Below are 70,762 nucleotides of genomic sequence, written 5' to 3' on the forward strand. Positions count from 1 at the left end.
ACCATTATGGACTATTCTATCTACCATTTTGAATTATTTAATTCCGTACAAATAACTAAACAAATGTAACTCTAAAAACCATCAGCAGAAACCCAAAGGGGTGCCGAATAATTCAGGGGTGCCCAATATTTCACTACAAACTCCACAACAAAATAGATACACCATCGTAATATGTCGCTATGTTCATAATGCACGAAATAATTATGATATCACTGTATGTAAAAATTCACCAATCAGGTCAAGCCCACGTGATTAATTTGACCAATCATGTTGCGTTAATCGTTAGCTTTACCCGCGAAAATAACCTTTCAGTAGATTTCCTTTTTAGCTCAGACCTTCCAAAACATTGCACATTGTATTAGATCGTTGAATTGAATCCTGCAGGACCACTAGCCATACGTACAAGCAAAATATAATGGAACAAACAACTGTAAGTCAGTATTTCACAGCTCGCAAAAATAGCACTTCCTTACATCCTTCTAAAAGAAGAAAGTTGGATGCGGCAACGGACAGCATTAGTATTGATTGTAAATACAAGAGATCTAGCAAAGCAAAATTGTCGCAACGAAAAACAACTACCAATCTACGAAAACAAGTGACAAAAGAGAAACAAACTGCTATGAGTGTTAACGATTTATTGACAGCATCCCCGTTGATTATTAGAAATGAAGTAACAAAAGTCAATGATGACCATGTGTCGTCTTCTTCTCCAAAAAGAAAATTAACAAAGCAGACCAATACTGCTTCTGAAAAAAGTGGAGATGTCCCATCAGTCATGTCAAACTTACACGCATGCAATAAAGCAATACTGTCAAGCAAGAGAAGTATGATCCAGATAAACAATGATATTAATGAGCAAGCAAAAAATATTTTACATAGCAGAGGAGCTGCCTTGGTAAAAGCAAGTCTAAGAAATTGTAAAAATGCAGTTAATACAAATGCTTTAAAGAATTCCGAACTGCAGAAAAAATCTTCAAGGGAATGTAAAACACCTATTTCAGAAAGAAGGGGTCGTCTAAGAGGCAAATATGCTAATTTGCTGAAAGATGATAATGTACCAATCAATAATGTTGAATCTGCAACTCCTCTTCAAAAGAACATCTCAGAGTAAGTTTATTACTTTCTGTGTGACGTAATTTTAATTTGATTTTATTGGAGAACAATGGGCATGCGTGCACTTTTGCGTAGGTAAAAAAAACAAGACTCGCACCTGGCAAAATGTCAATTAATGAAGATGTTTTAAAAAAGCATAACAGCCAAGAAGAACTGGTGTTATATTTTAACAAAATTCTTTGGATTTTCCTAAAAAGTTCCCTAATTGGATTCAAACATTTCTTTTTTGGATGGATTTATTTTATTCCTGTGGTCTGTTGTTTACCTACAAAAAATCTTGCGCATGTAAATATTGGCAACTCATCTCTAAAGTCCTCTTTTTTGAAGATGTAAAAATCTCTATTTTCAGGTACACTGATAATAGTTTGTTTATTATGTCACAGAGATTTTACATTTGTTATAGTGATATAAACCATTAGTTCTATCCTTCATGTTAGCAATGCATCTGACATCAAAAGCTTTATTTAAATTGCTTTTTAACCATTTATCCCTGAAGTAACACTTTCCTAAACATATTTGTTCCTGTTATCAGGAATTAATTTGCTTAAGGGAACCCGAGGTATAAAATAATGTTGGACTTGTTTTTCGCTCTTAAGATATTAAAAAATTCCAGATTTAATTATGCTGCATAAATTATAATCTCAAATTAAGCAATAGCAAATTTTGACATTTTCTGTTATAAGTAATTTTAGACCTATTAAGGGATGTGCATTTAAACTTGCATAGATATTATAAAGGTGAACTTAGTAGCTTAAAATTTTGCTAAAATGACACTTGTTTGGGCGTCTTATAAGAGATGCTCATAAAAACCACCTTAACTTGTTTTTGTCAATTCCATCATTCGCAAAATCAAATTCTTGCGGAAATTCAAGTTTTCAAAACTTTTACAGGCCTATCAATAAGGAGAGAGCAATTGCTCTTGCTCATGCAAAAACTTTCTAATTCTGAGAAATGAGGGGGTGTTGGAAGAAGTGTTGCAGGATAGGTTCTGCTTGGAAAAAGTTCAGAGAGTTACTTCCTTTGTTGACTAGCAGAGTGTTGTCAATCGAGGTAAAAGGTAGGTTGTATGAGGCCTGTGTAAGTGTTATGTTGTACGGTAGTGAGACATGGGCAGTGAAGCAGGAAGATCTTGACCGTTTAGAAAGGAATGATATGAGAATGGTTAGGTGGGTGTGTAACGCCAGTCTGAGAGACAGAAAGAGTTCAGATGGGCTAAGAAGCAGGCTCTGTAGTCTCCGTAGAATTAAATATGTTATCCAGATAAGAAGATTGAATTGGCTGGGGCACTTGGAAAGAATGGAGGAGGATAATTTGGTAAGAAAGGGTAGAGACTTGATAGTTCCTGGGGCAAAGCCCAGTGGCAGACCGAGAAAGACTTGGCAGGAGGTTATAAGGACAGACTTGATACAGAGGAAGTTGAGTTTAGATCTAACACAGTCTAGATCAGATTGGAAGAGGGTCATTAATATACCCCGTCCAACCCATGCTAGCATGGAAAACAGACCTTTTAGCCGAGAATGATGAATGAATGATGAAGGATGATGAGAAACTAGCTGAGCCATTAATTGCTCCCAAATTTCACAAAAAGTTCTGCCTGAGCAATATTGATTCATCTCACATGGAAATCAATAATCTCCTTCTTTTTATTTACAGTAAAAAAGAACTAAATGTATAAAAGATAAAATAAAATAGATAAAGAAAAGACTTTATAGTAACATGTGTTTATAAATTTTTTTAATGTTACCAATTAATTTATTCAAGGTCAAACTAAGGCGTTGACTCTATTATTTTACCCAAAAATATTATGCTTGATTTCAAGAGAAAAAACTTCCATTGCACACTTTTATTTAGGTCTAGTTCCCAAAGATCATCAGATAAATTCCGCCATCTTACACAAAAGGCAACTCCTGTGACATTTGCTTTGCCCTTGAAGTATAAAAATCTTTTGGAGATGTTCAGATGTACAGACTCAGTGCTGTTTCTACTAAATCAGAGGTCTGAAACCTGTACATATGACAGACTAAAGAAGTCTGTTCAAGCCATGTGTGGAAGGTAGGTGTTGCTGAAGTGTTTCTGGCTCCTGTATTTTTTTATTTTTTGGGGGTGGAGTAAGAACTACATTTTTCTTTTATAAAGCAACCCCAAATTAATTGTCAACAATTTGGCTGGGATGTATAAGTAGTTAATAATAGTATAAATGAAATAAACAATATGCCTATATAAACTTATCTAGGTAAACGATTAAACTATTTTAGGGGGGAATTTACCATTAGTAGTCATTAATAAATGTTTTGCAGAAAATTAAAATATCAACTGTTTTTATAAAACACATTGTGAATCATAAAATTTTATAAAACACATTGTGAATCATAACGAAACATAACTTAGAAAAAAAGAAACTTGGGTTTTATTTTTTTGTTCAAAATGTATTAATCTATAAAGATATATCTATAAAAATAAAGTTTCTTAGTCTGCCACTGTTAGGCTGCAAAATTTGTATAACCAAGTTCATATTCTTAAATGTATGCATGCAGATCAACAGACCTATGCAGTTTAGAGACTGTTGTGTTGCAACTATTAGAATTCTGTACGTAATTGAAAACCTGGGATTCTGAGTTCTAGGTCTGTTGCTACAAAAATGTTGACAAGATTAGATTGTGTTCAATAATGTAATGTTGTTGTTTTTTAACTTTTAGAGAATTCAATCATCAGCACTTGGCTTCAATGAAAAGTATTTACCCCACTGCATTCACTTTCCGACAGGAGAAAAATTTACACACTGCTGGAAGTAAAACTTCAGAATATCAGTTAACTATTGAAGCAAACTTCAAAGAAGTCTGTGGCAATTCTTCCAAGATTTCGTCATCAGTTCTGATAACAAGAAAATTGAAATTCGAAAACAACCTTTTAGCTTTGACCAGAAAACACCATCAGAAATTTTTGCGCAAGCTAAACTTGAAAATTGAAGATTCTGAAATTCACCGATGGCATCCAAATTTTAAACTGGACGAAGTGCCTGATATTGAAGTGTCTGCATTACCTCGTGCACCGTTAATTAAGAGCATTACATCAGCTGCTGATCTGTTGATAAAAGCAAGAGGTGATCTAGCTCCAAAGGTACTGGTATTTTAGAACTACCTCAAAGCTAGAAATTTCAGTAATTAGGAATGTCCGAGATTTTCAGCCCTTAATGTCAAGTATATTAGAACCAGGAAAAATAAACCTTTTAGCTTTGACTAGAAAAAATCTTTTACTGCTTGCGACACGTATCTGATATCTAAATTTGCAAAGGTCTGGCATCGTTTTCAATAATTAAATTGCTAATTGTTTTTTCTGACCATTAGGTTGAGAAGGCTCTGCACAATGCTGCATCAACGTCCAGCAAAACAAACAGAGATAACAATAACGCCGTTGTAACCATGGATACCAACAAGGTGGATAAAGTAACTTCTAATTCCAAACTAAAGGGTGTGTCTAATTCTCTTCTTCAACGTATTCGGGACAAAGAAAGAAAGAAAATGGAACTTGCAATGACTCGAGATCCAAAACAAGAGGATAAGTTGTCTAAAATGGAAAGGTTACCAGAGATGTGTCGTATTCTCAAGTCTTACTTCACAGCTGAGAAAAAGGCTGCAATCACGCTGGAAGATTGCACGCAGAAGTTGCTTGAGAGCTATGGAACCTCGTTGCAAGGAAGTAAGTTTGCCGACTAAACTCTCTTCCCTTTTGTGCCTTTTTTATAAAAATATAAAGGAAACAGCCTCAGGCTGAAATCAATTTTTTAAAAACCAAGGACAGATCTGTACTTTGCCATTAAACAAACAAAAAAACAAACAATCCAAGATCAGAATTCTCATACACATCTGATAATAAACGATAATTGTTTTTGCCGATTATTCATTTTCTCACCTGCCAGGCTAAAAATCGTTCGAAAAATAAGAACAGCCAGTCTCAGTTCTGATTTTACTGTTTATAAGCTATACAATGTGTGTTTACAGATATTTAACAGTTTCTTTTTTTTTTTTTTTTAGATCTTATCGAAGAACACGTGAAGTTGTTAAACGAGTTAGTACCTCAGTGGTTAACAATCGCAACGGTTCGAAAATGCCCTTACGTGAAACTGTCGAAAAATTACGACATAAATAACGTCATTAATGAGTTGTCGAAAATTTTCAAGGAAGAACAGTCAAAATGACGCTTTTTATATCCTTTTTTTTAAAATAAATTTTAATAGTTTTTATTAACCCGCTCAGTGTTACTGAGTTTTTATCTTGTAAGTAACCATTGTAATATTTATTAATGTTAATAGAAGACTGTAATTGTATAAGCCTTCATTGTTCACACTCACTACCTCGCACTATCCTATTCGAGCAAAAAAGTTTACGAACATTCGTTGATGCGCCAGGCTTCTTTTTTACCTGAAGGCAAATGCAGAAATAAGGCCGCGCGCGCAAAATGCACGCGAGGCGCGAACCCTTTAAAAAAAGAGACAAATATCAAGCAACACAAAGGGTCTCAGCCAAAATTCTGTGTTGCTTCTGAAAACAGCATGAGAAACTGGAATAGGGGTTTCGAATTTAAGAAAAGTCACAATTTTGATGATTTCGAGATCGCATGGTGAATTGAAACTCATGTAAAATATTAGATTACCTTATTTAATTTTTTTTGTACAGCTTTAGTACGAATCAAGTGGGCTAACAGTTTTAATAAGAAAATGGAATTATAGCCATCTGCCACTTAATCGAATTGTTCGGGTAAAGACTAAATAACTTTCATTTTCTCACTAACATTTTATATAAACAAAAGATTTTTTTACAAACACTTTGCAACGAAGACCTTGTACATTGTAAAAAGAAAACAGAATATATAAAATAAAGAACGGGAGATAAGAATGGTAATACGCATTGTTGGTTATTGGTATATCAAGTATTGATATGTTACTTGTTTACAAGTTTTTTTTGCATCTAGTGAAACATGGGGTCTTCTCGCTTTCTGAGCCCCTACCTAGGATAAAAGTTAATTAAAACTAGCGGAGAATTTTATTTTATTGCATGGTTTGCTAATGGTTTTCGCTTTTAAACTCCGTAAATTAATACCCTTTTCATTATTTTACAAGTTTTTCTCGTTATGTTTTTATGAACTTTTTTACTGTCACTCAGCTGTATGAACAATGAAAGTGGTCATTATTTTGTAGAGCCCTAGTTCCATGGTATAATTTTTTTACCGGCATTGTCTATGGTCAAGCATGGTTGACAGGTTTTTTATTTAATTTTTCTCCATGCAACAACTAACAAACACAAAAAGAAGACGTTTTTAAATTAGTTTGTAAAACTTGAGTATATCTTGTGAAACCCTTAAAAATAAAGCAAAAAAGCAACCTCGTCCCCAGCGTTTCTCCTTCTTTTAGATAACCACGCCGTCCGAGATTGTCGGAAAGAGAAAAAAAAGTCCTGTGCACGAAATGCAAAAAATGAATTTTTTTATGGCCGACCCTCTGATTAGAGTCTCTATCGGGACACAAATTTAAGACTGTCGCCTATTTTAGCGATATTCTAATAACTTTCAGTTAGTTAATTACTTTCTCTTCTATAAATTAAGTTTCTTATTTTTAAATATTTAACGATAGAACACTGATGATCCAACTTTTATAGTTTAATAGTTTTGCAGCGGTAAAAAGCCATATGAAGATCTTCCCTTTGACGCTATATTTTTTACTTACACCCTCCAAAAACGCCAACGACTATAGAACGATATCTTTGATATCTTTGTTTTCTAATCTAAAATTTGAAGATTACACCTCCTTTTCGCCTAAAATTTCTCATAGAAAAATATTAGTTTTGAAACATCTGATCATTTGAAAAAGCCGCCTGCTTTTAGGGCGTTTATGTGACTAAATTAGAAATTACAATAAACCAGACAAAAATGTTAACATAAATTCTTCTTTTAGTCTTTACCGCTCCTACAGACACTTTCATGGTTTATCTCAAAGAGCTGGCGAACAACCTTATTCCCAGGGCATATAGCACAACTTTTTAACCTTTCTTTCAAACGTTTTTGAAAGACAGTTATGCAAATAATAGGTGGAGAACGAACCTCGTCCTCGGACCTTTTTAGGTTCAAAAACCTAAAAAGTCCTAGGGGCAAGGTTGGTGTAGTCTACAAATCTGATGCAAGTTTTCAAACTGAAAAATCACACAACAAAATAAACTGATAAAAATGATGTTTAACAGTTAACTATATGCTGTAGCTATTTGAAAGTAACGTATTTCTAATAATGACAAGCTCTCTTTCCTCTTATTGGTTGATATATTTTCGCCAAGAAATATATTTTCTTTTGTTTCTCGTCTGTATCGCCTACGATGTTTATCTCAAACAGCTTTGAGGATAAGAATAACTTTGAAAACGAAAAAAAGACAATTTCTGTCACCAAAGTTTTTTTGTTATCGGAGCCTGATAAAGAAAGATTTTCTAAAACCTTCAGGTTGGTCAGGTTAAGTATGTCCGATCTGTTTGTGACCTCATTTCGTAGTTTTAATAAATATTTTCTGACAATTAATATTTTTTGGAAAAAAATATGGCAATGTGATTGCATTTCACAATTTGCATGTAAGGTTTTTGTCGAGGCCAGGTCAGTTAGCAATGAATGCGAATATCTTATAGTTCCCAGGACCCTTTTTATTTTTCTTCCCATCATGGGGAGCAAGGACCTATAAACAGCTTTCTGTTCTTTATAAAACATCCAGAACTTTGTGGTTGTAGATCCGTTTACTATGATCCACAAAACTACATTTAAATAAACTGGTACGAACAACTGGCGCCTACTGAATTTAAACAATGAGAATTTTATTTGGCGAAAGATTTGAACACAGAAATTAATGATGATAAAAAAATGCAGAATGTGCATTTACCTGGATAATATTTATTGACATAGTTAGCTACATTAATATATGCTCTCATTTCATATATTCATTGCACTGGAGTTGAAATTGGTTTAAAGAGGAGCATGTTCTTAAGATAAAATACTAATGAAGGCTATCGAACGAAATGTTTCACACATAGGGTAACGAATGTCTCTTTTCTGATATCGTAAATCTTGAAATTCAAAGCATGTAAAATAAATCTTGTCTTTTATATTTCATACCACACAACTATTAAATACTTTTATTCAAATTTTTGTTAATACTTCCTATAGATTTTAAATAGTTTGCATTCAACAGCACGCGTCTGATTTTATTATCATTAGTGCTATGTCCTGTTCTATTTAAATGAATTGATGTTTAAAAGTTCATCTAGAAAGGTTGATGTAGTAAATTGACAATGAAGAGAAACAGTATCCGTCGATCGTCAAGAAGAATTTCAAGAGAATTTGGCGATGTTTTGAGAGATGTTCATATTTTTTACAGTGAAGCTGTAAAAGACGAGGACTTGGAAGAAGATAAAGGCAAGATTCTGAATTATAGCAGAAATCAAAATCATTGGAATCAAAGAAAACCAACAAAGCGAAAGAGAAGGAGCGACGTAAGTTAGATTTAGATGCGTTTTAACCTCTTTAGTGATGAAGTGTCAAGTATATTGTGAGGCGTGACAGTACTGAATTCAATGTTTTTGATAATAAAGTGGAAATGTAATTCTTATCACGCTTCAGTCGCTTTCTTCTGGCAAACTGAAAACAAACAAACAAGCAAACGATTTGCTCGATTACTTTGTTTAATTTAGAGAAAAAGAGAGTCTTTTTCAAAAAGAGTTTTGAATGTGATACATATATTATTTAAACTTTTCTTGCGGTTCAGATAAGATATTATATTTATTACGGTTATTTCTTTTGCACCCACGGAGCCGACTTATAATTAAAGTAACGATTTTAAACCAACTGTTACTAGGTATCTTTTACTCGTTGCCATGAAACTTTTGGTACGGCAAAATACAGGGAACAAGGCATGGGAGAGCAGCTAAGTGCTTTTTAACGTTCTTCACCCACGCGCACTGTGTTTTGACCCGTAATTACATGCCCGCCCCTGCTGACTTTCGCGCTGGAAACTCTGTGCAGCAGTTCTTTTATCTTGCCGCATTCAAAACAAATCAGAGACAAAATGGCTGAGAATCTCGAGGTGGTCACAGTTTAATGTCAGCACATTATGGAGCTTAACGTTGAATTGTTTGCATTTTACTGCGCGAAGAGGCACTAAAATGGAGGTAATAACTTTTTGGAATATAACTTTAGTTTATTTTTAATAAGAACATGAGATATTACACTGATTGTAAAAAGTTTAACTTTTAGAAATTTTCCAATTTCCTAGTTGGCCAACAGGCAATGACCTATTATACACGTTATCTTGTGTGTTTTAGATAGATGTGAGGTGATAGAAGGTTACAACTCTTCTGCAGACCTGTCAAGTCTCGCACAATTTGTGTGAGGCAGTCTTAGTGTTACCTCCCGTGTGTGAGAATTTTATTAAAGTATACTGTCAATCAAGTTATAGCTAGACGCCAAATAAGTAAAACCTGCTAAGTAATACATCCAATGCAGTGACTTCTTTACAGTGAATTTTTCTTAAAGGAAAAGACATTGCATTGATGGTGAGACAAACCTTAAACTTCTGTAAACATTCTGTGTTTTTTTTTCAACCAGGCCAAAAAATTAAACTGACATTGACATCGTAAAATCTGTCTTGTCTTGATATGATACCGGGATATCATTGGCTCTTGTTTATAAACTGCGTTTAATGAGTTCTCAAGGCTAAGTTTTACAAAAAAAGTTAAAAATGTCTCTATAATATAACTTTGACAAAATTAAATCATTTTATGAAAATCTTACTTACAAGAAGATTCAGTTAAGTAGGATGCCCACAGTAGGACAATTTTTCTCGGTTCCTTGAGCATCTCACTCGAAAAAATTATACTGTATTATTACTATTTTTACCCAGGATACTCTTTTCAGTTTGTATTGGTAATGTTATCAATGAGGATCCTGCAAATTAGGTTCTAGTGCATTAAAGCTTCCATTTGAGCTACAGAAGGAATGCAGGCACAACAGTCGCTCAACTAGACAACTGCCTATGTTTGTATTCTCATGCTTAATGCTAGGCAGAAAGAGACGATTTACGTTTTTGGCATAACTCAGCCGAGGATTGAACGCACAACCTTCAGCACGACCTTCAGTAAAATCAAGTAAACCAGGAAGTGTATTTTTGGTTAAGCGGAAAAAGATACTGTCTTAAACTCATGTGCAGTTCCCAATATAAATTCACTCTTCTCCACTACATCCAAAGCTGCTCTCCTGTGGTATTCCTCATATTAACTGATCCTTTCATTCACATCTGCAGCTCCTCTCATGTGATTTTTGTTTATTATCTCTACCAACATTTACATGAACCCACTTTTTATGAGCTCTAGTTTTTTTTGTGTTTCACACCTGTTGGTAACCTCATAGTACCTGTGGTGACTCTCCTAGATACCTAGCTGCAAGTACCTGCCACCTCAAAGGGACAATTCCAAGCAGTTTGAAAGCCAAATTAAATCTATTAACAAATCTTCTTATTTTTAGACGACTAAAAATTTAGCTATATTTATGCTTTCTGAGATGACTGCAAATAGACCATATGATATATGTTGGTCACTCATCCATTGCATAAAAGAATATAAAAGTAGAAATGGTGGTTGAGATTTGACTATATGGTCTTGACCAACTAAACCACTATCCTAATCTGGCATTATAGTCAATTTGCAGTTGACTGTTATGCAGAATTATGACACCATCCAGCAGATCTAAAACATGTGATTGTTGTCAACATTTATTATAACAAATAGATATATTTCAAATTATATAATTACTTACTTTATACATTAAGGACATGTTCAAAAACATAGGCAGGATTTTGGCCAGTTGTGAACATTTTAATCTCTGTAACTGATTTGGTATTTCCAAAAAAAATCTTGAATACATATTTGAAAAGTAAAATAACAAAATTTTGTAACAGTGAAGTTTCCATCCGTGTAGTTTGTGTACACTATGAGATATAGCTGTACAATATAAATCTGTAACAGAAAACATATTTAAGAGGTTTTTATCTGAAGATTGCGATGTTTATTTTTTCATTTAGAACATAAATCAAAATCAATAAAAAACAAAAATTCCAACATTATGCTACAACATGAAATAAAAATTATTCAGATTTGAACACAAAAAATGATGAATATGGAACTAAAATAAAGTTATTATTCTATACCTTGCGTTAAATATATGTTACTTTATTGACCAATAATTTATTGAAGAAATGGTTCTAGAAAATTATCCTTTTAAAAAATTAACTGGGTAAGCTTTAAAAAGGTTTTTAAGAATAAATATTGGTGATAATCCTGTAACATCATGTGTAATTGATAAAAATGTAACCTTGATTGCATTCTCAGTTACTTAGTTTGGATATTGGTACAGATGAAGATTTACAAAAAATCTTCTTTCTTACTAAGTTGCTGAACCTAAAAGACAATCCTGGGTGTTAATGGTCTTTATCATTTGCAAACTTGTGTAATAAGAAAGTAACATGACTTAAGTATACTTGCCTGTCGATTTCTATGAAAAAAGTTGTTAAACAAAAAGTAATTCAAAGTATGTAATAAATTTCATGAGTGATCGGGTGGGACTTATTATACTTATTGACATCACAGCACTTCGAAACAAGTTCTGATTGTTTGTTTAATAATTTCTTTTTGAGACGATAATGTGGAACTTTTCTATTAAACAGAGATTAGTGTTTTTGCTTCCATTTCTGTAGGGAGGAGCGCGATTAATAATACTCCATTGCTTTTAAAAATAGCATCCATAACTATGGTAAACTCCAAACATATATAAAGATTTTGGTTAAAGAAGCCTTGTTTTCGTACTTGAACGTGTTCCCTGTTAATTCAACAAAATTAGTTCCCTGGTCTTCCACAGTAGTTTTAACATATTGCACAGTGACACTTTTTTCAAGGCATTTTCCATTAAATGGACAATCACTTGTATTTCTGCAGTTACACATCTGTTTTTCAACTGGTGGAGTTTCAGATAGCACTCCCTTATTATGCAAATAAATAATGCTTTTGACATATGCAGTCAACTGTAACTAACCTTTAAATTATTCTCTTGAATATTTTGTGAAATCTATGTGATCTTGGGAGGTTTTTGCTTACAAGATTGAGAAAGACTCAAGCAACATTCTTTTAAACAGCGGGTTGAACCAAATAATTTTCCATGATCTAGATTGGCTATCCCTGTTGCTTTTTCTCATGAATGTAATCTTCTCCTTGAAACCACTTTTTGATAGTGCATCTTTATAATACAGTGCAACTCTGTTAAACACTCTTGTCTGATTATATATTTTAAATATACAATCAGATACATTTTTTATTATAATGTACTTAATTTCCGTCGTTGAGTGGTTGGATTGAACATTAATATACGATTGATCACTGGTCAAAGGTTTACATTAAGGATGTTCACCGTTCTTAGGTTAGTAAGAATTATAATTTTTATAATAAATTTTTTTTCTACAACTTAAATATATCTGTACAGATTCACTCGGATTTTGGAACTGGTAATGTTGTAGGTAAAAATTATGAAATGTCTTGGCTAGCATAGAGGATAAGCTTGTACTATTAAATTACATTTGTAAACAACACGTGATCCATGGGTTGGATCATAGAAATAAGGGTGTTTTTTTCATGTGAAATGCCTGTAAACAGTAAAAGTTGTTTTGATTTATAACCTATAGAGATTTTTTCAATCACAAACTTTAAGCCACTTGTAAATAGCCTTGTTGCAACTCAAGTTAGGAATTATGTCTGTTTCCAAAAAATTTGTTTCATATTCGTGAATTTAAAATTGATTTTTAAGATAACATTTCTTTTATATAATGGAGTTTTTTTAAGTCGTTTGAAACTTTTTAATTTCAGCATGTTTGTTCTAGTTTATTCAAAATCGTTTCAGGGTGCTAATGAAGAAAAAAGATAATATTATCAATCAAGTAATTGAATTTACATTTACATTCACAAAAGAACATGCTCATGAAAAAAGTATATTTAACAACAACTGCTTTTAAAACTATTTTACCACAAAAAAACTGCAATTTTTAGGCATGGAGAAAGATCCTCTTAATTTTATGATAAAAATACAGGGATATTTGAGCTGCCAAAGATGTGCGCATTTGCATTTTGACAATGGTATTAAAGCGTTTCTAAATAGTTTTGAAATTATTTTCTTTTTTCCCACTATATAAAGTTGTTTCATAAAATATTTATGAAGCATTTATACTTGTATACTTTGAATACTTTGAAGTAGATTCTGTGAAAAATTCCACACATCCAAAGTGGCGTGTACAATGCTATAATCATGTTAATGATGCTGTTTGTGTTGGCCTTTTGAAACCAAACTTAGTTTGGGATTAGTAACTCATCAGGAAAAGTGTAAAGAAAGCACACAGAAATCACTCCTTTAACAGCCAAGCTTGCACAACGAATCTTATAAAATACCCTCTGTTCTCAAATGTTCTCAGTATCCATACAGTTATGCTATTGGATACAAGGTTCAGCTTATCAACTAAAATGGAGTGATCTATTTTGTCAAATGCCTTGCTAAAATCCAAGTTTACTGTGTCTACATTTAAACCATTTTTAACAAAGGATAGGATTGTATCATAGTGGCTCAGTAGATAGAGAGATAAGAGAGATCAGAGATACACATGAAAAAGCTTTTTAAATCCATGCTCTGAGTTAAGTGATAATAAAACAATTTCTATAAACTGAAAATCATTTCAAGTGGTATAAAAAAAAACAATTTTGGGGACAAAATCTCCTCTGAATTTATATGTTATAAAAATATCTGCAGTGAAAAAAGTTTATTATGACATGGATGAGATCTTCCATGCAATCTTTGATTAACCAGATATAACAATAAGAGGAAAAAAGGATATTGATTCTCATTCAGATAATGAAAGCGATGATAAACCCTGATTTTTTTTAATTATTGCCACTACTAGGCAGAAAGTTATATGGAGAAAAACAGAGAGACAGAGAATTCAAAGGGAAAACAGCTACATGTTAGAGAGCGTCGCAGATAAGCAGTGGGATGGAAAAATCATGATAAGTAAAAATTTTATGACAATTATAAACCTGAACTGTTAGAGGATAAGAATTGAACACCTAAAGACCTAAATGAAGGTGTCAGTTGATGCCAGTCATTCAAGCAGTATCCATGGAAGTAATTATAGAAGAGCGACAATGAAGCCACATTTCTGTGATGAGAGATAGATTATGAAGACTAGTACCAAGATCAGGACCACCTAAGTTGATTAAATGTTTATGAGTTTGGTCAAGTGCAAAAGGAAGGGACAAACTTGATAGAGAGGTAGGGTGGGTGTTCATAGTTGCAGATTTAGTGAATTCACTAGCGTTTCTCTGGATTGAGATAATACAAAAGCACAGAATCGCATATTGGATATACATTTTCCCTTAGATCAGTATGCATATGCACATACAAAAAACACATGCATACTAGGACAAGGGAAGAGCCACAGTGTGAAGACTCTGAGGAAACCACCAAAACAATAGGGCGAAAGTGCAAACAAAACAATAACCGTTTAAAAAAGCAAAAAATATCATTAATATAGCATTTATACCGTGCAGGTTCAAATTCATTTGGACAACCTTCAATCCACTAACACTAATGACTCTAATAAAAGACTCATTTTACTTTTCAAGGAGTAGGCTAACGTTTTGCGTATATATTGGGACAACAAATTAAAAATTTATATGTTGCTTTATGGGCTATATGGATAGGATATTCCTGTTTGTAACTTCAAAAAAAATCCACAAAGAAAAGGTATAATTACAAAAGACAGAGTTTAGATAGTGTAATGTGGTGTTAATTTTGCTTTAAAAAGACTTAGTGAAATTAAAATATCTATAACATAAGAAAAAAACAAGCAGCAGAAGAATTCACCAAGGGGACCAATTTGCTTGGCGTATGCTTAAGAAATTTCCCCTTTCTGAGCCCTAATTATGCTTACATGCTTATAAAAAAACATGTAGATATAAATTTTCAATTTTTACAAATAACTTTAAATTATTAATTAGGGATTCACCAACCCTATACACCAATCAAGAAAATTTAAAATATACTTTAAAATATATTTTGGGATAAATCCTAATTAAAATACATGATAAGTGTTATATAATATATATTGTTATTAATTATTAGATATATATTATAAACATAATCCTTTGTTTTTTTACAATCTTCCGTTTGGCTTAATCTCATAAGAAATTTTCTTGTAATAATAGTATTGTTATTTTCTGTTATTATAAAACATGTTTATCAACAATACAGTAAACAACTATCCCTGTGAGTTATACTGCATGAAGTCTGTCATTATGTGTTTTTTAACTAATTAAAGTCAATAATTTTTTTACAAGCTGATCAGAATTAAAAGTAGTTACAAAATAATATTTATATACAAAATAGAGTATAAAGTTTTGATTAACAATAATGAGAACAAAATATAAATTTACATATAATATAAACACAGAGAGAGAATTAATGGGAAAGATGGCTATTAGTATTAGTACTGAGTCTTAAAAAGTAGTTGTTGGGTCTGTGACGTCCTATTTTATATGATAATTTTAAGTTATAGCAATTTATCAAAAGTTACTCAGGAGAAAAATGAGTTTTTGGCTAAAATGGATTTTCAAAATGTTTGTTCTACATATTTCTTGAGTTACGAGATTAAGTCAAATGAGGTGAGTTTTCTTGAGCACAGGGATTGGATCTTTTTTTGGTTGTTTAGTAATTATCTAAATGTGCATCTTCCTCTTCTTTCCTTGAATAGGTGAACCCCATAATTAACATATGTTAACAAAAGATAAATCACCATCCACCATTTTATAGGCTTAAATTATTTTGCTTGCGCTTTGATCTAAAGGAAACAAAAGAAAAACTTAAATTTAGAGTTAACTTAGAGTACATTAGAGTTCCAACAGTAACTGTTGTAACTCTGCATAATCTCCTCATGACATTAAACGGGGATTCAAAGTGATTTTGGACATACCATAGACCTAATTTGGACCTAATGTGCCTAGAATAAATCTGGATAAATTGTAATCCCTTTTCTGGAATACGTCGCCAGTCTGAAATTTTTATTTGGACTTTATCTATAGTCAAATCTATTTTAAAGCATCTGGATTTAATAATTCCCTTGCCACCAACTCAAATGTTGTAGTAGTGCTCCTTCTGGTTTCGTACATGCTTAAATGTTTTGGGGAAAACCAGTTTTTCGTATAATAGTTTGAATTTTACTCAATTAACTCTATGCAACTACTTCTATATCACATCTGTTTTCTGGTGGATTGGCAGTTTATGTAATTTAATTGTTCATTTATATGTAGTTTTAATCGTAATCTGTTAAGAATGCAAGGCTTTCTACAATTCCTTAAGAAGCACAAGTTTTAAAAAACTAGTAATATTTATGTTAATTATTGAAACATATTCGTTCTGAAATAAATAGAAGAAACATGCATATTTTTTGTGTGCAATTTTTAAACTTGTACCTGTTACGCCTTGCTATGAATGTTGTGCTTATTTTGTATGTTATGTCATTTTCGATTCATAGTTTAATAAATAATCGTTTGTAATTTTTAAAAGTTTGAAATCTAACGTATGGAAGCTTTAGTGTTTATAAGAATTCCTAACCTGTTTTAATAAAGCCTTGTTTGAATGTGTTGTGCTTATTCCAGACATTTCCCATTATGTCCTTTGCAATTTATGATAAAATATTTGTTTGGAATGTTTAAATATTTTGAGTGTCTCAATGATTAAGATTGCTAATTCATTTGAAATTTTGATTTAAGCCGGGTTGCCATACCAGCTCTATTAATTAACCATTGCTTCCATTATATCGGTGTAATTAAACATTAAAATTTTAACAAAAAAGTTATAAGAAAGACAAACTATTCATCACAAAGTATGGCTGTCAGGGTGAGACTTAATTTTCTACACAAACAAGTTATTTGCTACCTGTGAACATTAGTAGAAAAGGTTGTAGAATTTAGTATGATATCCAAGTAGTATTTATTTGTTTATTTATTTATTTGTTTTTATGAAATTATTGCACCAAGGATACACATGTGTCTTTGAGTTTGTTTTTATAGCTTACCTGTAAATAGTTCTTTTGATAATATAATCATGTCACAGCAGTTGAAAAGTCAATAAATTATCTTTGATGCAGAAACTATTGTATTATGTAGTCAGGAACAATTTATTTATTTCCCTGTGTACTTTGCTGCAAGGGGCAAGTATTTAATTTTAATTTTCTTGAAACTAACTTACTTTACATTTAATTGTCTCTTTTAAAACATTTTAAAGCTATTTCTATATATAGAATCTTCAGAGTGTCAGAAGATTTAATGTTACAAAGAGTTAAGATGATGTATAATATATAAAAATCTTAAATAAGTTTGAAAACTCAAACATGAATAGTACACACATTATAAAGCACAAAAATTTGGTATGTAATATGGTACCCAATTTCTGCATAATTTCTGCATAATTTCAACCTTTATTTTTTGACATTTAGCACTTAGAGAATTTCTGTGTTTACTATACACATTTGTTGTTGCTCACATAGAAACCAAGAATTCAGAGAATGTGGGAATAAAATTTCGAAATAATGCTAATAACATTAATGTAATTAAAATGGTCATCAATGATTTTTTTTTTCAAATTTAATCAGGTCTGTTAAAGAAGAATGTTTATATTTCTATTTGGAAAACATTTGTATGTGACTGTGGCTTTCATAATTTTTGAAATTTTAAATAAATTTCAAGAACTTTTTTACTATTTTTAATTTAAAAGGATTTATTGTTCCTCCTAAATTTAATGCTAATATTGACTATCTGTTTAATAATGAGTTTTATTTGGTTTGTTGCACACAGCCAACAATATAATTTTTTAAAAGTACACAAATATAAATATCTCACTGTAAAGCACGACTTCTAATATCTTTAATTTCCCTATTTACTTTTACTACTTTTCTATTTTACTAAAACTATTACTCCAAATTTAATAGAGCAGTGTGTAATGCAATAAAGACTGCTAAATCTAAAATGGTTTTCTTGAAGGTATTATTGAAATCTTAACTGTAGTGAATATAATTAGCTTCTCTAATAAATTGGGAAATTTAGGATAAATTTCAATTGGGAAGTAGCCTTTAATGGCAACTAAAATAAAAACTAAAAACCCTGTAAAGAAGATGAATAACAAAATTTTTCACTAACGATGCATGATATATTGTTGACTGTTGACTTCACGCTCTTCATACCTTATTGCATAACTTTTAGCATCAATAAAAACCATGACTTTTCAAGTTATACCACGTTTACGATGCTGGTCAAAAATAATGTGACCTTTTTTTATTTTGCTTTTTTAGCCTTTTTTGCGTGCATTAGTGTGAGTTGCATTGCTGTGCAGTGTTGAAAATTTAGGAGAATATAGACCTCAATAATACTAACAACTTCAGTATTTTGAACTTTGAATATTTAGGTGTTATTTTGTGGGTTACAGCTGTTTTTTGATCCTGAACTTTGATGTAACCCACAGAAGGGACAAAACGTTCAATTAACATAAAAGACAGTGTGTTGTGATGTTTAATGCTTATTATTTTAACTCACATAATTAGGTGTGCACTTTTCTGAGGTTCTAAGTTTGTTTTTAGTGGGTTACATTTTGGGTATAAGAATTATTACAATGTATAGGCTAATCTATAAAATAATAATACGTCAGTTTGGTCTGTCTATGACTTTTGCAAAGTGGATTATTATCTTCACTATGTTCTTTGATGAAGTCTGTAAAACATCGGCTATAAAATTGTTCTGTAATTTAAACTTTTAACGGTAAAATACTATTAACGTCAAAGGAAAGTATATTATTGATATTGTGGGTTACAGTGCTTTTATTTAAGCTTTTTTAATCAAATATTAATGAACTATTTTACACAATAAAACTAACAAACTATCTAGATGTTTCCAGGACTCTTTGTAAAATTTGGAACTAATAATAACTGAGCAAAAACTACTTAAACCACACGAAAGTTAAATTGGGCAACTTTTAAATTGGGCAACTTTTAAAGTAACTAAAGAACTGTTATCATATATGGCTAAAACCATTCTGTTCAACATAGTACAATATGTCAGCAAAGTTTTGTATGTTTACTTAATATCTTTAGCTATTATTCTATTCTAATCTAAAAGCATGACAGTTTGAATAAAGTTTTTTTCATGTAGAAGAAAAAGTGTATCAAAATAGTAAGAGCATATTGCAAAGGAGAAAAAATGTAGCAAAGAATGTTCTATGAAAGAAAGAAAAATGTTTTCATTCAAACACATGAAGAAAAAATGTTCATTTAAACACTAAAACTAAAATACTGTTGAATTCACACCATTTATGAATATTTTTTTTAAGTAAACTAGCCAACCTTATTTGTATATAGGAGATAAAATTGTTGGTTTCAAATAAAAAAATCACTCCTGATAAACAGTTAAATAATACCCTGTCAAGGCACATTTTTCTTCTTTCGTTTATTTTGTCCTGTAACCCAGAAACACAAACTTATTTACTATTGTAACCCACAATTTTGACTTCCAAACTAAAAAAGCTGTACTTTTTTTGAAGAAAAAAACTATACAGATAATATACTTAACTACCAATATCAATCGAAATACAGATAATTTGCTTAATCACACCAGTTTTTAAATAGCCATGTAACCCACAAATTGCATTAAACAGACACTCTTCCACCACATAGGCAGGGTGAAGATTCTCTTAAGCTAACAAATACAAAAGCATTATAAGTCACATCTTCTTGGCACCTGTTTTTAGAATGTAATCCACAATAACACACCTAAATATCTGTGTAACCCACAAAACCTCACCTAATACAAAAATTTAATCCTTTGACTCTTTGTTTGTAGAAGAAAATTGTGGTTTGTATCTAACGTAGTTTTCCAGATATCAGAATTTGAAAATCAGTTGTAGTGCAACCCACATGGCATTGTAACCTACAATTTCACACAGTAAAAGTCTTATAAAAATAGAACTGGTAACCCACAATATTTTGTTCCTTTTCCAAATTAAGCACAAATTATCTAGAATTTTTAAGAAGTAACCCACATAATCACACCATTTTGTTTGGATGTCCTTAAAAACGTCACAAAACCCATGCTAATTTTTGGCTAGCATCTTATCAGGCTTTTTGTTGAAGTGCATTGCTTTCTGTTTAAACGAGAAGTGGCATAATATGCACAACCACATACAGACTTACAAAATATGCAATTTTTGAATATAACCATTGAGGCTTTATTTATTTATTTATTTTTTTATTTTTCCCTAACATTCCTGAGGGTTAGAATACTTAAAATTGTAATTATAACTTGGAATACACAAAGCTGCTTTTCTCTTCATGTTAATTGTAAACATATTTTTTCCTACATAATCAACCATAACACATGACTTACTCAATTCGAATCACGTTGAAGAAGGATGTAGATGTTGATGTGATAATTTTTCAACTAAAATGTAGTTTTTCAAGAGTGTTTGTTTTTTATTTTGTTTCCTTGACAGACTGATACTTATACTGAAATTTGTAAATAAGCATCTTCCCTTTATCCTCTCCATCCATTAAACCTACCTAATTTTAAAAACAATTTTCAATTTTGCTTTAGGAAGAAGACTGGCAAGTTATCTGTGAACATTCTCTGTTTGCAAATCGATTACACCAGCTTGAAGAGATATGCCATTCACAATATAATGGTGTTGCTACAGATTTTATCGATCATTATTTACGACCTGTTGTCGAGTTATTAGATACAATTCGGTCAAAATGCGAGGTGAGATTTTTATTCTAAAATTTATAGCACCAAAGTGTTGTCATTCTTAATATGCAGTTTTTATATATTTTATTAAAACGTAATTATCATGTTCTACATACACCTGTATCTAGCAACAGGTCATGGTTTTAAAGTCACAATTTCCTGAAGCTGAGTGAGAAATAGACTGGATGATGACATCATCAAAGAACCTTTACTCCTTTAAATTTTAATATCTCTGTAACTGTTCACCAAAAAGATATGATCCATGCATAAAGATATGATACATGCATAAATTTTAAACATTTTTATCTCTTTAACTGTTCATCAAAAGCACACTATACTATACATTATTTTGACCAGTGTACCAAGCTCTTTACAGTATATATCACAGGCTAGGAAATGTTTTAAAAAATATCTTACATTTTCTATTGTTCAAGGGTCTTAACAAAATACAAAATATTACATGTTGTTTGTGTTTTTTACTGAAACAAAATTTTTGACTTGTTTTATTTGTTTTTCCTGATTTTTACTCCTAATCGGATGTATAAAACTTATAAATTTTTTTAGGATTTTCCAAGCACTTTTAGCCGAAAAATTACAAAATATTAAATAGATCTTTCTCAAATGCAAATGATTTTTCCTGATTTTATAAATTTTCATATGATATTCATTTTCTGCACAAATTTCTGAAAATGTAATAAAAGATAATTCAATTTTGCCATGAATGCTGCTATAGCTGCTCTCATTTCAATTATATACACTTAGTAGTTTTGTAGCCTTCTTTGTATATATGTAAAGATTAATTTAAGGTTTTTGCATTTGTGTTCAAAGGTTTTTCAATGCAACATTACTGCATTTAGGATTTAAAAAAATTTTTTTTTATACTTTTATAATAAGATGCGCGTGTTTAAACTAAAATTTATTTGGAGCAACAAGTCAATCTGAAGCAACCAACCAATCTGAGGGACAGAAAGAGTTCAGAGATGAGCAAATAAGCAGGCTAGGTATCTGTAGCATTAAAGATGTTTTTCAGATAAGAAGTTTGAGTTAATTTGGACACTTGAAAAGAATGGAGGAGTATAATTAGGCAATATAGTGTAGAGACTTGATTGTTCTTGGGGTAAAGCCCAGAGAAAGACTTCACTTAGCAGGAGTTACTACGGACAGACTTGATGCAGAGGAATCTAACACAGTCCAGATCAGATTTGAAAGTTAATAATATACCCAGTCCAACCCATGATAGCATGAAAAACGGATGTTAAGCCAAGAATGATGATGTTGTATTATGGTAATGTCCTAACACCTACGCACATTCAAAGTTTCATTATGTATATTTTAAGGTCTTTTACAGTTGATAGGAGAAAAAAAATATAGGAGAATAGGAGAACTATAGGAGAGCTATATATTCTCCTACTTTGGAAAGAGTGGAAGTCAGGTGGTAGTAAAAATATTTACTTAGAAGCTAAGCGTCGCGCTCGTACAGCAGTGTATAAGGCAAAATCAGAAGCAGAGAGAAACAGATTTGCAGATGTGTTAAGAAGGGAAGACCAGTGCAATGAGGTATTCAAGATAGCAAAGCAAATGAAGAAGACTAATCAAGATATTGTAGGTGAGAAGTGTATACGTAATGATGAAGGTGTTTTGGCTAGCACAGAGGAGGAGAAAAGGGTAGCTTGGAAGAATCATTATCAGAGGTTGCTTAACACTAAGTTTGATTGGGACGAGGATAATTTGTCTGATGATGATGTCGTAGAAGGGCCAGCTATGCAGATCAAGACAGAATGGGTAGTGGAGGCAAGATTGGCAAGGCTGCAGGAGTATCAGGTATTGTTGCAGAGATGGTAAAAGCATCTGGATATATTGGAGTTGAGCTTATTACAAGTCTTGCTAACCAGATTATAAAGGATGGTGCTATTGCGAGTGAGTGGCAGTCGAGTGTAATAGTGAACTGTTTCAAGGGCAAGGGTGATGCATTAGAAAGGGGTAACTATAGAGGTTTGAAGTTGGTTGATCAAGTAATGAAAGTTATTGAAAGAGTGATTGATGAGTTACTTAGAGAAAGAATTGATATAGATAAGATGCAATTTGGTTTTGTTCCAGGGCGTGGCACTACAGATGCAATATTTTTACTCAGACAGCTTCAGGAAAAGTATTTAGGAAAGAGAAAGAATCCCTATTTTATCCTTTGTAGATTTAGAGAAAGCTTTTGATAGAGTGCCACGTAAAGTTATTTGGTGGGCTATGAGAAAATTAGGTGTGGATGAGTGGCTAGTTACGATGGTTCAGTCTATGTACAGCAATGCTAGAAGTCGTGTCAGGATTAACGATTCACTTAGTGATGAATTTAGTGTAAATGTTGGTGTACATCAGGGTTCTGTACTTAGTCCTTTGTTGTTTATTCTAGTCTTAGAAGCGCTGTCGATAGAGTTTAGAACAGGTTGTCCATGGGAGTTATTGTATGCAGATGATTTGGTTCTCATAGCAGAGTTGATGGAAGAATTAGTTGAAAAGTTTGAGAAGTGGAAGAAAGGACTAGAAGAGAAAGGGCTGAAGGTAAACACAGCAAAGTCTAAAGTCATGATAAGTAGCATTGCAGCCAAGTGTGACCTTGTAGTTGGAAAGTGGCCTTGTGGAGTTTGCAGAAAAGGGGTTGGTAGTAACTCAATTTTTTGTCAGACTTGCAAGCATTGGGTACATAAGAAGTGCAGTAGTATTAGTGGAAGGTTAAGAGCTGACATACAGTTTGTATGCCAGCGTTGCAAAGGTGAGATTATAGAGAATGAAGTATTTCCAGCTTTAATGATGTACAACAGTGGCTCGTTAGAGATAGTTAAGAACTTCTGCTACTTAGGTGATATGTTGGGCAGTGAAGGGGGTGTTGGAAGAAGTGTTACTTGCAGGATAGGTTCTGCTTGGAAAAAGTTTAGAGAGTTACTTCCTTTATTGACTAGCAGAGTCCTGTCAATTGAGGTAAAAGGTAGGTTGTATGAAGCCTGTGTAAGAAGTGTTATGTTGTACGGTAGTGAGACATGGGCAGTGAAGCAGGAAGATCTTGACCGTTTAGAAAGGAATGATATGAGAATGGTTAGGTGGATTTGTAATGCCAGTCTGAGAGACAGAAAGAGTTCAGATGATCTAAGAAGCAGGCTAAGTCTCCGTAGAATTAAAGATGTTATCCAGATAAGAAGATTGAATTGGCTGGGGCAATTGGAAAGAATGGAGGAGGATAATTGGGTAAGAAAGTGTAGAGACTTGATAGTTCATGGGGCAAAGCCCAGAGGCAGACCGAGAAAGACTTGGCAGGAGGTTATAAGGACAGACTTGATAGAGAGGAAGTTGAGTTTAGATCTAACACAGTCTAGATCAGATTGGAAGAGGGTCATTAATATACCCCGTCCAACCCATGCTAGCATGGAAAATGAAGTTAAGCCGAGAATGATGATGATGATGATGATGATGATGATGATGATGATGATTGATAGGAGGATGAAATTTTTAATGATAATTGACAGTTGTTAAATTGTTTGACAAATGGTGACGCCACTATGTAAGTCTCTTCTTAATTACTGCACTTGAAGTTTTTTTCTTGTTACTTATCAACTATCTCAGAATATAATCTAAACAATAGGCTATTTATTTGTTGTTTTTCTTTTTTAATCTGCTTAATAAGTTGCATGTTTTAAATAAGTCAATCAATCATCTCATTCTAATGTTTATTTAGCCTGTTAGTTGTTATGCATTTAGTTGAGTGAGTGGCATTATTTGATGACTTCAATTTGTGCATGATTTTGCAAGCTACAAAGAAAATAACCACCTATAAAAGGGAATAAAGTGGAAGTAATATTGAAATTTGATTGGTTATTCTAATAGTTATTATTCTCTATTGTAAAATTATTTGCCTTGTCTGAAAAAAGAAGTTGAGGTGGTTTACAACCTTTACTTTAAATTTAAGAGAAGAAAAACGTACAAACAAGTTAGGTTTCAGAACTCAGTTTTCCATTTAATTGGGTTTAATAGGTGGAATACAACCTTATAATTATGCATCAGTCAAGTTTTTATTTTAAATATGGTGATGAATAGATGTTCAGCATTGTCTTTGGCAGTTATTTTCTTTTAAAGTGTGATTAACATTACGATTAGGTATATTTGGTGCATAAAATTTACACTTTCACTATTTTGAAAATTTTTTATCTTTTTATCTTAAAATAAATGTTATTTTATCTTTTAAGATGAGATAATTATAAGTGTTTTTTAGAAAATAACTAAAATGAAAATAAATAACTTAAGGGAACGATTTATTTTTTATAAACCTAGTTTTACTGATGTGTGGTCTTAAAATACTTTCAGGGAATAGATTTTTGCAGAAAAACTAAAGTATTTTTTAAAAAATATTAAAGTATTTTTTGCAGATGTTGAAAATTTAGTAATTCATATAGAAATATATGCAAGAATAGAAACTGTTAGGAAAGAAGCTGTTGTGCATTTTTTTTGGGACTCTACAAGATCAAATCTGCAAGAGGTCTACGAAATAAGTTTCATACAATTTTGTTACCAATATTTTACATCATTTACAATATAAAAACATTAATACTTGTTTTTCATGGTAAATTTATATGCATAAAATAGTCTTGATAGTTTAAAAGACATCATTTTGTCATCAGACATCATTTTGTCACCATTATTTTGTTACACTTACTTTGTTTCCAATGTCAATCTTGTTGACATGGCTTTTCTAGTTGCAAATTATATTAAATAAAAGAATTACATAAAAATTGTACTCTCATTTAAAGTAATGATTGCTGTTGCGGTTAGCACTAGAGTACAGTTATTGTGTCTTATCTCCACCTGCTTCTGTATATGACCACGTAATTAGAAGAGAAAAACAAAAACACTACAGAGATTACAATGCTGTAATTTTTTTAAGTATTACAGGAAACTTTCTTGCGCCTACCTTATCTTCCCTACCTAACCTTCCTTCATAATGATTACACAAACTTGTTTTGCTTGCGATATCAATTCTGAATGTTATTAATTTTTACCTTTATTTATTGTTATTCAACTTTCTGCATGAGTTGATGTTTCAAGGTAAATTTCGGTCATCTGTGTAGATTTATTTTTAGGGAATTTAAGGATCAGTGTATAACTTGGTTACATTTCAGAAATTATATTATATACTTGGCAGTTGGGAGGCAGAAGAAAAATTGCAGAATACTTCCTTACCATTACTCTCTAGTATCTTTGTTTATTTTACATATCTTATCGTAAATGTTTGTAACGCATATCTTAATTAGGCTTTAAATCAGAATAGGCGAATAGTAATATAAAATCTGAAGTTTCAACGTTTACAGATTTTTTTATTATTTGTCCCCTGGTGGAGATGCAAAAGAAAGTTTAAACTTATTAGTGCATCGGCTAATTTTTTCTGTTACATTCTGAACATCCAAGCCATAGCAGATAGTGCTAAAAAATTAAAGACTGGAGATTTGGGTCGAATATATGTTTGATTTTGTAAATTGCTTGTTTTTGTTTTTATTTTGAAAATGAGAACAAAGCAGTTAAACGGATGGAAGAAAAGAATTATTTCTGTAAATTGATGGTCAATATTCCTCCCTAAAATGGTCTTTGTTTATATGCTTGTATGCAAGGTTTAAAACAGATCTTAGGCTTATTACTAAATTTTATTGGTAAATGTTTTGGGGAAATCAGGAAAATCTTTTTTCAGCCAAAATTTATTTTATTTGTGTTTCAGTTAATTTAGTTAATTATCATTAGTGTTTGAATGAAAATTCTTACTGATAGTCACTCACTGTGTGAACTTTTATCTCATCTATTCAATCGAACTAAGCTAAATTGACCTTTTCGTAAAACGTTGTGACTCATTTAATTTTCATTTAAAACTTGTTGTTTTTAGAGTGTTTTTTTTTTCCAAAATCTTTCTTAAAGTCCTGAGTGATGTTGATTTCATCACGAAGCTTAATGGTTCTTATTTTTCTTGACTATTATTTCTTTATGTTACCATATATGTCATTTGGTTTTCATGGCAATAAAATTAGAGAACAATATGTATGATTAAGAAGCCCAGTGGGATACTGTTGTATGTTTTATTCAGTTGTATAAACTCTTTAAGAAGCTTTAATTCGAATAAAAGATAAGTTGACTTGAATAATTTTACATCTGTTTTTGAGTATTCTATTTAGAGTTTATTTATTTTAATGTGAGGTTTGGATTTTCCCAGTGTGTATACATTCTTATTTTTCTATCGATGTGGTATGATAGATTGGATGGTACTTTATATTGTCGCAGATGTAGAATCTACTACATTTATCAATCAATTGACAATCAACACTGTGAACATATAGTTTAAAGCATGTTATTTTAGAGCGTCTTATACGTCAAAATGTCACTACTTGATAGATTTTAATAAAGGAGTGTGTAGCTGCTAGTTAGACTGGTTGTGTAATATATATAAGAACAATAGTTTAAATGTTAATTGAAATTGCACAAGAGTATGTTTTTATGTTTTTATATAGTCGTCTGGTAAAAACCTAATAACAATATTGGATCAATTAACTTCATACAGAAGTATTCGTTTCTTATGTCTTCGTGTTTTTGTCAATACATTTCTGATTAAAGAAGATAAGGACAGTTGAAGCTGCAATCATGAGTGTTATTTTGAAAGTATAGTTGATCATGTAGTGTTGAATGTGGTTTGTGTGAGTTTCATCAAGTTTGTTGATGGATTGTTACGACAATCTTATTTTGTGATAACATAAGATTTCTTTTTCTTTTCAAGCAAGTGTAAAAGTTGTTTATATTTCTTGTTATTGTTGTTGTTTTAGTTACTAGTTTCAGTATTCTCAAGGGAATGTTGACAATCTAATTTTTTAATAACTTAAAGTTCATGAATCTCTTTCTTTTTTCAAACAACTGCAAAAGTTATTTTTCTTGTTACTGTTGTTACTTCCTGGTTGTAGCCACCCGTACCTTCTTCCACTACAACTGGTGCTGTTTTTATTTTAGGATTACTATAAGCTTAAAACGAAAAAAGAACCTGGTCCAGTATGGTGGGAAAAGTTTGAACACATAGTTAAATTCGCCATCCATCCAAAAGTGATTTCTACCACTCTCCACAAGGGCGATTTTTATATTCATATTTCTTCAACGACACCAAGGACATTGGAACTGAAATATTACCATATTGGTGAAGTGAGTACGAGGACGTTGTCAATGACAGACTGTATATTAATGTGTTCACAGAATTGGACTGAATTGTTGCGATCTGAAGCACGAGACAGATTTATATATACAAGCTGTGTTATTTGGTCAACGAAAGGATTCGAGAGAGTTCTGTGGGTTAACTTATTGAAAGCACAATTTGTTGGTAACATGGATGATTGTAAGGCACTATCTATTTTGTAAGAGTTGTTTTTTTAAAAAGGGAGGAGGAGTAAAATCATATATTTGTAACAGATAGCAGGCTGTTTTAAATTGACTTCCCATCTCACACTTTCTTGTTGTTTCAGTAAAAAGGGTTATCAATTCTCTTTTGTTGTTTTTGAGCATATGCCAGTGCCTATTGTTTCACACCCTAGATTAAATAGTGACCATGGAATAATACTGAAATTGAAATTATATAACTGTAAATTATATAACATTTAAATTAGTTTAATTCAAGTGGTTTGGTAAGTTTTATCATGTTGGCTGTACACTTTGTTTAGCACATGCCAGAAAACTGTTGGAAAGAACTCTATCGGTTCACTAATTTTAGATGTACAAAGTCAATGAAATGATAAACTTGTGACTCGATTTTTTTCTTCGACACTAAAGTCTGTGTTATAACATTTAATTGGTTGTATATAAAGATAAACGAGATGGAATCTTCCTTTTTTCTTTTGGTGTCACATGCTCTTGTATTGAACTTTGTACCTTCGTACGTATTGTGACTGTAGTAATTGCTATTGTGTTATTGATGGTGATACCTACCGTGACGGGAGGGAATCACCTCAATGTTGTAAAAGAATTGAAATCAGCTTTTTTAAATAAATCTTGCTGTGGGCATACAATTGAATGCAAAAGATTATGATGAGTAACTTTTGATTGAGATAAAAATATAGCACGTGAATTTAGTAGTCTGCTTTTTAGACTGGCTGGTCATAATTTAGTAGAGTATATTTTCAAGGGGCTCTTGTAGAGTTCAAGTTCACAAGTCATTAGTAGGGACGGTGGTTATGATGTCATAGACCTGCAAAGCTGTCCATCTTCTTTGACCTGCTCTTTCTCAGTTTACTTTTCTCATTAAAAAACACAACAATTCTATTGTTGTAAACACTACAAATTATTTCTTCCATTTTTAAACAGTTAATCCAAACAAAGTCATTATCATGGTGTTGTTGTTAGTTATGCGCTGACATGTGTGTACATGATTTGTTTACTTAGTCAATACTGCGAACAAAAAAAACATAATGGAGACCCATTTAATTACATTTCTTCTCCTTGTGTGCATATAAAATTATGTTAACGACACATTATTTCACCTCAGGCCGAAGAAAATCTAAGCGCAGTTTGTTATTCCGTTTAAGGCGTTATATATCTTAGAATTATCACGTGATATTAGTGAAAGTGACTGATGTACCACGTGGCTAAAAATTTTGCTCTCAACTGTAAACGGAACAATTTACGCTAAGCGCAGTGTGTTATTCCGTTTAATGAATGAGACTTCACACAGAGAATAACATTGTTTTGTTGGTGACGCGTGTTGCTGACAATAGAATGGTGTGTTGTGACTAGTGGTTTCAGTGGAGAACTTATAAAAACATTTCGGGTTCCCAAACTTTCGTCATGGTAAAAGATGATTTGCTAATAATAGTACTGAGCCTATGATATCTTTTTTTGTACTTGATTGCGACTTTTGTAAAAAGAAAGAAAGAAAGTTGAGATGTGTCTAGTTCCATTTGCAAGTATGTGTTTGTTTGTTAGTTTTGGATGGGTTTTTTTTATTAGAAGTTGTTTAAGGACAGAGAATGTCACATGGTAACGAGGCTGCGAAGTTAGCCTATGTTTTTTGTTTCAATGACTTCGATTTAGGCGGTGCCTTAATATTTTTTTAACGCAGTGTATGTATGAGCGTAAACACAAGGCGGGTGATTCGCAATTCTCTAAAAATTATTTACTGCGGGATAAACGGATACTAAGTATAGTCTTGTACGAGTATTGATTGAGACAGATATTTTGTTATTTTTTTACACCCATGCGCACACCACATCACACGAAAAGTAAATCACACTCGTACATTTCACACTCGTTAACTCAGTATGAGCATCGGTACAGTGTAAACAAGCACTTGGTATTAATACCCACTCAGTGCCTTGTATTTGGAGACAGAGAACAGTGTTGCATTTGAATGGTTTCTTTCATAGTCTGTATACTACTACTCTCTCTTGCATTTGTGTGCCACATGAACATTTTTTGTGCAGTAATATCGATGACAACAGTGATATTGGGTTTATTTTCACACAGTTATGCAAACCATGTAATTAACTCGCATTATGTGTAATAATTACAAACAATTTTCTTTTTAATTGTACTTCTTTTAAATGCACGGAAATGCTACTCTTTGAATTGATTGAAATCACTCGTTTTTTATTGTTGTTCGAATGGCATTTTTAAATTAACTTCATAATGTCAAGTTTTTCCGGCTTAAGTATCTGCTGTGAAGTTTGGTGTTGTGTGTTTGTATGAAAAGTGTGATAAACTTCCCTCCTCATGGTTTCATCGCTATACGCAGGTATCGAATTTTGGTGTTTCCGTTACACGGGTAAAAATAGTTCAGAAGTAGCATATATTGGTCGTTAAAATATTGTGATAAAAACTTTTTATTTGTTTTAAATTTTAAATTTACTGGCCAGTATTGCAGCTCTATCGTATGTAACACGTGTTGTTTGCGTTTGTTAGGAAGTTCACCATGTGTAGTCCCTACTCTATTTGATAATTAAGCTGTGTATCCTTAGAGAGTTGAAGATTTATTTCATAAAGATACATAATTAGGATGCGTTGCGTTGGAAGTGAACGTGTTGGTTAAAACTGTATAACTTATCAAACAAAATTAATATTTGCATTTTTAATTGCTTTGTAGCCTCTACGTGCATTCCTTCGGAGAAAGACAATGTCCTCAGCAAAGACACGTTTAACATGGACGAGCTCTCCATCAAGCCTATGTTGATATTAGATCTGAACTTTGAATTGCTACACAGCCAAGTCGTATACACGCCTGGTAGCAGAGACAAAAGAGGAGGCTCGGTTATCTTTTTTGATACTAATAAACGTTCATGGGAGAATACAGATTTAAACAGTGAAGAACTAGCCAAGTTGCTGATCTATTACTACAAAATACCAAAGTATGTTTTGTATCCAGATTTCATTAATCTTACTTTTGTCGATTTCCTTCTTATTTTCAAATAAGTAAAATTTAACTTTACGCTGGTATAAATTTATCTAAAGATTGTATTCATTGGTGTGTAGTATAAAGTCTGATATTGCAAAGAAGATTGCTGATATGCTTACTGTATACAATTGATTTTTGTTTTTGTTGCAGAGATGGTGTGCAGCGGAAAGGTTGTTCGTTAGTCATCGATGCAAGAGAAGGGAAACAGACGAGAGACATCTTAGAATGTATTGGTGAAGCTGTCACAGTCCTGCAGGTAAGTAAACTAACAACTAGACAGATGTAACAGAAACAACGTCAAAACGTCGGCAACGTTGAATTCTCAGATTTTGATGTCAACGTCGAATCGTAAAATTAGACGTGAATGTTGAATGTTGAATGTTAAAGTTACACGTCAACGTCGTATCGTGACATTAGACGTTACCGTCGTTTTATAAAAGTGGACGTCAAAGTTTCTTGATACATTTTTAATGAATTCGTTTGTGTTTCGTGTATCCGCTCTGCCAGCATATAGTCTGATATGTAAACAAAACAGTTATTCGTCCTTAATAGTAACGATTTTCTATATTACGAAATGAAAATGTGTGGAAAATTAAGAGACATTTTTTTTTTGAAATTACTTTAATTATTGTCAAGTTGATAAAATTCATTTCATAACAAAAAAATGGTTGCTGATATCATAATATTGTAAAACTATTTTAAATTAAAAGTTTATCGTCAATGACATCAAAATTCCACGAAACAGTCGACAGAGTAACAAAAATATGCTTCAAGCCCTACGTAATGGTTTTCTTTTATAGACCCAAATTCCCGGCTCCGTTCATATGGCTTTTGTACTGACAAGAAAAGACTCACTAATGCTTCTCTTTGCTGCGTCGAAAGTGAAAGAGAATCTAAACTTTCAGGTTTGTTCATACACACTTTCCCTGATTTTAAAATGAAACAAAAAAACTATTTCTGAATAATATTTTATATATTCCTTATTAGTTCCAATTTTTATCATCATTGGAGAAGCTATCCCGTGAAGTGGACGTCGAGCAATTACCTGAATGTTTTGGAGGTCAAATGAGATATAACCATGATAGCTGGATTAAATTTAGAACGGTAGATATACAATAATATTATTTCAGCAACCTCGGAAAATCATTTTTTACGATACCTATGCATGCTATTATTTGCCAAAGATATACCTGAAAACGCTGTGTGTTTACGCTTTCTTCTCCCTCTCTCTCCTCCATCGAGGGTAAAAAATACATATTTTACTCGAACTAATTTTCGCATTTTTAAGTATATTTGACGTCCTCGTGGTACATCTCTTTATTATGAATCTCTCATTGATGTTTTTAGTGTAAGTATCTATTACTGTACAAATCACGATCCCCAACGTGATAGCCCCTGACTTCTCTTTGAAAGGTTAAGTTATGCCATGCTAAGTACATGATTAAATGGAGAGATTATATTTATACTGCTGCTACGTTTTTTAAAAATATTTTGTGTGCTTTTATTGTAGAAAGTGGAACCGTTTATGACTGGATGTCGAAGCGCAGCCAAACACGCCATGAATTACATGCAAGACTTGAGCAGAACGGATTTAGGTAGCACTTCAAGCGAATGTCAACTTCTTCTCGATGCACATCGAGAAAAATCGAGAGAAGTGTTGGAAGATTCGCGTTTGTTAGGACTACGAACGGAAGGGAAACAAATAATCGAACGTTTAGTTGAAGAAGACAGGGAGCTATGTCGTAGCGAAGATTATAAAGATACGATCGAGTGTTTGAATCGTTTATACACGCAAATGACTCGAGTATTCGATAAGCTACGAATTATTTCCGATAAAAGAACGAAAAACTTACAGTTATGTTTGAATGTACGCACGTTTGAAGAAAGCTGTGTTGGGGTAATCACCTTCTTGTTGTTTTGATCTGGCTATATATATATATATATAGTGAAGTTTTCGTTTAAGAGTTGTTTTTGTTGTTTATTTTTGTGAGCGTAATAGAATGAGCTCAGTGAAAGCGAAACTTATTAACTGACTAAGGTACGCTTCCTCCATTCCCTATCTTCTGTTCAAATTGTTTTATTAGAATTCTGTCATCGTTGTTTCCCTCAATAGAGTATTGGGGGAAACAACTATGAGAGAAACTTTCTTGTCGGGAAAAAAATTTTACTTGCAAATTATTTTATTTTTTTCTAATAAAAATACTTTTTTCTTTTGTAATGTTTTCATCCAGTCAATTATTGTTGTTAAGGATTCTACAAAGCTATTGTTAAGAATAGGACAAATAACATTGCAAATTCATGTGACAACATTTTTGACATAAATAAATAAATGAAAAATAATATAATTATTTTAGTTGATACAATGGATGCACAACGACGGGTATTCGTATTTTGAAAAACAGAAAGAAATTGGTGATTCCCTGGGTCATGCGCAATCTATGATGGAAGAGTTTGCTAAATTTGCCATTACGGCTCAGGTTAGTTTCAACTGTGATACCACTGTCACTGTTTTCCACTCTTTATCACGTCTATTTGGCCTAAGGAGCTCTTCCTTAGGTCAAATAGGCTTTGAATTAAATATCAATAAATTTGCTAAATCAGCGAATTTGCTCTCGGTCTCTAAAGTATAAGCAATGGGTAGACAGTTTGGAGTTGTTTTATACTTTTAGATAACTACACATGTTCTGTTTAGCTTGTTCGTATTTAACAAGCCTTGTACTTAAATTGCATCTTTTTTTTCTTTTTCACCAGGAGCAACTATCAAACGGCGAAGAATGTATTTTAGCAGGAAAATACCTCATTGAGTTAGATGAGCTTCAAATTGATCGCGACGTACTGAAAGGAAAGTTGCACGAGCTGCAAAACGAATTGAACGATTTCACTGCTAAGTACAACGAGCGTAAGAAGAAGTTAAAGAAATGCGTTGATTTTCACACGTTGGTTCAAGAGGCCACGCAATGGTGGATGTCTGGTCTGCAGTATATCGCTCATATGAGTATGGAAGAAATACAGACACTCGATGGAATACATAGATTGCATGCTTCTATAACGAACTTTAAACAAAACAATCCACCTATTAGTGAAAGTCAAATCGCGAAAATAACAGACCTGGCTCATCATCTCGGTAGTAAGCAAGTTGAACAAGCGGAGCAAGTAAGCAGTCGCACGCTGGAGGTTCAAGAAATGTTGCAAGTGAAAATGAATCAAATTTTAGGTGCTGAAGGAAGATTTAGACAGGTGTGTGGTGTTATTGTTAGGTGATAAGCAAAGTTGGTCTGGCATTTGATAGGGATTTGTTTTTGTTTTGTATTTTTTTACCCGAAGTTCAAATTTCTCCTGCACGTGATCGATTTCTTGTTTTGATAACTCAGGTTCAACTTGATTCTGTCATGAGCGACGGCGATGGCGACTCGAGCGGCTTCAAAGACGACGATTTGTCGACCGAACCTGACGAAGATGAATATCGCGAACAGACAGATGTCGAGTATGCAGAGTCTTTGACGAGTCCTATTGAAAATGCAGTCGGCCCTATTTTTAGTTGGAAAGACGGCCATAAGTTGTACGACGAGAATGACGCCAAGCTAGCCGTGTTTGATGTTGCTATGCCAACTAAAATGAAAGAAAGACTGCGTCATATTATAGATGAAATGATCAATACCGAACATGAGTATGTGAAGTCATTGGAGTATATATTAGAACACTACCTCCCACTGATGGAGGGTACTCAACTACCTCCTACCTTGATCGGACAAAAAAATGTGATATTTGGTAACATCGAAAGAATATGTGACTTTCATAAAAGGTTCGATTCAGTTATGTTTTTTATAGATCTGCGCATGCGTGTATTTGCTGTGTTTAACATACAATGCAGATTTTACCCTGTCTACTACCAATAAAATTGAGATGCTTGTTTGTTGACTTCAATTTGACACATGCGCATTTATTCTGTATTTTATATTTATAGATTTTTCTCACAAGAAGTAGAAGCATTTCGACATGCTCCTTTACAAATAGGAAAATGTTTTTTGAAATGGGTAGGTCAGCTTATTTTTATATTAAAGCTAAAGTGACTAATTGTTTTATTTCGTGTACACTTGATTTTGCTTTTGTCTTGCTATCTAATTTATCTTGCTCATTGTCGCCTATCGGTTCATCTTGTTTTGCCTCACTTAATTCTTTATTTTTTTCTTCGATTACAACGATTACTACTTTATTTGTTTTGCCTCGATGTTTTGCCTCGATGACTACTTTATTTTGTTTTCCCTTGGCGACATTCACTTAATGCTTCCTACTCTAATTTTGCTTTCAGGAACGACAATTTTATCTATATGCTTTATACAACAAAAACAAACCAAGAAGTGACCAGCTATGGAATGATTTTGCGAACAATTATTTTCGTGTAAGCCAGTTATTTAAACTCGGGTCAGAGTGTTGTCACAATATTTGAAGACTGAGACTTTAACTAATCGATTTTTTGTTTGCAGAAAAAAATGCTGGAGTTAAAAGATAAATTAGATTTGGCTAGTTACTTGATCAAGCCAGTCCAACGTCTGGGTAAATATTCGCTCCTGTTGAGAGACATGATCAGCTGTTGCGATGCGCAGGACCCAAGAGTAATCGAGATGGAGGTGAGATTTTTTGCTCGTTTACTACTGTGTGTACTCTGTTAGGTTTAGTAGATGATATGTATGTCATTTTCGTCAACCGTGCGATTCACCCGTCATATACCAGTGTACTAAAATCTCCCAAATCCTAAAAAAATTCCTAAAATCTAAAACTGTTGCACTCCAATTTTTTATTCTTTTAAATTTTAAACAAAACATAAAAATGCAGCCAGTATTTATGTCAGCCATTTTCGGAGAAAACGTATGAGCATGACAACTGGAACATACAACTGAAACAAGGCTGATCTTCAACAAAGAAAAGGCTTGAGTATTTGTAACTCTTTATGTCGCCCTAAAAATTTGGCAAAATCTCCGAAAATATTATTTGACAAAATTAACAATATTGTTTTTTTTGCCTGAATTTTAACCCCAAAAACTCTTAAATTCTAAAATCTCCTAAAAATTTGTAACATCTTAAAGCTGTGGCCACCATGTATACAGTAAAAGTCAACTTCTGTGACGAGTAACTTCCTCGATGCTTAGTGTGTCAATTTTCCATTGTTTGTTCGCAGGCTGCGCACGACTTAATGAAGTTTCAATTGAGGCATGGTAACGACTTGCTAGCCATGGATGCAATTCAACACAGTGATGTAAGTGATGCACGAAATAACTTGTGTGAATAATATTTTATATATAAAGTCTTTGAGATATGTTTTATTTTTGTTGCAGGTGAATTTAAAAGAGCAAGGTTGTCTGCTACGACAAGTGAGTTCAATAATTTTCTTACATCTCATACCGTGATGGTCTAATAAATCCCCCAGGCGTTTATTTAATTTTCGAGATTTTTGAGGGGCGTGCATTGGAGACGGGCGTTTATTAAAAAACTGAAATTTCACTTTTTTTTTACCTATATTTATCATAAATTCATCAGAAGTAAATTTTCAAAATTTGTCTACAGTACTTCAATAAGTCATCGTCACTGTTTCCGTCTAACAAACAGAGTCAGTGTCCTCGTTTTAGTAATAATGTTACTATGTAAAATATAGTAGAAAATCTTAAAGGCCAATTCTATTCTTGTCTTTATTTCTCTGTAAATTGCTAGGATGAGAAACTGTAATGAACGCTTCTGTGACGGGAGAAGCGGGAGTTTATTAGAGATGGGCGTTTAATAGGCTGGGCGTTTAATAAAGAGGAAAAGCACGTTAAAGTTGCGAATAACCAGATTTGCTACGTTGTTTGACAGAGCAAATAAACAAATCTTTTTTCAACTTTAACTTTATATGTTCCATTTCTTTAGGGAGATTTTATTGCATCGTTTCTATATCTTCAGGGAGATTTTATTGCATCGTTTCTATATCTTCAGGGAGATTTTATTGCATCGTTTCTATATCTTCAGGGAGATTTTATTGCATCGTTTCTATATCTTCAGGGAGATTTTATTGCATCGTTTCTATATCTTTACGGAGATTTTATTGCATCGTTTTTATATCTTCAGGGAGATTTTATTGCATCGTTTCTATATCTTCAGGGAGATTTTATTGCATCGTTTCTATATCTTCAGGGAGATTTTATTGCATCGTTTCTATATCTTCAGGGAGATTTTATTGCATCGTTTCTATATCTTAAGGGAGATTTTATTTGCATCGTTTCTATATCTTTAGGGAAATTTTATTGCATCGTTTCTATATATTTAGGGAGATTTTATTGTATCGTTTCTATATCTTTAGGGAGATTTTATCGTATCGTATGGAAAAAGAAAACGTTCAAGGCGTGTGTTCTTATTTGAACATCTGCTGGTTTTCACGAAACCAAAGAAACAAAAAGCGAAAGGAGATGTGTTCACCTACAAACACTCTATTAAGGTTTGTATCAGATGGAAACCACATCTGTTACGTTTTTATTCGTGTATCTTATATGCATGTACCTCTGTATCTGTGTAGTTTAAGCTACTAACTCTTTAAGCTATGCAAGCTACCATTTTACCTATCACTCTCCATCACTACAAATTTCTTTATCATTTCCTAATTTCTATAGATGGTGGATATAGGACTTACAGAGAATATCGGTGACAGTGGTTTAAGGTTTGAAGTCTGGTATCGAAGGTGGAAAAAGGGAAGAGCTGGAGAAACGTTCGTACTTCAGGTATAAATAATTTGAGCACTGATCTACGCACTCTCCGTCTGTTGTGCTTTTGTTTTAGGTACTCAATGAGCACTAACTTAAAAGTTATAAGTAACATGTTAAATCTATTGTAGGCTGTCTCCAACCATGTAAAAACATCTTGGACTACAGACATCACTCGTATTTTGTGGCGACAAGCATCTCGCAATAAAGAATACGGTTTAACTGAAGCAACTACGGGTATAAGTGTAGAGAGCACTCCTTCTACGATATTTTTAGATAACAGCTTTAATCCTTCTTCCAGCTCATTTACGCGATCACGAACGATGGACTTATCTCCCAGAGGAGATTTTCCACCGAACGCGAAGCGATTATCTTGGTTAAGTGCAGGAGAAAGTTCAGGAAGCTCCGGCGTCTTTGATCTCGGTAGCTTACCTGAAGACAGCCAACATCCATTATCACCGCGAGATGAAGCGAGATTTTTCAAGCGAGGAGGAGAGCCCGATGTAAAGTATTCGTCTTTACCACGAAAAAAGTTGACGCACCACGCGAGTTTTACTCGTGGCGAAACGTTTGATACGATTAGCATGGTTCAGTTACGTCGCGATCAATCGGTTACGCACGATTCGAGTTTTATAAGAAACAACGTATATCGAAAAACGCTACAAGCTGAATCAACAAAACGCGCGTCTCATAAAAAAGTGAGAAGAGATTCCGGGTCAGGAGGTCGATTCGCTACTCAACCGATTATTTTGCCGAGTAGTTTATCGTTTACTGAGGGAATTCCGATGGGAACGAATTCCCTACCGAGAACTCATAAGTTCAAGAAAGTTTCTGATCGGCCAACATCTCCTGCACAGTGTATACGTGAAGTTTCCGAAGAAGATATCTTAGACGGAAATAGAAGACATTTTGACAGTGAAAACATTTCCATAACAAAATCCGCAACAGACTCTAAAATAGATTATAGTACTGAACAAAGACTACTGCAACGGCCGTTGCGAAGGTCGTTAACGGATACAAATATTAGGGTTTCTAATGACTTATGTTACGCTAGCTCTTTAAAAGAGAAAAGTTCGAACAGTAAGTTGAACAAAGAAGCAATGACACTACCTATCCGAAAATATTCGTTTACGAAAGCCATGGTAGACAGTAACACAATTACGGTCGACGAAAGAGAAAAAGAGAGAAAATTAGCGCGTCAACGTTCGGTGTCACATGGAGATTCGTCACTACATATGCTCGGAACTAAAGATTCTCCTACAAGTCCACCGGCTAAGTCGCCTGTAAGTATAATGTAAAAGCTTTTTCGTTCGTTCGTTCGTTCGTTCGTTCATTCGTTCGTTCGTTCGTTCGTTCGTTCGTTCGTTCGTTCGTTCGTTCGTTCGTTCGTTCGTTCGTTCGTTCGTTCGTTCGTTCGTTCGTTCGTTCGTTCGTTCGTTCGTTCGTTCGTTCGTTCGTGTTCGTTCGTTCGTGTTCGTTCGTTCGTTCGTTTATTTGGCAGTTTTGAGTACAAGCACGGTTCCTGCACTCGTTGAGATGTTCCGTAATATGCGAATTGTATTTTTAGGGTACAAAGAGGAATCCATTTCTTAACTTAAAAACGAAGATCTCGAAGTCGTTATCCGAAATTTGATAGATGCATGCATCTTAGAATTGTTAATTTATGCAATAATGAAGTTGTTTTACGTTTTTTATGTTAATTTATGCAATATTTATTTGTTTCTCACCAATGAAATGCGTATGTTAAAAAAAATTTACGTTCACTAGAATACATCTTCGTTCACGCATTGAACAGGTTTAGGTATAAAGTTAAATTAATAAATTTATTTTTTTATTATATTTTTTCAAAGTTAATTTATATGTTGTGAATATTTTAATTGTTGATGTAGTTAGCATGTTATCTTTCGGTTTGTTTCTTTGAATTTTTATTCAAAAATTCTGATATCAACATTTTACGCTGGTTAGTTGCATTTCAGAGAAAACTTCTTAGAATGATTATTAAAAATGTCATGCAGATTAATATATTCACTTCGCTTTCTTCAATACTAGTGCTCATGACAAATTATGTACATCTCGAAATAATCAATTGTTATTCTAAATTAAATTTGTCAATATTTCGAAGCATGATAAAAACGCTTTCCTACTAAAGGTTTGTAAGAAACAAAACGTTGTACCGACATCGGTGTTGCTGAGAAGTTTTAAATGGTTTCTATTTCGTCGTTTAAACACAGCCTAAATTCAGTTTCCGTGGTGACAGTTATGTAGAGCAGAACCACCAATGAAATTTAGGGAAAGTCTATTTAAGCTATATATGAATTGAGTACTTTCCAGGTCAGAATTTTATCCAAACAATGGGAAAGAAATTGTAATTTTTTATGACCATTTTGATGTAAGGTGTTGTTATGCAACCGTTGCCATGGCAGTATTGTTGAAATGTTGACAAAGTAGTTATATTTCTACAGCACTGTTATCTCGATATGTTATAATTTTTTAAATTAACCCAAATTGTAATCTATATGATAAATCGTATATTTTTTAAAAAATAAGATTATTCTGGCTCATCGACATGTTTTTTTCTTTATTATTTTGAGGGAATTATACCAAGGTTCTCACGCCTCCTTAAAATGCCTAAAAAATAAAATTCCCTTGAATAATCCTCAAATTTAATTTTTCCAGATTAAAATTAATTTTCAATGAAATGGAAGGTGAAAGAAAGTGTGGAATATTTTTCAATGAAGGTTTTAAAAAATACACTATTTGAAAAAAAACATTTAAATTATATTGACAACCCCGTATTTCAGACCATGGGATGAAATTTCACTTAGGCCCGTCCCCAAGATTATTTATTTCTCAACGGCGGTGCGTTTATCATTATTACTTAGTTTTATTATTATCATTAACCCAGGATGGCTTTTCCAGTTCCCAATGGTACTGTTGACAAAAGGAGTCAGTTACTTAAAGTTACCATTTGAGCTACCATGCTCAACGAGACAACCGCCTAAGATATAATTCCTATTCTTATACTGGCCGTATAGCAGAAGGAAAAGATTCACACTTTTATTGTCTCTGGCATAACTCGGCCGGGGATCGACCACACCACCTTTTACACTGGAAACGAACGCTCAATAAAGGCTTATAGAAAAATTGTCTTACTTCAAATATGAAGTTACCAAGAGTAATCAGTAGTAGCCATACTTTCATGCTAATATGTAAACTCATAGAATTTAAAGCAAAGTTTATTCATTGTTAGGATCCCGAACACGTGATCTAAAACCATTTTGAGATTGTATGTTTTACTTAAACTCGATTATCGACACGTTGGTGAAGTAAAAATTTTCTTGTATACGACCAACATTTAACGATGAGGAATATGTATATATGAGACTTCTACTTAGATTAAGGGGATTTATACCGTAATACATACTGATACACTTTAAATCCATTCGAGCCACACGTCGCAGAACGAACAGACAGGTTTTGCAACATGTTCTTCTTACCGATTCTAACATCAATAACTAGGGGGCAGAGAAGATGGATCATTTTCTTATTTAAATAGTATAATAGGACCTTCTTCGAAACAGCAAGATCGATGATATCAATGGCTTTGTAGGAAATAAAAAATTTTCTTAATAAACTGACCTGGTAGCACAACCCTAAAAAAATATGTTATCTAAAATAATCATTATACTAGAAAAAAATAAGGATTGAATCCAATGTTGTGAGTTATCGTGCCACTTATTGAGCTGTTAAGGTCAGCTAGCGAAAGATAAAACTTGTTTCCTAGTCAAAAAATAAGAAAATGCTACATATTATATATTGTGATCAAAAATGGTATACCAAACTGGAGAAACAGGTGTCTAACACGGACTCTAGTAAAATTAAATATAATGTCCAATTTGCTCGCATTTTGATTTCTTATGCCACACCCTATCATCTTTGTTAATGTTACCAGAAAAGTGGTCAAATTGTTCACAACCGACGACATCTTCTCAAAGTAGCATTTTCACTCTTCAAGCTCTCATCTATCGAATGTTGTTGCACAAGTGATTGTGGTTTACCATTGCTATGCACAATCTCAACAGAGTAGTGCGTTTGTTGATCGGCGTCAAAACTTTTCTTGGTATGACTATGCTGCAACGTTTTGTGTCGTAACAACATTTCTTCGTGGTTACCGTGAATTTCATCCCGGTTACGAACCATTGCTTCGTAACTGCGATGAACTGTTTCGTCAGTCCGTTGAAGTGTTTCAGACTCATTAGGCGACATATAAAATGCACGTCGTACTGGACTGAATGTTTTCAAATCACATCTGTTAATCTCGGCTCGTATGCAGCGTTGGTTTAGAGGAAGCTCTTCTTCATCGCCACGTTGTACTTGCTGTAGATAATGCTCGCGTAAACTTCTTCTGCGAACCTTTCGTTGCTTATGAATGCAGCGATACGACAATGCAGCGGCGGTTATTAGAATGAGGACGATAATGCATGAGCTACCGATAATCATCCATGTAAGATCACTTATGCCATCTTTTGTCTTTTGTTTCTAGGCGATAAAAAATGCAAAAATGATGAATCGTAAATTCTTTTGTTTGTAAACAAAATACTAACACGCCATATTCTAAACAAACATTCTATGCGAGATGTATAATGACAAAGAGGACTTGCTACGCATGACCTGTGATTGTCTAGTGTCCAGTCCTCAATTTAGTAAATGACTTACCTTGGAGGTTATTATTTCTGATGTTCCTTTTCTTTCTTTTTTGTCTGTTTCCCAGCCTTAAAAAAATAGACGTCAAATATTAGAAACTTACTTTTCATTTGAATGCGAGTTAATTGCCGTCTGAGAAAAAAGTTGCTCGTCGTCTGAGTGAAAATTATCTTTACAGTTGCTGGTCATTGGTATAAAAACCAATCTCGTTCCCAGAGCATCTTGTATATTTCCTGGCATTGGAACAGCGATACATCCCGATGTCAGAAGGGATACAAGATGCTCTGAGGACGAGGCTGATAAAAACATAACAAAAAAGATTTTTCTTTTTTCTTTGTCTGCCACTCTCGGACGACGAAAACAGGTCCTAGGATCGAGGTTGAGTAAAAATGCTCATACAACACAAGCTTACCAGTTTCATTGGAATTTTGTGTTGTCAGTGACGGTAAGCCCATTGACACATTATCGAAATCTAGAATGACACAAAATTAATCCTTGCACATCAATATATCAACAAACCAACATGTCAATAAACTTTCCAAAATTAAAAATGATATTTGTAAAATGTTAGTTTAACAAAAGAATTTTGGAATTTTTATTACACGACATGAAGTGCGAGGATACAATTCACACGCTTCTTAACACTACACAGAAGTATATTTCACATTCAAACCTGCGTCGAGGAACATGTCAGCTCGACAGCCACTTTTAATGTTCCCAACACGTGTGACACTGTAGTCAGCCCAGTCCCGTGTAATTCGAAGCAAATCGAACTAAACAGACAAAATATTCATTATACATTTACACTAGCTACTGTTTCATTAGACGTTGTTCCAATGGTACATTTACACTAGCTACTGTTTCATTAGACGTTGTTCCAATGGTACATTTACACTAGCTACTGTTTTATTAGACGTTGTTCCAATGGTACATTTACACTAGCTACTGTTTTATGAGAATGAGACGTTATCCCAACTATTTACACCTTAATTCAAAATAGTAAGCACTTACCCCACTAATTATGATATCTTGCAAGCACCCAGTGAAGTGTTTTTGACTTCGTGACATGGACAGTGCATTTGGGTCTTCAAGACCTCCCACGTACACGTATGTTATGTTTAGAGACCCAGGCGGTAGGGAATAATCGTCAACATTACTTTGTTTGACATATTTTCTCACCGATGTACTAAAACAATAATTTATTTTCAATGTCGCACGTGCGTAGCTTTGTAAAAGGACCAGGCAATCAGTTTGGAGAAGGAATAGCCAATCGGGTTGTAGAAAAACTAACCCAATCTCAGTTTGTAGTTAGAAGGAGTGGCCTATTGCTTAGTAAAAGGCTAGGTTAGGTAGGAAAACTCTTAACCCCAAAAATAAAATAATTTGAAAAAACATACCCATCATCTAGATGTATAGACATACTTTTGCCAGTTCTCACTATCCGTAGAAATCTCCAAGATGTTTGATTAATTTTATTGTCTCCTAGTGTGACCACTTCTTCTTTTGTATCTATAATAATATATTCTTGTATTTATATTTCGTTTTCCTGTGAATTTAAAGGCGCTATGAAACAGATGTTTAATTTCTAATCTTAATGACTTACACGAAAACAGATGGCGGCGTGAAAAAGTATACAGACATGCACAAAAATAATTATCACGTCCAGCTATCAAGTTTCACCACGGGATCACTGGATTTGAACAACTAAGGCGGGAAAACAAAGTTGCTTTTTTAGAGTTTGCTCCATGCGTTCAGCCTATTCATTTTCCCGCCAATTATTGAAACTTGCAAAATTTTCTTTTGTTTGAGAGAACGATTACTTTCACGGAAAGATGTTGAAACAAATTTTGACAAATGACTCAAAAAAAAAGATTGATATTAAAAAGACTAAAGACGATTTTCCGTGTAGATATTTTATAGGTAAAGAGAACGCAGTTATTCTTTAAAATAATAGCTGAACGTTTTATCACGTTAAGATTTGCCACCTTGATTGTAAAAATTGTAATATTCAGCTATCATCTCTCTTCCACTAAAAGTAAACAGAGAGAAGATAAAAGAGATACAAGGTATAGCTTACCTTTTGTTTTAAACACCAGTATCAAAGCCATCTTGTACAGCTCGATGAACATATAACCATTCTGTAAATTATCACTGGAAGCAAAATACAGAATGCCAGACTGTTGAGCTGGCCTAAACCGTAGCGAAATTTCAGTAGCAAAGCTGTTCAATTGTATCCTTGGTCTCCATACCAAGTAATCGGAGCCAAAAAATTGGAGGGATTCCGTTGCTAATACAAAATAGAATTAAATAAAATATATAATAAGAAGAAAAATGCTGGCAAGCGTTTGCTCGGCGCACGAATTCTTTGTTTACATCAAAATCAAAACCGCTGTTTATGTTGAAAAAATATCTGATTGAAATTAAGTAGCCTGGTGGTAAAATGTTCACTCACAGTGCGGAAAATTCAATTTCCGGCTGAGTCATTCTAGAAACTACAAAGTGTTAATCGAGCCTTTCAGATTGGAATTTTACATGAGAATTCAACTGATAACTTAAGCTCGTCTATTTGAGGGGTTTCCATTCTTGCACGGAATTTGTATGACACTAAAAAGAATATCTTGATGAGCACTTGTAATAAAAAAACGTACCTTGTAAACAAGAGTGCCCCGTGTAACCTGTACCTACACAATCACAACCTGTCTCTACATATTTGTTTAAACAACGACCACCATGGTGACAAGTCTGCGTTTCCTGTATTGCGCATGCGTCACGACAGCCTAGAGAGAACAGCATAAACAGAAAAGAATAAATTAAGATAAAAAAAGTGAACAGTAAATCAAGCAATTTAAGCCCATTTAATTCAACGACATTCTCTAATAAACGCCCTCCCCTATTAGACACCCATCTCCTATTACTTTCTCAAAAAAAAGTCTCAAAACAATGAATCTCAATTGGAACGTGCAGTTGATTTGTAGACTTTGTATACTACTTGTTGTGTTTCATAAAAAAATTGCCTACCCGTTTGTGTTCCTTGTTCTTCTTCCGCCACAGCTAAAGATGGCTCCTTATCCAATCCTACTCCATTGTCATAACGAAGCTTACTAATACAACCAACAAACCTATGTGAATGGATAACAAATGTGATCCGAGCTGACCAAAATAGGTGTTGTTGTTTCATTAGCTAATCGTCAATGTTATTTTTAAATAAAAGTGTGAATTTCAGTCTTGTCCCTATACTTCTTTTCGTTATTAATATGCGTGCTAGCGCGGGAGAAGTATTACTCGCCCGAGTTACTTATCAGAAAACGAAAAAAAGCCCTGGGAACGAGATTGTGTAAAATTTGAAATTAGAAAGTCGAACGTAGTTGCTAACAAATAGGTTTATGTAAGAATATTGAAATACGGATTAAAAGGTGAACTTGTACTTCCAGACCGGCCGGGTAGCATTTTTGAAATTTTACATTCAATACAAAAATATGATGAACAATATGCTCACAATACCTCACAATATCGAGTTACAATCCCATTATCATTTCGGAGAATAATTTTTACTATATAGACAACGTCTTGACGCTGCTGCTCTAAATTTGTTGTTTTTTTTGTTTTAGTAATGTTCCAAATTCATAAAACATTAGTTTTTAGAAATATTATTTCGACCGCGTAGACCTTACCTCTTCTCATAGATGGCGTCTGCATCAACAAACGTACGTTGTTTCTTTGGTACACCTCCAGCATATATGGAGGAGTTCAAATGCAAAGCATTTTTCCCAAACGTCATCTCAACCGTTCTCCCATCCAATGTAAAGAGAGTCTGTCTGAATATTCTTACAACTTCTACAAAATGGTATTTGTTATCGTTCAAATGGTATCCAAGTACCCTCTTGTTGCTAAGAGTTCGTGCTTCGAAATTATTGACATCAAGGTAGTAACTCAACTGCAGATGAAGCTCCAATCTTTTGTTGTGAAGTTTAAGTTTGATGTAGTTACCTCGCCCCTTCTTCAGTTGATGATCATCTGTGTAGAATAAGAGTCCATCAGAATGCTGTGTTTTGAATTTTAGTTTCAGTGTACCCATGTACGTGGCGTTCCATGGTTTGTACTTTGCGTAGGATTGCTTCTTTTCACCATAGAATGTTTTTACATCTGCGATGGAGAACCGCAGTGCAGTTATGACCACGCAACAGTGAAATACGCGACGATACATTTTCATACTCACGAGTAGTGTGTATTAACGACCTTCACAGTATATTAAATTAGGGCAGCTAGAATTTGTTGATTTTGTTTTGTGTACATGACGAAATTAAAAATTTATGTATACGCTTTGATCAGTCGAAAATTAGTTCACTTTTCTATTTCATGCATTTTGTGAAGAAAAAAAAACAACAACGACCTCTTCCTGAGATGATAAATAAATTTAATGAGTCATGTGAAAATTTCACGAAATTTCTTAAAGGCCACTCTTTAAACCTTTTACAAGCTTAAACATCCCTGGGAACAAGGTTGCTCTAGTTTATTAGTTTTTTAGCTCTCAGTCCCTAAACCTTCTGTCTCGAGCCCAGAGTTTAAATTTTAACACATTGTGTTTGTCTGATTTCAAGAAATGATGGTTTTCAAGTATATATTCTTGACCAATGTGTTAGTGACATTGAATAAATTAGTGAATAAAATTTTTCGCTTTTGACTTTTGTTGTCTGAGCATGCGCATAGAATATGTTTCGATTGTTAGCATTTACAAAAAAAAAGTTGAAACCGTTTGAAACGCGCCAACTTACTAGTATTATCAGGTCAAGAATTTTTTAATTTCTCGCATTCCAGTTCAAAAAATAAACAAATCGAACGCGAAAAATCAATCCCAGTAGGAAATTTGACGAATGGAAATTTGACTTAAATCTCTTTTAACATTTACAAAATAGAGATGAAAAAACTAACAAAATTATAGTGGGCTCACTTATAAAATATGCTGACACAAGATTTTCTAGTGTCATATGCTCTACTTTCTAAAATATCCTGAAAACTTTAGTTTAATACCCCTCTCAAAATGATCCAAAAAATTAATCTTTAAATAAACGCCCACAGCAGGAGATTTATCTTTCTTAAGCCATCCTCAACTTACGACAAAATGTAGTCACCAATAATTTATTGAATTCTAATAAATAAATATGTAATGAAACTCTAAACTTGTAAAAAAAAGTCATTTTAAAGATGAAATGGAAAAGTAAATTTATTTCTAGATGTGTGAAAAATATTTTAATAATTCAAATGTATTTTACAATACATTTCAATTTGAATTTAAAGGACAATTAAATTTAAAACGTTTTTCAAAGTAAAAACGAAGATGGTAATAATGAGAAAACGAACAAAAGAAAAAAGTACTCCCACCCCAACGCGCCCAGCATTGCAGTTTGAGTTGCACAAATGGACTCTGCATTAAAAATATTCGAATGCTCACACTCCCCTTTAAATGTAGGGTTATCAGTCCTATGGAAGCCATCTACTAACCGCAGCTTGTGAGGCAGGCATACCTTTTCCTAAAGAGATAACTCAAACACAATTAAAGAGAATGAAGAACCAACAAGATGGACTAATATGCCATTTCGTCGTGGTGGAATCAGTAGAGGTATCGGTGCCTAAGGGTTAAGGCACGGTGGCAACTACGAAAGCAGAAAAACATAGACACTTGTCCCCTTTTCTGAATTGGCGAGAAATAGTTAAGTGAATGATGAAGTCAATATTCCTCTTTCCTTTGTATAAAGCATGATCACACATTTTTCAGTTCTACATATTCTTTCGTTTATAACTTAACAAAAACTACACGACTTCTTGCATCTTTTTTTCATAAACTCTATCCAATGTTTTTCGGCACAATGATGGAGACCCAATTGTTTACAGTTAACAATGACATCAGCACATGACGCTCCTCCTGTGCTCCCTAAAAATATTTTTACAAGAGAACGATTTAGTATCATTCCTGAATAACAACCTAGAGGTGTTGACATTAAATAAATTTTTGCTCAAAATGAAAAATAGTATAAACAAGTTAAAACTAATTTGTCTTTTATCAAAATTTGGAAAGTACATTTCGTGCATTTTTTACACGAACAGTTTAGGCTACTAGTTTAGGCGACAGACAGTTACCTCTCCTGGTAGTTACAGTTGATGTTGATTTTGTAATGACGATGTGTGCTGTGGGGGTGGTGGAAGTGGTTGAGGTCTTGACAGCTGCAGTCGTTGTTGCTTTTGTTACGCCACAATACCCACACACTCTTGGACATTTCTTGCGCATGTAGCTGACAAAGTATTTTTTTGTACACAATCCTTCATGTTTATCTTTATGACAGGATGGCCCAGTTTCAACACAACCTATACAATGTTGAACTTACTGTACTAACGTAAACTGGAAAGACAGATTAAGCCATAACGTTTGTTGAGGAATGGTCAATTTCAAGTAACTTCTCAGGAAATTTGTTGACCGTCTAAGCTGCTTAACATTTAAAGTGAATCTGACGTCTTACCTGGAGGCGGTGAAATGTAGGGCGGAAGCGTTGGATATGTACCTTCTAAATATATAAAGAACATTGACTCACTCCTGTCTTCTATGTGCATACATTTTAAGAGTTAGACGAGTGTTTCCAGAGTTGGGCGAGTGTGACAAAGTTTGGTGAAATAGATTAAAAGATGGATGCGCAAATGTGGAGAGTTAGACGGTTGTGTTAAGAGTTGGACGAGCATGTCAAGAGTTTGACAAATACGTTAAATTGTGGATGCGTCTGTTAAATGTTGACGAGGGGTGGGTCAATTTTGTTAAAAATAAAAATGGGAACCTTAAATTGCAGTTTAAAGCTCCTAAACAGAAAAAAGGATCTCGAGATAAAAATTATTCGTGCTGTGCGCATTAACTTACTACAGCTGTACAATCGGTTGATTTGTTTAATATCAATGTGAGAAAATCCGCTATCTTGTCCAATTTCGTATTGCTTCGATGGATCCAATGTTTTAATTGTCATCTTCAAATCTTTCCCAAAAGCGTTGTATCTGTAGTGCATCATTGAGCGGTAGTCGTAAGGCGTTCCTTTCGAGTCGATGTCTGAATAGTTCTGTTTTTTGAAATTGTATGCAAACCCTACAGATGAAACAGAACGGGAACCTTTGTCAACAAAAACTAGCACATAATACAAGTTTGTAAACTTCGCTAGAGGGCAAAAATCGGTTACAATGATGAAAAATTGCCGTCGAAAAAGCATGGATATTTTGTTTTGAGAAGTACGACATCTATAAGAAATATAACTAAGGATTTACAGCTAGCTATGTTGTGTAACTAAGTACTTACGACTATCTATGTTATGTAACAAAATTTTCACGTAGTTATCTCGGTCAGGACGACTTTGCTCGTGAAAGAAACCTAAAAAGAGTTACATTACAGTAAACATAAAGAGCAAGTCTTGTTGTTGTTGTTGTTGTCGTTGTCAGCGGAGAAAACATTCATAGCCAGTCGTGTTAGTTTATGCATGGTTCATGTTTTTTGTAACGACACTGTCCTGACAAATGCTGTGGAGAAGAAACTTCAAAATCAGGCTATCCCCAGCTCAGTTAGAAACTTTGAATGCACAAGAATTGATTTCTAGATTCTTATTGCTACCCTAAGAGTAGAAATTAGGGCGATTTTGCCAAAAATTGCCAAAGTTAAGTATTTCCAACATCCGCAAAATCAAATTAACGCTAAAATTTATTTTTAGTCCTCCGTCAATTAAAAAAATGATTGTTAAGGGAACAGAGTTAAAAAAAATATGTTAGACAAACAAGAAATTTGGTTTAGGAGAATTTTAATGAAAAATCTTTTTTTCGGTATTTGACAACAATTAACTTCCTTTTTAAGTTTTTGGTTGTCAGTGTGAAAAATTAAATCTGTTGTTTTGGCACAACTTAACTACTTTTTTTAAAAAAAGTAGTTAAGTTGTGCCAAAATTATTTATTTTTAGTTTTCACCAATGTAGTCCCTAATTTTAATAATTTTTGTTTTCCCCCAAATAAAATTCCACCAATTCCGCCAAGTTTTCTATCCACCAAATTTTCTTTTTGTCATAACTTCTCTCAAGGTAACTCAAGCGGTGTTATAGACAATAGAGAAAATTATCAAAGCAAATATTTGGAAAATGAACTCTCTCTTAATCTCTTTACCACAGAGAAGAATACTTGCCTAAACTATGACCTATCTCGTGCATAATTGTTGCTCGCCACCAACAACCACTGGATAAAGAAACTCCATTTCTTCTTCCGCTGTAACCAACTGGTGACGAACATCTACAAAACAACGTGTTAAAACTTGCATCTTATAATCTGTTTATGATTATTCTAATGTTTTGATTTTATTGTCTAGAGTCACTGCTCCACCTTCGCTGCATTTCTCCCAGGTGGGAGCCAGTAAAGGGTTAAAGACAATATACACATTTTAAATCACAGATTATAAAAACAAAATCTTCTACCCTCCTCCTTTATAAAACTCAATATATCCTTTCTCAGTTGTTCTTCTTTTGAATCTCAAACATGTATAAGTATGATACTGCTTGATAGCTTCATCAAGTTCTTTCATTGCTTTCTTTTCCCAAGCTGTTTAATTAAAAATGATTATGTTATATGTTTGATAAATAAGATGAAAAAACATGAAAATATTGTAGACATACTTAGCTCTCCAGAAATTTCGTAAGGTATAACAGCATTTGGCCATAATTTGTGTTTCACAGAAGCAAATTCGAATCTGCCCGCTTTAATTTCTTCTCTTTGTTGCGGATTCAACAAAATGTCACCTTCAAATAGTCCTGGATCTGAACATGAATGGTGCAGGGTAAATTAAAATTATTTACTTTGCTACTTCGACTGTGATTGGAAGAGTTTTGGTGCTTTATCATCCACTAAATTCTTGCAAAAACTGGTGGTGAAATTAGATATGCAATATTAAAAAATCAACAGGAATAACAAATTATTATTATCACGTTAATTTTAAATTTCAATGTCAAACTATTATTATTACTATTATTTAGCTAGGATAGTCTCTTCAGCCAGGATGGTACTGTTAACAATGAAGGAGCTGCGAAGTGGCTCCCATTTGAGCTATGAAAGGCGTACAAGCACAACACTCGCTCAACCTGACAACCGCCTAAGATATCAAACCCATTTTCATGCTGAAATTTAAGCAAGAAGGATCGATTCACACTTTTATGGTCTCTGGCATTACCTCGTCAGGGTTTGAGCCCAAGAACTGAAGATTAACGCTCTATAAGCTATCAGTCGATAATTTAACATTAAATTTTAGTCTTCATTTTTATTTATTTTATCTTCTTTATTTCACCTCACTTATCCAAGAAAATATAAGAAAAGAATTCAAACACAAAATAAATGAAGTAAGACAATACATACTCCACATTTCATCAACCCAGTTTCCATAAACCGCACATACCATCAGAATAGCAATTAATAACCTCATTACGACAGTTTCATGCAACGAGCTAAACATATAATGCATATATGAAACGCGCTGGAGAATTAAAACGGTCTTTACTTAAAATTGTGTCATAGTTCGTTTAAAAATTTACACAGGCTAGAAAAAACCACTTTAACTTTGCTCCAGTTTTATGAATATATATAAAGATCGCTGTGTGGACAGATGGCCAGTAACTTATCAATTCTGCAGTTTATGTGAGTGTAGGTGCTCAACAAAGTAGACATTGCGCACGCTTTGTGAAACATATACACACAAACATAAACACGTTTAAGTCAAAGTTTGTGTTAATTAAAATTTCACTGAATTTAGGTCATAGTTTTGCTTATGTTCACATAATGAACAAGTGTAAACAGTACTTTATAGTGGAATAAGAGAATCTCTGTTATTAAAATAAAATGACTGGGTTAAATGTGCGAGATAAATATTGATGTCGCTTTCAAGATCTATGTAACAACCAACAAAACCCTTTCTTGATGCGATGTTTCGGAATTAAAAATTGCAATGCTTGAAGCAAATGGTTATTCAAAAATATCAATTATTTTAACCGGGTTTGCTTATAATTTAAAATCGTGTAACGAAGCGTTTGTCAAGATTAATAAATATGCAGAAATTTTGCAATTTTCTCTAGTTTACCTTTAAAATTTCGGCAAATTTATATTGGAATAAGCCAATTGAAACTAAGCCTTCTCCCCAGCAGGAAAGTGCGCTACCCCTGGGTGTCGGTCTGTAACTTCTGATTGCCTCACTTTAAGTCATCCATATGGCGTCCGCTAATAAAAATTGAAAAATTAAAATTTCACTACCAACAGGTGGTCGATTACCCCTTTATCGTACGGCGACAAAAATAAAAACCTATAAATTATTAAGATTTCGTATCATATTCGACATCTGATTTAAACTCAACACTTACAGCACTTCTTCATCTTCAGGAAAAAATAAGCTATCATTATACTGTTTCACTGAATTTACTGGAATTCCGACCAACAACCTGTCTTTTATATTTATACTTATTTTAGGATATGTTAGAATAAAGTAAATATAATGTACGATAAAGAATGTATAATTTATATGATAGGCAAGTATTCAGAGCGTAATCTTCTCTATCTCGATATTTACAAAAGTGTGTTCTTATTGTTCATGGTGTACATACCACGTTGGCCACTTGGTATGCACCAGGCTGGCAATATCACACCAAGAACCTTTATTGTCTTTCCTAGTCAATTTCTGCATAGTTTAGCAGAAACATAAGTTATGGATGCCTTTTCTAACTATAGTGTTTTACAAACATCAAAATGTTTTTCTGTATTTGTAACGTTTTTAATGCGATTGTATTTCGACTTATACATTTATTCTATGCACAGGGAACTGAAAATCCAAGATATTTTATCCTTCAAGAGCTTTGAATCATTTCTTGATTACAATGGACACAATTCCTGATTATTCTCTACTAAATGATTATAATATTATTATTTTTAATTTGCGCCCGTTTTTCACCCTTTTTACGCCCAAGCACGCAATATTAATTTATGAGGGCGTAAAATGCACCCAAACGTTATTTTTTATTTTAGTCGTTCCCAGGACATTTGATAGCCATTTTGTAATAAGGACCCAGGGGCTAACAGACCCTTAGGACGAGGATATTCAAGAAAATTATGCGTATTCCATTGGTATCGTGTATACGAATTAGGGTTAGGGTTATTATTATGCATAATAAGCAGCTAATATACATAATTTCTGAGCTTTTCACAATCCCTGTAACATACACACACACTCAAGCATTAGAATAACAAAATAAGAACAATCCTAGCCGAAAATCTGCACTCATAAAAACTCTTTTTAAGGTTTCTCTAATTGCTCAGACGACGTCATAAATACCTGGTGCAAATTTTTTTGCCACATTTTATGTAGATTTTGATTATTTAATGAAAGAGACGGGGTAACGCACGAAAGAGCAAGCAAAAATTAATTTTCTAACGAACTTTTAAATTTTTAGAAAAAATGGCAAAGCATAATAAAATAAATAAAAAATAAAACACAGGAAAATATCCTTTTATAGACAATTTAATTTTCTTTATGTGTATAAATTTTTTTTAAAAAAACAGAACTTTTAAGAAATAATGAACTAAAATATGTATCTTAATATATATATATAATATGTATCTTAATATATATATAAAATATGTATCTTGATATATATATATAAAATATGTATCTTAATATATATATATAAAATATGTATCTTAATATATATATAAAATATGTATCTTAATATATATATATATAGAAAATATGTATCTTAACCATCACAGAATCGTTAAAAGCTATTTACACCCTCTCTTTGTTAACCCAGATTCGTTAAAAATTTTGGTCTGTCAGCTTAAATTCTCTTGCGTTTTAATTAAGAGAAATGTTAGTTTTTAATACTTCAATGTCCACAAGTGAAATATTAAATACATCTAGCCTTATATACAATGAGGTAACGTTTACTTAATTTTTGGATTTCTTGCATGGGCGCTTAATGGAGGGGGCGCTTAAATAATGCTGGGCCCTTATAAATTTTTCCTAATTTTGTACAAATTAAAGACAACGGTAATTTTCAATTTCGTTTTTTTTCTTTCTGAAAAATAAAACTGAACAAAAGATGTAACAACATAAAGTTTAGTCTTTCTAGGGTTCTCAATGTAAGAAAGTAAAATTTTCAAATAAGCGCCCAGTTTCTCAAGGTTGTTTTCGATTAAGCGCCCCTTTTATCAGGTGGGCGCTTATTCAAGGGGGCGCTTAATAAGTGCTGGACGTTTATTGAACTTTGAGAAAATTAGCTGGCACTTATTTGGAGTATTACGATATTTACATTCATTATTGGCTACAAGGAATGTAATCGATTCATCATAAATTAATATACAGGCAAAGTCACGGTCAATTAAACATTGTTATTGTTGTCTGTTTCATTTAAAGCGTTTTATTTGCAGTCTTTGTAATGAAATTATTAACAACAAACTGGTTCTTACATAAAATAATTTTTAAAATGTCTTTTTAAGTGGACATACTTATACGGATGTATTTTGTTCAAACCGGTAGCCGAATTGCTGAATTGCGCTAAGAATAAACGAAATAACAGTACCCGGTATATGTGAGAAGGGCTAAAATCTGAGGACCGGAATATGCACAGGCGTGAAAACAACGATTAAGTTCTTTGCAACAAATGTATTATTTCTAACAGAAGTTACAAAACAATTTGCATTTCTCTTTCATTAAGTTAGCCCACAGTGGATTTTTGTCTTTGCATTTTGCCTGACCCAGTTGTTCACAGTTTCCAAGAATGTCTTCACAACCTGGTGGAGGGGCTGTTATACCTAGATAAATACACTCTGTTACGGCTTAAAAAGCGATATTTGCACTGAGCCTTCGCAAAGAAGTTAAATTTCATTCAGCATACTAAATAAGCTTAATACTGTATCCAAAAATAATTTGTGAATTTGTAACTTGTTGTGTAGAGAAATAATTACTTACCATGGCCACACAAACCACAAGCTTTTCTGCAACTTTTTCTCATGTAATCTCTGTACACTCGATTCGTGCAATGACCACTATTTGCATCCCCGGTGCAAGAGGCACCGCTATTGAAGCACCCTTTAAAAAAATATCCAAAACATAAATGTTGGTCATTTGAAAGAAAACAGAAAGAACTTAGTGTGTACATACCTTTTGGTGGCGGTACATAAGGTGGCAAAGTAGGATATACACCAGCTAAAACCAAAAGAAAGAAGAAAGAAATTATGCTTTATAAAATTCTAAATTGGCTTTTTTATAATTGGCAATGGGAACATGCATTTTAAATTTTTTATCCAAAACTTCAGTGTAAAATTAAAAAAGGATTTTGACTGACTCCGCGATATTTTTGAATAGTAGAATGTTGACTGAAAAGCCAATGTTATTGTTTTAATTCTACGGTTGACGATATATCCACTTACTGCATCCATAAAGATTGTTAATTTTTTGAATATCAATATGAGAAAACCCTTCATCTTGACCAATCTCGTGTTGTTTCGACGGATCCAGTGTTTGAATGGTCATCTTTTGTTCTTTGCCAAACGCGTTCCAAGAGTAATGCATCATTGAACGGTAATCATAGGGCATGCCTTTAGAACTTATTTCAGTCGAACTGCGCGTTTTAAAGTTGTGCTCAAAACCTAAAAATATAACAGGTCGGCCCAGAGCAAACAAATAATCCACTTTGTTTGGAAAGCAGAAGCAGATATAATTTGCATGTCGTTTTCAGAATAACTACTTGAAACTAAATACAGTCGACTCTTTATTTAGCATACACTACAAAAAAGCGGGAACCTCTAATTAACAGACATAACGTGATTGCACCGTTGAAAGCGTTAAAAGATTTTTTAATAACAGAAACAATTAGCGAACATTTTTCGTTGCATAAATCTCTCTTATTAGCGGACAAGGAAGAAACAGAAATTTTTTACTTTCAAAAATTATATTTTATGTCACTTGTTGCATTAGCACCGCACTTAATTGCTTTTACTATCCGATTACTACATTTTCTCTGCCCCTATGTTAAGCTAATTTCCTGATGAATTAACTAGTTCTCAAGCCAAGCCTTCTAAAAACGCGTTTCCTGTCAAACTGAAGTGGAAAATGAGCTCTACTTAGCGTACAAAAAGTAATTGCACCAAACGTGTGTGCTACTTAGAGACTCGACTGTATACACGTAACGAAATGTTAATATTACCTTTTCTTCTAGAAAGTACATTGCATTTTTACGCTTAACTTTTCCTACACAATTTTATCTGAAGTTACAAACGAATATGATTTAACATAAACCTACCTTTGATGATATTTTCAAAGAGTATTTTTACGTATTTGTTTCTGTCCGGTCGAGTTTGTTCATGGACAAATCCTAAAAGTTCATTGCTGATGGTTTGAACAACTATCTCACACGAAAAGATGCAATTAGTTGCCTTACTTCGCCAAGCTTTTTGTGAAAAAAAAAGCCATTGGCGACGAAATTTCAAGGTGACAAAATAACTTGGGTCAATTTAGATAAATGGGGATATTATCATGTTGTCACACAATAAAAATTAACCTTCACCTTAACGGAATAAGTCTTTCCAAACTTAACTTTCGCAAATTTTGAGCGTTGTTCCTTGCAATGTTTTCATTTTTCTTAATCACTGAGTATCAAAATTTAAAAATGCTTATTATTCGTCACTCCAAATTTTTTGTTGAAAAATTTAGCTGACATGGTTAAGGCCAAAAAACATCCTTGACAAAATAGTAAGCTGTCATATCAAGTTATTTTTTAAAACGTTAACACAGGAAACTTAAACAGTTGTTTGCAAACGCAATCCGTACCTATACTATGTCCTATTTCATGCATGATTGTAGCTCTCCACCAACACCATTGTCCTAAAGACACCCAATTTCTTCCACCACCATAACCAACAGGAGAGGAACAGCTAGAAAAGAAATAGACCTTTTTATGAATTTGTTTTTAGAATACGAATTAAAAATTTCATGTCAATAATACAGTAAGAGGACCATCATTATCAACTTATTTTTGGGATATCAATAAAAAAATGTAAGCTGTTGCCAATAATTCAGAACGAGCCAATTTTGCAACGCTGGTTAAGGTTGCCATGTAGTCTCCATGCTAACTAAGTAAAAAACACTTACCTTATCTGTTTCTAAAATCTGTTCAGTTTTCTTCCAAAATTCCCAATAAACTTATTATCACTGTCTGAATTTTTTGTATATCAATTCTGTTAGTTATTATGTACGGTAATAAAATATTTCCTCATCCATGTTTCGTTCACACAAATCAGTTTAGTTTAGATATTAGCTTTCCGGCAAAATATTAATAACGAAAATAAATAAAAATAAATAAATATATTTCCTACCCTCCACCTTTATAAAACTCAATATATCCTTTCTCAGTTGTTCTTCTTTTGAATCTCAAACATGTATAAGTATGATACTGTTTGATAGCTTCATTAAGTTCTTTCATTGCTTTTTGTTCTCTCTCTAGAAAAAAAATTATATTTAGTTCATAATATTCACCTTAGTATAGGATATGGATCAGCATAAATTATATTGTTCTAGGAACAAATGTGGTCTCTGAAAAAAGTTTCCTGGCAACAATAATATTTTATTGACGTAAGCTTATGTTTTACCTTAAAACATATCAAAATTTTTTTAGAATACATTACTTTACAAGCGGAGGAATTTGAAAATACCAATGCAGTTGTTGTCAATCAAATAGGTAGGTCCTTTGATATTGATACATCAATCAAGAATGTATAAACACATACTCAGCTCAGATGAAATGGTGTAAGGGATGATACCATTAGGCCACAATCTGTTTTTTGACGTGACTGAAGAAAATGTGAAAGTGCCTTCTTTTACTTGTTGCAGCTGTGATGGAGTTAAAACCATATCCCCTTCAAATAGAGCTGGATCTACAATGTAAAAGAATTAACATTAATCAAGCTATTTTGTAGTTTCTTGAAACAGCGCTTCTATTTGTGTTTTCCATTCCATCTTAGTGCTTCTTATGACAACGCCTTCATCAGAAGTTAACAACTGATTAAGAAATGTCTTTTTAAGCGTTTTATCACAATGAAGAATTAGCATATTTTTATAGCCAATTTTGTGCGAAGTGACATGATTAAGTAAAGTCTTAAAGCTTTTTCTTCATAATGCTGGAATTACACTACAGAAATATTTTATCTATACCTTAGAAGTTGTGAAATCAATTATCAAAAAACATCATGAGTTGAATATGTCGATAAAAGCTATCTAAAAAAAGCTTTTCTTACTCTTTATATAACTTGAATGGATACGCTCACCTTCCATTTGTTTTATCCAACTTGACTTCACAACACTAGACAGGACGAGGATGAGGAACACAACTACCTGAGCCATGGTTAATGAGTCTTTGAAATTCAACATAGTAATCTACCTATAACCTCATAAAGATAGCATTATAGAATAGAGAAAGTCATCCAATTATGTTTATAACAAAATTCGATACATGTTTAACCAGCTTATCATGAGAGTCAAAAGAAACTTCACACCTTTTGTTTGAGCTTGTAACGAAATTTTTAAAGTTTTGGCTTCAACAATCCGCGTATAATCAGCTGGCAAGAAACACATGGAATCGGTTTTGTTAACTTAATAAAACAATGATTAATAAAATTTCTCTGTCAACGACGCAGTCTGATAGCGCAAGGGTTTATGAATACGAGACTATAGTGTCTGATAGTGAAAAAAATGCTGCTATTTCCTCGCTTCCTTTAATAACTATTTTTTATCAATCGATTTCATATTAAACGCTTTTGGAGTATTTCAAGTCATTTATTTTGTCCAGTTTCGCCCCGTTTTAGCCTTTCTTTCGTCCAAGAAATAACGCATCAGTTGTCTGGAGGAAAAATCAGCCTTGCGAAAATGCGTTTCACTCAGTCACTACACGTGACCCTTGAGAAACATATGCGACCAAAGAGGCGTTTCAAATAGCGCATGTTGTTCAGTTATTTGATTTAGCGTCGAGCAGCAAAATGCCATATTGTGCCTATGTTTTGCCATGGCAACCAATTAATTAAATTTTGGACTTAATTTTGTCGTACTGTCGCGTACTATGATATCCTCATTAAGTAATTATACAAAAAAACAATCCTCTGCGATATAGTTTTTGTTCTTTGTAAACCAGCTTAGGAGAATTTTTTGCGAGTAGCCTACGCTTGATTGGTGCGGCCGGTCACAGTAGTTCTACTAATCGAACTATCAATTGAATATTATTTACCAGCATGTAAATGAAAATAAATTCAGCCAATCAAATCCTTCTTTTATTTTAAAATGCTAGACAAGGGCGCGAAAACAGATCGCATTTCATTTACTAACAAGTGATGTTAACCCTTTAACTCACTCTCGTCAATTGCCTTCTCATTAAAACAAGAATTTGTCATTGTCGATTTGTCAAGACCATTATTCCAAGATAACTCGAACTACCAGTCTCACCACTAGTTTGAAACTTGTGGCGCGAAAAGTTTGAAAGTGGAAACAACATTCGTGCTGTTCACTTGAACAATTCGCTTAGTCGTGCGACCAAAAGAATGAAGTGGAAATCCGTCACAAGGCGAATTCGATGGATTGGATACCGACTGATAGCCTTATGGTAGAGCGTTCGCATCTAGTGCGGGAGGCTTAGATTCAAACACCGGCAAATCATGCCTGAGATTATAAAAGTGTGAATCTATCCTTTCTGCTTAGCGCTCAGCATGAGAATAGGATTGATATCTTAGGCGGTTGTCTAATTGAGCGATTGCTGTGCTTGCACGACTTTCGTAGCTAAAATGGGATCTTTAATAAAATTTATAGAAACAAACCACATAACCACATGGCCTTAATTGAACCAAAAAATTGTACTTTAAATTTCTAGCTTTGAAATGTTTTGGGATCTAAAAAAAACAGTTCATCAAAGAAATAAAAATCTGATAATGCCAAATAAAATCTAATCTTGAGGTATACGGTTATACACAAACTTAAATGTACATTAAACTGAAAATTGAATTTACCAATTCCTTCATTGCAGATGAACATAAAATGAAATCCGCGCCAATTTTTTTTCTGTTAAGGTTGTTACTTATTGTACAGGCAAAGAAGGTTTAGAAAAAGTGCTTTTCGTAAAACAAGAGTATTTCAGAACTTCATACCTGCATCTCTTTGAGTCAAAATGTTAGTTAAAACCATGAGAACTGAGTTAGAAAAATTCAGTACTAGGTCCCATGTCGCATTTTCTAGAATTATTTTGATGAAGCGATACTCCATTCCCATCAGACAAGAAAAACCCTTTAAATCAGAAATTATTTTCCTGCATGTTTCTATCACTCTGTTCAAGACTTATAAAGATATGTGTATCCAGTTAGTGCACCTCCTTATCAGTTTATCGAAAGGTTTTTGCTCAATTAAGGTCTCACTCATAAACGATAAACACACGTGACATTTATCACCATTATTCTGTGTGTCTGAAGTTTTCGGTTAGTCATCTCAGGTGCATCACGTAAGTATCTGATTGAAGAGATTTTATCGGATTTTACAATCCAAGAACGTGATACAAAAGCATGAAGTGAACAACAGCCAACTTAGAGGAAATTAATTTTCGTGAAAACTAATTAGCACGAAATTAAGAAAAATTCGCGACATGCGTGCAAATAAAGTCCCTTAAAACATCCTTAAATATGATACCAACGATAAAAGATATGATCAGAAGAAGTTCTATTATCATGAATTTATATGTCATGTTTCGAAGCCCGAAAATACAAGTATTTTTCCAAGAATAAGAATATACTACAAAAAAAGTTAGGTATATCCTAAAAATATTCTCATCATTAAATATAGCTTACATGATTATGAACGTTTGTTTTTTCATTCTTTGTTAACTTATATAAACATGTATCCTATCATTGATGCGAAATGTCTTTTCTCAATTTCATTTGAATACCCCCCCAAAGAATCTAGTTGAATGGTTGTCAGTAAAACGAGGCTGCTGAAACAACAACACCTTAGGGAAACAACAACACATTACGAATATTTTTTATTCCAGTTTGCATTTTCATATCTTATAATCTGAAATGCGCTAAGAACATATCGGGATAATTTTTACCCAAAAGTCTCTATAACAGTAGTCGTATTTTGTTTCTCGGCCAAGCAGGTTGTGCTAATCAAGATAAAAACAACATAAGCGATAGCTGCGACGTGCGAATTTCTGTGAATTTTCGACGGGATAAGGGCTAGGTAGGAATACTTATGTTGAAACAAAAAATCAATGTTTTTATAAAAAATTTGTAGTCGTATGGTTTGCACACAATGTTGTGTTACAATTCTAAATTTCACGCACCATCTTATGGGACAAACCCACGAAGAATTTCATAAATAAAGTATAAAAGATATGCCGAAGAAAATTATTAGCCGTCTATATAGCCAAAGTTTCACTTTGGCTATATAGACGTAATTCTGTTAAAGGCTTTACCCGAAGTAAAAAAGAATTGTGATTACACAAAAAATTCTGCTATTCTCACGCGAACGTAAAATTACACTTTGCTCGTTTCTGAACATGTATTCACCGAAAAAGATTTCATAGGAGACTGAAGTAAGTCTACTTGGGCAAAAAAAAAATCAACGCCGACTTGAATTCTACTTTGCATAAGTGTAACCGAATTCTACTACACGAAGTGAAATTCGCTTCACTTTGGCAAACTTTTCACTTTGGCTAGAAATCTCACGCCCGCGCGAGTTTCTACTTTGCATAAGTGTAACCGAATTCTACTACACGAAGTGAAATTCGCTTCACTTTGGCAAACTTTTCACTTTGGCTAGAAATCTCACACCCACGCAAGTTCACTTCGGGTACATGTAACTGACTTCTTAAATACTCCACTGAAAGGATAGATTGTGCAACATTTCTGTTAGTGTTGTTAACAAGGTGACGGAAACTTCAAAGAAAACTAAAAAAGGATTTGTTTTTATCATTTATCACAATATTTTTGAAATGGCCAATACTCAAAATTAAAAATGATAGCCACGAAACGGATTTACGTTTTACCACGTGCTTTTGTTGTTTTCATTTTCGTTCAAATAGATCCGTTGTTTGAAAAATTAACGCCGGAGGGATCATGATTTTTTAATTCATATCCACATTTCTCCACCTGTTGCAAAAGAAATGATTTTGCTTTTAAACAGCTAAATCAAATAGGTAGAAATGACGCTGGGATATCGAGTAAAAGTTACAGCCGGCTTATCCTGGGAGAAAGAACACGTGCTTAATGTGAGTAAATAGAAGACCAAATAGCTACAGCTTATGAGAAGAGAGGAACCTACTACGAACGTTACAAAAGAAATTTAGACTCATTCCAAAACGTACATTATGCTTATTTAAATATATAAATCATACTTTTCAATATACTTAAATATCTTAAAATTTGTTTATTTTTTTTAGCTCTAAAGAATGGATATCTCACAACTAACCGTATTGTTTTGGTTGGTTTCTCACGTATCTAGTATATATTTTGGTGGAATCCCTCATGGCGGAAAGAAAGCGGTAAGATATGACTATATACTTACATTTTTTACTTGCGGGAAATTAGTTTTGTTTGTTATTATAGATTATAGAGTCCTATATAGTCTTAACAAAAAAAATTCTAAAGTATGGTCGCCTGTCAAGTGTGTTTTTCTTTGTTGTTTTGCTTGAAACGGGGTATACAAAGGCGAGAAAGAGGAGGTAAAAAGTAGCTTTCTTTTATTGGTGGATGCTAAAATTGAGGTTTCAAATCGCGAAAAAGGTAATACTAAATGTTTTTTTTGCTTTCCAGGAAAAAAAAGATTTTGCTTTAAAGGGAAAGGTTTACTAATTCTCTAACAATTTTCTGTTCTTTTTATAAATATCTTCTTCTCATCAAATAGCCCCTAGATCACAAAGAACAGGTTTCATTGATGAAACAAAATCTAGACCTGATGTTTTTAAGAACAACAGCAAAAATCTTCTGACAGTTTTTGTTGTGTTGGGACATTTTCAGATATGTTTTAAAGTTCATAAGATATGGTGTAACTTATTATTACACGGGCTATAATTGCTTAGCTATTTTTTTATTATCTTCTAGAAATATCTCATTACATTAATTTTATATTCATGTGTTTCAATCTCTAATAATTTCAAATATAAGTGCAAATAATTACAACTGAACTTTATCTCACGCCTGTCCTTTGTTTCAACAATATATCAAAGATTACGTCTTACAACCCTCCGGAAAAAGAACAATACAACGACACGTGCTCGATTCATAATGGTACCCCATGTTGCCTGCTCCACCTTAGATTTCCATAACAAAACATCACAAGAAGAGATTGTTGATTCTATTTTTTTAAAAATTAAAAAGTAGACAGGTGTTTCTAAAAATGCGTGTAAATTGTACATCAATCTTTGGCAAGAAAAGAGCAGCTTGCAACATTCAACACACTCTTTTTAAATTGTAAATATATTGCTCCACTGGGTCAAACAGATACGCTCAAACTCTAATTTTTTTTTATTAAAATAACACTTTACTATGAAGCGAATTCACACTATAATAAAATTTGCAGCATTTAACGTTGTTACATCAGCAGCCATTTTAAATGGCGATGACTCACAAAATATTTTTCAACGTGAAACTTCGACATTTTGGAGATTAAGGGTTGTTTAGATAGAAAATATTTCTATGGATAAATTTTGTAGCATGATATCGCTTTTACTTTCTTTTTATATCGCATGGGTAAAAAAATACTAATTAATTTTTAGTCCCATTTTAGGCTTAAACCCTTTCAATCATAGCTACACCTTTATACTTCAGGGAAGAAACTTTCGCCAGAAAGAAACTTTTGGCGGGAAGAAATTTTCGCAGTACCAAAATCGCCGCTCTAATTGACTCTCGTGACTATTTTTAAGTAATTCTGGAATACTGGAATAAATTTTTTCGATTTCGCGATTTTAACAAAATACTAAATTAAACTACTGATACTAAATTATTTTGCGTTTTTTTTTTCTTAACTTTAAATATGAGTAATTAATGTCAAATTGCGCCAGCTGCGGTTTATTTCAACCTTAAGCAACGATCCCCTCGAAGGCCAGGAGGGTCCGAAGTATTGAGGAATTAGGGCGTGCTGAGGTCAGCAAAATCAGTACTGTTTAACTTTATCAAATTAACCAAATAATCTAACATCCGAAGTCTGCTGTGAACATTGTGCACATTGACAAGTTTGGAATGCATGTTACTTACATAGAAACGGTGTTCTCAATGGTTTGTGGTTATTAACTTAGAAATTACTCTCTTCTTTTCACTATGTTGTGTTCAGAGATGTAGAGATTTCAGAGCCTGAATTACCATAATGTTTTGACATGTTTTTACGTCAATGTAAATAATATCAAAGTTGCCGATGCGAGAAAAATAAAAGAATTCTTCCATTCGATTACCCAATTCTCGTCTTCTGTGTTTCAGATTTCAACAAAAAGCGAAATTAGATTATCTCAACAACAACCAGGATTAGGAATTTATCCTTGGAAATACATTAAAGAGATTTTTCTGATAAAACTGAAGAATATCAAATTTAAACGTTCAATGCGAAAGGGAAAGCAGTTTTATAAAGACAGAAGACAAAACAAGAAATATTTGGGATATGGAAAGATTGATAAAAAATCTGAAGAGCGCTACAAGAAACCTTCCACAAGAAGAGGGCGCTATCAAAAGTTCCGTGCAAGTGAAGGGTGCTATAAAAAGTCTTCTGCAAGGCGCTATGAGCGTTTTCATGCCAGTAAAGAGCCGACTAAGAAGCAATATATGAAATATTTTACAAGAAGAGAACGCCATGAGGACTTCCGTGCACAGAAAGCGTACAATAAGAATTATTCTCGAAGCAGACGCCCTTATAAAACGTCTTCAGCAAGTACAAGGTACTAAAATAACTTTCTCGCTGATGGGGGCCGAATAAAAAGTCTCTCACAAATAATAAAGGTTGATCTGAGCCTTTCTCTATAACACCATATTATTTTTTGTTACGATGGTATTGTAGATAAACGGATTTTTAAGTATTCATAAGTAGACTTTCAACTTAAATATTGTCTTTACTCAAAAAACATTATGTGATTTCTGACTATGGTATTAAGCGTAGTGAAATCGTAAAGTGTCTCTTTTTTCTTGAACTTGTTGTCAGGTCTAAAATTGAAGAAAAGAGAGAGTATAGTAAAAAGTCAGTGGATACACTCTGAAGATCGCCATATGTCTTTTAGAATAACAGTCCCTCTCCTTATAAGGTTACGCACAGGTTGAGGCTGTTAGCACAGGAATGTTAAATCGAAAGAAATACTGTAGGGCAATTTTTAATTTTTTTTGTTCTTTTGTATATTATGATGACGATAGTATATATAAATAAAATTATTGCAGCCACTTCTCTAAACAACATTCGGTCCGTTTGTCGAAAAACCCAATTTTATTCGATTGACCATAACTCAAGAACAAAAACGAACTAGATGCTCAGTCTCTGCACCCCTGGACTCCCAGGCAACTCACTCGGCTGTTCACTTTAGTTTATCAAAAGAGAAGATTGCAAGCATTAGATGTGTCGCAAATGTATTGTGCGCATGCTAAGTAGATTGACGATGACACAAAAATGTGTGCGGGTGATCTTGCGCTGCATTGATGGCCCGTAACTTGACAATCAACCCGGACTTAGAAAAATTTGTGGAGAGAATTTTAAACGAATTATTGACATGTCACTAAAGCGCGCTTTCAGACGCCGGTTTTCCTTTTAAAAGGCAGTGTTTTGGTCTTCCTACTAGATCTGAGTTTGTTGAAATTACTTGCGACGGCGCAGGGCGGGCTTGTAAAAGGCCAATGACTATTTCGTATACATACGGGACCCGCACCAGCAGGGTTAAAATTCAATTACTTCAGTTCAAAAATGAATTTTCACAATCTTGTTAAAGGTTCTGACATCAAAATAAAATTTATAAATAAAATGACCAGAAGCTTAATCATTGTGAAAATCAGAGGGATGTAAAACGATTTTCTTTAAAAACTATATATTCGTCTACACATTCCGGTAGACATCATCAGAGTGTATATTTTTTACAAGATAAAAGTTAAAATGTTACAGTAAGTAAGCGTTCTAAAGATAATCCTAACAAAAGATATCATGTTTTCCTGATTATAAGAATTTTATATAGATTTTTATAAGTGTAGTTTCCTGTAATAGACAATTTTGCATGCAGGTGTCTAATCGATAAATATAAAAATTCAGTAATTATAAAAGAAGCCCAGGGGCTTGAAGAATTCCGTCATTAACCTGAAAAATTTTGAATTTAAAGTGGATCTTGAAAACGGAGAATTATGGGGTAAACAAATCACTAAATCCCAATTCTCAATTGTTTTTGTAACTAACCTGCAATGTTAAAATACAACTCAATAAATTAAAAAATAAAAATTTTACATAGCTATATGAATTATTCTAAAATAACAGTTAAAACTTTAACTGGATATTTTTAAAACTGATCAGGAAAATTCTGGAAATTTCAGAATACAAATCTTGTTATGTATCAACTTGACGATTCGAATAAAAGAAGTAGTTCATTGTTAATTCAGCAATAAATATATATCAGCATTTAAATATTTCAGTATTTAGGCCTTCGGAATTTACTCTCTTGTTAACGATTCTTTGAAAATGCTGATGGTGCATGGTTTAATAACAGCTGATCTGAAAAAGAATGTACATTTTAAAAATAAGAAAAAAGAAAAAAAAGTTTTATTATTGTCTCTTAAACCTTTCTTTGCTTCTTTGATTTGAAAAGGGAATTCATTAAAAAGTTACAAATCCATGCCATGTGATGCACAAGGTATTATATATATAAATATATGTATATAAATATAATCAAGCTGGCTTTTGATATTTTTGTTAAGCAAGTAACATATTTTTTTTTGTGATTTATTTTGTTGAAATCTATTTATTGAATTTGATCGTTTGATATCCTTTTTAAATTTGAATTCTTAAATTTGAATTTGAAGAGCCTGATTAGCTGCATTTCTTTTCATTTTGAGGAAACTGATTGGTCATTGTTTTTTTTGACAAATCCAAAAATTTGAACATATCTACCTTCTGAACATATCTAACTTCCGAATTTCATATTGACAAATTGAATTCAACAAGTTGAAAAAAGGGTAAACACACAACAAATTTGCGGGATTTAATAAATCGATGGTCTTTTTCGTGAGTTTTTAAAAATCAAGTCTTTAAAAAAATATTTTGTGATACTTTGGTGAGTCCAGGAAAGATCTTCAAGCATATTACGCACTCAAGGAGAACAGATAATTAGCCATTAACAGAATAGTTGAGCGTTTTCAATGGTACCATAGCTTAGTGGTTCTGGCAATTCTGGCAATTGTGCGGGAGAATTGGCTTCGCTTCCCTCAATTCAATAAGGGCGAGTGAATGCTACCATAGCCCCTGGTTAACCCACGTCATATGGGGGAAATAGGGGAGGCTGTTGGATGTTGCAGGGAGTTGTCTGGTAGAGCGCGGACCCTAATTGTCCGCGTAGCTTAAAATGAGCATTAAATACTCTAGGACTTCCCATCTAAGCCATGGTCCCTCCTGGAAATAATTGATGGGGTGAATCCCTCGATATTTGTGAGGCTAACCATATAAAATATCATATCATCAATTTATCTATGTAGAATAATTATATATACTGTGTGTACGGTATAATTCGCTGCTCATTATTTATACAATAGATATTTTTTCCTAAATTTCCACACTTTTTTTAGATATCAATCTTCCCATAGCCAACTAGACTTATATAGATCAACATAAAGTTGTTTTCAATTAAAACCAATAAAAGGAACAAGAAACGATTGTGCAAAAAAGTTGCAGTATATATATGTCGTATTATTAAACAACAATACTATTCTGATTTCAAGAAAAGACGCAGTTAGCTGTAAAGAAAACAAAGAAGCTTTTACCGCCTAATTATACTATAGGTAGCGTCTAATCATGCTGCATCAGCTAACTATATATAAAATAATTCTTGTCTGATAAAATACACGAATTTTAAAAATAGTACTTAGCTCCCCAGCTACATCAATAAAGCTACTACGACCAAATCATCAGAGACCAGCAAGAGGAGTCAACAAAATGTAAGCACTTTTAGTTCTGGCCACACGAAGAGTAAACAATCTCTGTTCAGATTGGTCATTAAATTGACAGAGATTAAAATGAAGCATTTTCATTGGCCTTCGAAAATATGGAAATTTTCCGAGGTTTTAGCCTGGAGACCAACTTAGCAGCGTCCGGGCTCTGCGCTGTCTCTCTATCTTCCATCAGGCGATTTTGAGGATTCCGCCCCGTGTAGCGGAGACGGAAATCAATAACCATGCAGCATAGCAAAAAAAGAATATTTAAAAAAACCAACAGGGGGAAGGAGTGCAGGGGGTACCTCTGCAGTTTTTAAGTGACCTTACTTTTTGCAAAAAAAACTTTTGTGAAATATTTTAACCACCAAAACATTTCTTCCGCAAACAATTTCTTCCCTTAAAATATTTCGGATTGTTAACCCTTTACGGCTAATGCTTTTTTCAGGCAGCTGGAAAGTTTCAGCTGGTATGAATCAAGAAAAGCTAGTTACTGATTTAACCCTATTCGGTCCGGGGGGGGGCGGATTCCGCCCCCCCTGACGGTTTTTTTTTAATAACTCCTGATTGCTTTGTTATATGACTATGATACTTACTGAGTTTTAACATTTATCTATTAGACACCTGCATGTAAATTTTTCAGGTCCCATACCTTTCAGAGGCTTAGATATTGGCCATTACTCGAAACTACCCCTAAAAATCTCTATGAAATCCTTATAATGGAGAAAATATAATAACTCCTGTTAGGATTATCCTTAGAACTTGAAACTTGCAACACAACTTTGTTTCATTAAGAAGAATCATTTTGAATAATTTGAACACGTGACTAATCCGATTTCCCGATTTTGTCGGATTTTACCCGAAAATCGGAAAAAAACGGATTTACGGGCAATTTTTGGCAATTTTTTATCCGATCCATGTAAAAACCGGAAGATATGTTAAAAAACTTTTATTTAGCTTTCAGAAACTTCAAACAGAATGTAAAAATTCGCTCTAGAACAAAAGTAATTATATTTTAAGCAGATAGTGGCATTTTTAAAAATTTTTAAGCTTTTGATGACGTCACAGAAAATGTGCTGACGCAAGCAATTTTTTTTTGGCGCCATTTTGTTCCTTTTATGACGTACTATCAGTGTGCCAAGTTTGATTCAATTTGAACAATCCTATAAAAAGTTATTGAGGGGGGGGCGGAATCCGCCCCCCCCCGGTCATAATATGTTCGAAAAACCCCGGACCGAATAGGGTTAAAAAAAGCGTTTATAAATATAACTAGGTATGTATTTTATGGTGTTTCGACTGCTTCAGCAAGATTATATTTTGTTCTCCAAATGCAAAAACGTGCCATAGTTTTAAGAATAAAGATAATTATACCGTGTTACCACTGTGAAATAAACCTTATAAAAATATAAAATTATAAGTCAAGGTTTCGCTACGTTATCGTCTTAAAAAACTGAAAAGATTTGCTCCTTTTTGTGTAAGAAAAAGCTTATCAGAATGTATGATCATGTCAAACATGGATTACGGTTCTATTGTTTTAAGAACGCTCCACAATATTGAATAGAGCGATTCTGTAATCGTTGTATTCAATATTCTAAATACTCTAAAATGCTGCTGCTTTTTTTGTTATTGGCCGCTACCGTCCAGAAGAGGACGTGGTAACGAGATT

General features: G+C 33.3%; 6 protein-coding genes and 1 long non-coding RNA gene across 13 annotated transcripts; 3 read left to right on the top strand and 4 right to left on the bottom strand.

The window, feature by feature from the left end:
• The first annotated feature begins 340 nt into the window (after nt 1-340).
• Nucleotides 341-5,440, top strand: LOC130614441 (DNA replication factor Cdt1-like). Its single transcript, XM_057435872.1, has 5 exons — nt 341-1,107; nt 2,965-3,165; nt 3,810-4,230; nt 4,458-4,809; nt 5,145-5,440. The coding sequence occupies exons 1-5, from the start codon at nt 416-418 to the stop codon at nt 5,306-5,308; spliced, it is 1,830 nt and encodes a 609-aa protein (XP_057291855.1). The 5' UTR covers nt 341-415; the 3' UTR covers nt 5,309-5,440.
• A 2,975-nt stretch (nt 5,441-8,415) lies between these two features.
• Nucleotides 8,416-40,736, top strand: LOC130614439 (puratrophin-1-like). 5 transcript variants are annotated; one of them, XM_057435866.1, is made up of 20 exons: nt 8,416-8,631; nt 20,860-21,024; nt 28,027-28,402; nt 31,139-31,400; nt 31,598-31,703; nt 32,248-32,352; nt 32,435-32,551; nt 32,958-33,344; nt 33,802-33,924; nt 34,199-34,684; nt 34,819-35,249; nt 35,412-35,481; nt 35,757-35,846; nt 35,932-36,075; nt 36,624-36,701; nt 36,781-36,816; nt 37,779-37,913; nt 38,086-38,193; nt 38,307-39,458; nt 39,743-40,736. In XM_057435866.1, exons 1-20 carry the CDS (start codon nt 8,431-8,433, stop codon nt 39,806-39,808), a joined length of 4,638 nt encoding a protein of 1,545 aa, XP_057291849.1. In that variant the 5' UTR covers nt 8,416-8,430; the 3' UTR covers nt 39,809-40,736. The 5 variants fall into 5 exon arrangements, with proteins under 5 accessions (XP_057291849.1, XP_057291851.1, XP_057291850.1 ...); XM_057435868.1 differs by lacking the exon at nt 8,416-8,631 and adding an exon at nt 9,162-9,306; XM_057435867.1 differs by lacking the exon at nt 8,416-8,631 and adding an exon at nt 16,700-17,119.
• A 616-nt stretch (nt 40,737-41,352) lies between these two features.
• On the bottom strand, nt 41,353-47,178 carry LOC130614440 (contactin-associated protein-like 5). Its single transcript, XM_057435871.1, has 10 exons — nt 46,551-47,178; nt 45,898-45,998; nt 45,528-45,656; nt 44,957-45,166; nt 44,277-44,388; nt 43,891-44,065; nt 43,553-43,652; nt 43,292-43,351; nt 42,892-42,947; nt 41,353-42,714 (listed from the first exon to the last, which is right to left on the bottom strand). Exons 1-10 carry the CDS (start codon nt 47,087-47,089, stop codon nt 42,145-42,147), a joined length of 2,052 nt encoding a protein of 683 aa, XP_057291854.1. The 5' UTR covers nt 47,090-47,178; the 3' UTR covers nt 41,353-42,144.
• Nucleotides 47,179-48,616: 1,438 nt separating this feature from the next.
• On the bottom strand, nt 48,617-50,779 carry LOC130614448 (uncharacterized). Its single transcript, XR_008975881.1, has 2 exons — nt 50,207-50,779; nt 48,617-49,999 (listed from the first exon to the last, which is right to left on the bottom strand). It is a non-coding gene; the product is annotated as an uncharacterized LOC130614448 (long non-coding RNA).
• A 271-nt stretch (nt 50,780-51,050) lies between these two features.
• LOC130613630 (astacin-like metalloprotease toxin 2) lies at nt 51,051-52,416 on the bottom strand. Its single transcript, XM_057434946.1, has 4 exons — nt 52,291-52,416; nt 51,558-51,698; nt 51,360-51,483; nt 51,051-51,177 (listed from the first exon to the last, which is right to left on the bottom strand). The coding sequence occupies exons 1-4, from the start codon at nt 52,394-52,396 to the stop codon at nt 51,051-51,053; spliced, it is 498 nt and encodes a 165-aa protein (XP_057290929.1). The 5' UTR covers nt 52,397-52,416.
• Nucleotides 52,417-55,564: 3,148 nt separating this feature from the next.
• Nucleotides 55,565-59,990, bottom strand: LOC130614444 (low choriolytic enzyme-like). Of its 2 annotated transcripts, none has more exons than XM_057435874.1 (9): nt 59,209-59,990; nt 58,702-58,848; nt 58,291-58,414; nt 57,746-57,849; nt 57,219-57,290; nt 56,347-56,565; nt 56,078-56,122; nt 55,886-56,005; nt 55,565-55,728 (listed from the first exon to the last, which is right to left on the bottom strand). In XM_057435874.1, exons 1-9 carry the CDS (start codon nt 59,339-59,341, stop codon nt 55,589-55,591), a joined length of 1,104 nt encoding a protein of 367 aa, XP_057291857.1. In that variant the 5' UTR covers nt 59,342-59,990; the 3' UTR covers nt 55,565-55,588. The 2 variants fall into 2 exon arrangements, with proteins under 2 accessions (XP_057291857.1, XP_057291858.1); XM_057435875.1 differs by having other exon boundaries at nt 59,239-59,987.
• Nucleotides 59,991-63,115: 3,125 nt separating this feature from the next.
• LOC130614188 (uncharacterized) lies at nt 63,116-66,030 on the top strand. Of its 2 annotated transcripts, none has more exons than XM_057435601.1 (3): nt 63,116-63,212; nt 63,384-63,485; nt 65,416-66,030. In XM_057435601.1, exons 2-3 carry the CDS (start codon nt 63,393-63,395, stop codon nt 65,872-65,874), a joined length of 552 nt encoding a protein of 183 aa, XP_057291584.1. In that variant the 5' UTR covers nt 63,116-63,212; nt 63,384-63,392; the 3' UTR covers nt 65,875-66,030. The 2 variants fall into 2 exon arrangements, with proteins under 2 accessions (XP_057291584.1, XP_057291583.1); XM_057435600.1 differs by having other exon boundaries at nt 63,178-63,304.
• Nucleotides 66,031-70,762: the final 4,732 nt, after the last annotated feature.

This window comes from Hydractinia symbiolongicarpus, chromosome 11, assembly GCF_029227915.1.
Source record: "Hydractinia symbiolongicarpus strain clone_291-10 chromosome 11, HSymV2.1, whole genome shotgun sequence".
Classification (NCBI taxonomy): Eukaryota; Metazoa; Cnidaria; class Hydrozoa; order Anthoathecata; family Hydractiniidae; genus Hydractinia; species Hydractinia symbiolongicarpus.

Excerpts from the sequence above, each read along its gene's own strand:
- LOC130614441 (XM_057435872.1), top strand. The coding sequence starts at position 416 with ATGGAACAAACAACTGTAAGTCAGTATTTCACAGCTCGCAAAAATAGC. Across the intron at positions 3,166-3,809 it reads GTTCAAGCCATGTGTGGAAG|AGAATTCAATCATCAGCACT; the intron begins GTAGGTGTTGCT and ends TTTAACTTTTAG. Across the intron at positions 4,810-5,144 it reads TGGAACCTCGTTGCAAGGAA|ATCTTATCGAAGAACACGTG; the intron begins GTAAGTTTGCCG and ends TTTTTTTTTTAG.
- LOC130614439 (XM_057435866.1), top strand. The coding sequence starts at position 8,431 with ATGAAGAGAAACAGTATCCGTCGATCGTCAAGAAGAATTTCAAGAGAA. Across the intron at positions 33,925-34,198 it reads AATTTGCCATTACGGCTCAG|GAGCAACTATCAAACGGCGA; the intron begins GTTAGTTTCAAC and ends CTTTTTCACCAG. Across the intron at positions 39,459-39,742 it reads GTCCACCGGCTAAGTCGCCT|GGTACAAAGAGGAATCCATT; the intron begins GTAAGTATAATG and ends TTGTATTTTTAG.
- LOC130614440 (XM_057435871.1), bottom strand. The coding sequence starts at position 47,089 with ATGAAAATGTATCGTCGCGTATTTCACTGTTGCGTGGTCATAACTGCA. Across the intron at positions 45,657-45,897 it reads AGAACAAGGAACACAAACGG|GCTGTCGTGACGCATGCGCA; the intron begins GTAGGCAATTTT and ends TGTTCTCTCTAG. Across the intron at positions 43,653-43,890 it reads AAGATATCATAATTAGTGGG|TTCGATTTGCTTCGAATTAC; the intron begins GTAAGTGCTTAC and ends TTGTCTGTTTAG.
- LOC130613630 (XM_057434946.1), bottom strand. The coding sequence starts at position 52,396 with ATGCATTATATGTTTAGCTCGTTGCATGAAACTGTCGTAATGAGGTTA. Across the intron at positions 51,699-52,290 it reads CTGGGTTGATGAAATGTGGA|ATCCAGGACTATTTGAAGGT; the intron begins GTATGTATTGTC and ends ATTCATGTTCAG. Across the intron at positions 51,484-51,557 it reads CGAAATTTCTGGAGAGCTAA|CTTGGGAAAAGAAAGCAATG; the intron begins GTATGTCTACAA and ends TTAATTAAACAG.
- LOC130614444 (XM_057435874.1), bottom strand. The coding sequence starts at position 59,341 with ATGTTGAATTTCAAAGACTCATTAACCATGGCTCAGGTAGTTGTGTTC. Across the intron at positions 57,850-58,290 it reads GAGTTTTATAAAGGTGGAGG|CTGTTCCTCTCCTGTTGGTT; the intron begins GTAGGAAATATA and ends TTTCTTTTCTAG. Across the intron at positions 55,729-55,885 it reads TTGTGGTTTGTGTGGCCATG|GTATAACAGCCCCTCCACCA; the intron begins GTAAGTAATTAT and ends GTATTTATCTAG.
- LOC130614188 (XM_057435601.1), top strand. The coding sequence starts at position 63,393 with ATGGATATCTCACAACTAACCGTATTGTTTTGGTTGGTTTCTCACGTA. Across the intron at positions 63,486-65,415 it reads CTCATGGCGGAAAGAAAGCG|ATTTCAACAAAAAGCGAAAT; the intron begins GTAAGATATGAC and ends TCTGTGTTTCAG.